At 43.7% G+C, this 72,089-nt stretch overlaps 1 protein-coding gene across 1 annotated transcript; it reads right to left on the bottom strand.

The window, feature by feature from the left end:
• Window positions 1–15,739: 15,739 nt before the first annotated feature.
• LOC126183934 (uncharacterized) lies at window positions 15,740–69,287 on the bottom strand. Its single transcript, XM_049926281.1, has 5 exons — window positions 69,186–69,287; window positions 38,777–38,819; window positions 27,697–27,746; window positions 19,870–20,093; window positions 15,740–16,193 (listed from the first exon to the last, which is right to left on the bottom strand). Exons 1-5 carry the CDS (start codon window positions 69,285–69,287, stop codon window positions 16,115–16,117), a joined length of 498 nt encoding a protein of 165 aa, XP_049782238.1. The 3' UTR covers window positions 15,740–16,114.
• Between the last annotated feature and the right edge of the window lie 2,802 nt (window positions 69,288–72,089).

Raw genomic sequence — 72,089 nt, 5'->3', positions numbered from 1 at the left:
CGCCCACTCCCAAGAGACTTCCTATCACAGAGTTCATATGCTCTGTAGAACAAGCAGTACACAGTCTACCCGAAGATCAAGCAGAGGAAATAAGGCAAGAAGTGTCGCATACATTACGTCGGGCTCGACCACCGCGGGATAACATCTCTTCCGCAGAGAGGGCAGCCATTCGTTCCCTTAAGAATGATGACGAAGTAGTAGTTTTACCAGCTGACAAGGGGAATGCCACAGTCGTAATGACGCGGGATGATTATGTCCTAAAAATGGATTCACTTCTCAACGACACGGCGTACAGAAGACTATCTAATGACCCCACAGAAAGGATCAAACGTAAGACACTTTCACTGTTGAAAAAGAGTTCGTTGTCAGATGATTTACGTAAAAAACTTCATCCTGGGGCTGCCGTTCCACCTAGGTTGTATGGCCTGCCTAAGTTGCATAAGGAAGGGGTCCCCTTACGCCCTATTGTTAGTAATTTGGGTGCACCAACTTATAACCTGGCTAAGTACTTATCATCTGTCCTCAGTCCATTTGTTGGCAAGTGTGAGCACCATATATCTAGTTCCGTGGATTTTATTCGACGATTGGGATCTTTGAAGTTGAGTCCTTCAGATCTGTTAGTGAGTTTCGATGTGGTCTCTCTATTTACACGAGTTCCTCTGGAAGAGTCCCTTAGCTTGATCAGTGAAAGACTGGATGAAGAGCTGGTGAAGCTTTGTCGTCATGTGCTGACCTCCACGTATTTTTTATTTAACGGTAACATTTTTGAACAGAATGACGGAGTGGCCATGGGTAGTCCTTTGTCACCCATAGTCGCCAATTTATTTATGGAGGACTTCGAGGCCATGGCACTGAGGACTTCAGCTTTGCAACCAACGTGTTTTTGGAGATACGTGGACGATACATTCTTCGTCTGGCCGCATGGACGTGAAGCTCTTAACAGATTTTTGGACCACTTCAATTGTCTTCATCCCCATATCAAATTTACTATGGAGGTTGAAAATGATGGGATGCTTCCATTTTTAGACGTAATGGTTTATAAGAAACCAGATGGAACTTTGGGACACAGTGTTCACCGAAAGCCGACACATACAGATTGGTATCTGCACCCTAAGAGTTTTCATCCACCACATCAACGTAGTGGCGTCCTTAGGACTTTGGTACGGAGAGCTTATGCCATTTCCGACACAGACAGCTTAACCCAAGAACTTGAGCATTTGATGACTGTTTTTAAGGAAAATGGATATACAGAGAAACAGATTCGTCGGGCTATGGAATTTGGACCATCTCCGGAGGCGTACGAAGAGGAACATAGGTCTGTGGCCTTTCTTCCTTATGCTGGAGGCTTATCGTTTAAGATTGGACGAATTTTAAGGAATTTTAACATTAAGAGTGTGTTTCGTCCACCTTCTAAGATTAGGGCTCTTCTCGGCTCTGTGAAGGATGATTTGGGACTTAGGAAACGCGGAGTGTATAAAATCCCGTGTCAATGTGGGAAAGCTTACGTTGGCCGTTCTATTCGCACAGTGCATGACAGGTGTGTGGAACATCGCCGTTACACGAGGCTACAACAGCCGGAAAAATCGGCCGTAGCAGAACACTGCCTAAATGAGGGACACAAAATGAAATTTGAGGAAACTGTTGTGATTGCCAACATTTCCGGATTTTGGGATAGTGTCTATAAAGAGGCGATTGAAATTAGGTTAGCTGATAATTTAATCAACAGAGACAATGGGTTTCCTCTTAGCAAAACTTGGAATCCCGTATTATCTCGCATCAAAACTGAACGTTCTTCGGTTCGGCATGGATTGCGATATATCGCTGCCAGCAATGTTTCACCAAGGGCGGCGCCACCTCCCTGTTTTGAAAGGTAGAAACCGTGATGGGCGGCGCATGCGCCGTGTACTGAACGGTGGCCTATATAGGACGTTGAATTGCATCTTGCGTCAGTTCTCAGCGGGACTCATCAGCAGAAGCAGCATTCCTGAAGATGGCGAACAGTTGGATCGCCGAAATATCGAGTCAAGTTGATTTTAGGATCCGGCAGCAAACCCGAAAAGATTTTCAAGACTTATTACGCCGGGAAAGCTTACGTAATCACGTGCCGAGTATTGTTTACAGCACAGCGCCAACGGCGTTGAACCAGGCTCCCTTGGTGGGTTGCACTGGCATGGCATCCGTAATGCTTTGCAGTTGTTCATGGGTGGTAGTAAGCACCTGTTTAATGTCTCATAAGGTATGAAGTGTTTCGCTTTGGCCTTAACTCAGCAGCAATTTTTTTTATGCGCCCGTGGTCGACTGGTAATCTATTATAATGCTAGTTCTTCTTCTTTTAAATCGGCCAAGCCCAATTCAGTCGCTATATTGACTGGTGAGGGATGTGTAGCATATTGTCCAAGCGCTCAAAAATGAAACCAAATGCCAATGGATGGATTTGAAAAGGTGGGGCACTCGCAAAACTTAGAAAGTAGAGCAAACATAATACAGCACCTTGTGGTAAGGATTGGCATCAGCTGATGAGTGTATGATGATACTGAAGTGTCTCGGTGAATGTGGTTGTCACTTTCCTATGAAGCTTTAGTAACAGCAACGTCTAACACTAGCCCAGATGCCTACAATTTATTAACACACTGTTTACATTAGGGTGAATAAGTCCTATCACTGTTCCAGTTAATCAGCTTATAACGGAGGAGATATATTTCACATAAGATAACTGGCAGCAGGAGTAATGTCAGTACGTAGTTACCAGTATGTCATTGAACGAACTGGTGAAGTATGATGATAGGTGGCATGCCATTCTCACTCTTTAACAACACTGTCAGTCAGATTAATATTCATGTTTAGGTCGTGAAGTCGATGTTCCCCAGTACTACATTTACTATATGTAGTTGATGACTTTTTACTTTAGGAAATTGTGGGCAGAATGTTCATATAACTGGATGTGTAGCCTGTAGAGAACATGTACCCGAGGGGCGATAGTGGAGGTGAGGGAGAACTGGTAGAAAGATGCATTGTAGACCATGAATGTCGAGTGCAGCTACCTGGTAGTGCGAGTGGTTCTGGGAAGCAGCGCTCTGTGGATTGTACCTCCAGAGTGACTTCTGGCTGTGGCACTCCCCTCTTTCCGCTTAGGATCGGAGCAGGAGGGCGGCGGATAGCAAAGCCTTTTCCCTGGGCCTGGGGGCAGTTCATCGTGAAGGCAGCCAGTTGGCGGAAAGTGGTCGGAGGAAGCCATTTAAGAGAGACTGCTGTAAACAGAGCCTTTGAGAAAACCTTCGTTGATCCATTATGGATCGTGGGACGACGGCTGGCATGAACTTCTTGATGCAATAATTTACCAACAGCCGTATGTATTGTAGAAATTTATTTTATTTTATGAACTTTTATGTGCAACCAGTTTCGGCATTACATTGATGCTATCTTCAGGCCCCACTCGTCATAGTCGTAAAATCGATATACTCGGAAGGAGCCATATAACTGGATCCTTCCGTGTATAGCGTCAACCCAGAAATGGAAAAGAGGGGGTAAATATGAGGCATCGTGTGGTTCTGTATGCTTACAAGTCACATGAGTTGGTGTTCATGTGGAAGCAGGTGTAATATGGCGCCTGAAATAGTTTGTCTTACGACAGATGGATTCGGTCAGCGAAATCGTTCGGACGTCGAAAAATGCTGATTAGGAGTGGCAAGTAACGGAAAATTCGAAGCAGGCTCAGCTGCAAACTTGAGTTTCCGGTTAGGCAATAGTGTATATTTCCTAGGCTAGGAGAGAGGCAGGGGGCTGATAAAGGTAGTTCAGAAAAATGGATACTAGAAGTAGCATGGAACCCCATTAATAGTGGTCTTCTAATCCTGAGGCGCCATAAATTCAGTTTCCTGTACTGTTAGTAGTAGAATTATAGCAATAAAACGAAATTCTTTTCTCTGAATAAAGTGGATGGTGTTGTAAGTAACCTGTTTGTATGTTGGTAGCGCTGTAGACTGTTTTAATATCGCAGACAGGGGTCTGCGTCGTCGGAAAGAGATTCTGTGGTTGGACGGACTAGCATTTAGTGAGAGGATAGTCAAGTGCATGGACATGATATTCTTAGTGGAGACTCTGTGTTGGTAGGACATGCATTGTAAAGTGAGATGAAAATACGCAAGGGAATGTATGAGGATGGATGTATGGTTGAAAATATTTGTGCAGTGGAATTATTGACAACTACGTAATTTTTGGAACTGGATGTTGCAGGAATAATGTAAAATGTTCTAAATACATTGTTTGCTCCTCAACAAAATCTTCCTTTTGCTAACCATATATCTCCCAGTTGTCAGAATCTATAGTAGTTAGAATCCATTTATTTAGCTGGCTGTTGCTGCTACTTGCTGTAATTGCTGTTTGGTTTGTGGGGCGCTCAACTGCGCCTGTACAAAGTCCCAATTTTTACACAGTCAAATTTGTACACAATTCAGTCTAGCCACTGTCACGAATGATGATGATGAAATGATGAGGACAACACAAACACGCAGTCCCCTGTAATTGCTGTAGTTCCTATTACGAAGATTTTCTGTGAGGTGAGTGATTTATGAAAAAGAATACGGTTTCCACTATCGGGATTCGTGATAGAAGTGAGTTTAGGTTCAAATGGTTTAAATGACTCTGAGCACTATGGGACTCAACTGCTGTGGTCATCAGTCCCCTAGAACTTAGAACTACTTAAACCTAATTAACCTAAGGACATCACACACAGCCATGCCCGAGGCAGGATTCGAACCTGCGACCGTAGCAGCAGCGCGGCTCCGTACTGGAGCGCCTAGAACCGCACGGCTACCACGGCCGGCAATGAGTTTAGGCAGTTAACAGAGTTGGATATAGTTTCGTATTTCTTTGGATGTTTCAAATGGCTCTGAGCACTATGGGACTTAACGTCTGAGGTCATCAGTCGCCCAGAACTTAGAACTACTTAAACCTAACTAACCTAAGGACATCACACACATCCATGCCCGAGGCAGGATTCGAACGTGCGACCGTAGCGGTCGCGCGGTTCCAGACTGAAGCGCCTAGAACGACTCGGCCACACCAGCCGGCCATATTTCTTTAATTTCCTATTTTTTGTATTTATATTATTGTTAGGATTTCTTCCAATTCAGGGCTGTTCTTTCATGTTAATTATTGGAAGGCGTGTTGTCAATGTATAGCAGTCAGACTGGGTTGGGCTTATACACTCCTGGAAATTGTAATAAGAACACCGTGAATTCATTGTCCCAGGAAGGGGAAACTTTATTGACACATTCCTGGGGTCAGATACATCACATGATCACACTGACAGAACCACAGGCACATAGACACAGGCAACAGAGCATGCACAATGTCGGCACTAGTACAGTGTATATCCACCTTTCGCAGCAATGCAGGCTGCTATTCTCCCATGGAGACGATCGTAGAGATGCTGGATGTAGTCCTGTGGAACGGCTTGCCATGCCATTTCCACCTGGCGCCTCAGTTGGACCAGCGTTCGTGCTGGACGTGCAGACCGCGTGAGACGACGCTTCATCCAGTCCCAAATATGCTCAATGGGGGACAGATCCGGAGATCTTGCTCGCCAGGGTAGTTGACTTACACCTTCTAGAGCACGTTGGGTGGCACGGGATACATGCGGACGTGCATTGTCCTGTTGGAACAGCAAGTTCCCTTGCCGGTCTAGGAATGGTAGAACGATGGGTTCGATGACGGTTTGGATGTACCGTGCACTATTCAGTGTCCCCTCGACGATCACCAGTGGTGTACGGCCAGTGTAGGAGATCGCTCCCCACACCATGATGCCGGGTGTTGGCCCTGTGTGCCTCGGTCATATGCAGTCCTGATTGTGGCGCTCACCTGCACGGCGCCAAACACGCATACGACCATCATTGGCACCAAGGCAGAAGCGACTCTCATCGCTGAAGACGACACGTCTCCATTCGTCCCTCCATTCACGCCTGTCGCGACACCACTGGAGGCGGGCTGCACGATGTTGGGGCGTGAGCGGAAGACGGCCTAACGGTGTGCGGGACCGTAGCCCAGCTTCATGGAGACGGTTGCGAATGGTCCTCGCCGATACCCCAGGAGCAACAGTGTCCCTAATTTGCTGGGAAGTGGCGGTGCGGTCCCCTACGGCACTGCGTAGGATCCTACGGTCTTGGCGTGCATCCGTGCGTCGCTGCGGTCCGGTCCCAGGTCGACGGGCACGTGCACCTTCCGCCGACCACTGGCGACAACATCGATGTACTGTGTAGACCTCACGCCCCACGTGTTGAGCAATTCGGCGGTACGTCCACCCGGCCTCCCGCATGCCCACTATACGCCCTCGCTCAAAGTCCGTCAACTGCACATACGGTTCACGTCCACGCTGTCGCAGCATGCTACCAGTGTTAAAGACTGCGATGGAGCTCCGTATGCCACGGCAAACTGGCTGACACTGACGGCGGCGGTGCACAAATGCTGCGCAGCTAGCGCCATTCGACGGCCAACACCGCGGTTCCTGGTGTGTCCGCTGTGCTGTGCGTGTGATCATTGCTTGTACAGCCCTCTCGCAGTGTCCGGAGCAAGTATGGTGGGTCTGACACACCGGTGTCAATGTGTTCTTTTTTCCATTTCCAGGAGTGTATATTGTGGGTAAAAAATGAATAGGTTAAGTTTGAATTGTCTTCGTCAGGGAAAATTCTGTTGGTCAGTGCTTAATAAAAAATAATTAAAGACTTAGTTTCAGTGTGTACAAAGTGTATTTGTAAGCGTACTAAGGAGGTGCGCAGTAATAAGACACGGAAGGTAATTGTTGAGTGCGACTGAATGCCACTGCAGGATATATTAGAGCAAATCCACGTGGCAGTCCTACTTCAGGCAGCCATTGGCTTTGCAGAGGATCTCGCACAGGTGTACATTAATTATTATACGGCAGCAAAGTGGCTTTTAACATTCACAGCGTCAAAATTAGTGAAGGGGGAAATGAGTCACACCACATTATCGTATAAGTGTCCGAACATACAAAAAGCATAAAAATGTAAACAAGTATAGCAGTAAAACGATAGAAAAACCAGAGGGCAAGACTTTGGGCTTGTGCGAATACATCGCGCGTTGTGCATGAATACAGGGTGCCGGTATGCGGCTGAAGACCGCCTATCGCATTCCGTGTGTAGATAAGCGACAGTGTGTGTGGTGACTCGGTCGCTGGTACGCTGTTCAGTTTTGCATTGGCTTTTACGCCCGTAATATGATGAATTAACAAAGGGGTCGTTACTCTTGAGCAAAAGAGTGCCACCCTATTGGTAAGTTAGGTCGGAGACCCGAGCTCTATTATTAGATTTTGGACAGTAGAATTAGGGTTCCACCGAGATATAGAGGTAGTTGGATGGCGCAGAGAAATTGTAAATATCCTTACGCATATGCTCAATCACCATCTAGTGCAAATGAAACAGGATAAATTTGAGAACACTGCGAAAGGGAATAGACGAGATGAGAGATCACGTCAGGAAAGGCGGAGTAACCACAAAACGAATACAGCTGCCCTCGTCAGGATATTTTTTGTCATGAGCAAATAAAAAAAATACTGCCTTCAGTGCAGATTATGCTCTTTGCAGGAAATTCCTTGTATGAGAGCTGCAGGTTAGTGCTTTTGGGCCTAGAACCAATGGTTGCGTACCCGACTAGGGAGCAGCTGCAGTAAGTCGGTACATAAGGGAATATACGCCCAGACGGGGGGAGGGGGGGGGGGGAAGGAGAAGGAAATCATTCAATGTTAAACTACTGAATCATTGCCGGCCGCCGTGGCCGAGCGGTTCTAGGCGCTTCAGTCCGGAACAGCTCTGCTGCTACGGTCGGATGTTCGAATCATGCCTCGGGCAAGGATGTGTGTGATGTCTTTGGGTTAGTTAGGTTTAAGTAGTTCTAAGTCTAGGGGACTGATGACTTCAAATGTTAAGTCCCATAGTGCTTGGCACCATGTGATTTTTATTGAATCATTTTAGTGATAAATGGGCAGCACTGACGTCCGTAGGTGACGCAAAACACCAGGGACCGAACATACTTGTAGAGTTGCAATGTTTTTGGTCGGAACACCCAGTATTGATACGAGAAGGACTGGCCGATTGATGGCTCTTTCCAGTGTATAGCGCTTAATCGCTCTGTGGTAACAGAGTGTCACATTGGTGAGACAGGGGAGTTACCAATTTTTTTGGTGGCAACCGAAGGACTGCAAACAGGGGACAGTGGTTGTTATCGCCACGCTAACGGACTTAGGCAGCAGAATGGTATACTATCTGTGGATCTTATTGAATATGCAGATGCCGGCTGCAGCCGACGGGTTGCATCAGATTGGAGGAGGTAGCAGATGAAATTGAGAATCTTGCTTTTTCTTTTTTTTTTAAAAAATAGAAGAAGAACATGTGACAAGATTATATTTGTGTTGGATGTGAGTGGAGCCACTACAGCCGATTAGAAGTGCCGTAGCGCTCGCTGTGCATCGAAAGCATGCTTGTCTTTGTGTGAATAGAAAAGCGACAGAGGATAAACGAAACGAAAGAAAATACTATGACCAGTTTGGGATATCTGTGGTTGCTGGTACGCCGTACAGAGCACGTCCCTAGAGGACTGGAGAATAATTGACAATACCCTACTCACTTCTTGCGTAAATGCTTCATCGAAAGTAGTGTCGCTCGTTATTCATTTCTCGAGCTGTAACAACTGAGTAGGCCACTCAGTTCTGCTCCAAATAAAAATGGCTGATGGGAAAACAGAGATGTGTGACAAACATTCATGTGTAACTGTGAAGGTCAGAAGATAAAGTAACAGGAGCAGCGTCGGCAGGGAGTAAGTGCGGGCAGCCCGCCCGGCTAGCCGCGCGATCTAACGCGCTGCTTCCCGAGCGGGAAGGCGTGCCGGTCCCCGGCACAAATCCGCCCGGCAGATTAGTGTCGAGTTCCGGTGAGCCGGCCAGCCTGTGGATAGTTTTTAAGGTGGTTTTCCATTTGCCTCGGCAAATGCGGGCTGGTTTCCTTCATTCCGCCTCAGTTCCACTATGTCGGCGATTGCTGCGCAAATACTGTCTCCACGTACGCGTACACCACAATTACTCTACCACGCAAACATTTGGGATTACACTCGTCTGGCTCTGAGCACTATGGGACTTAAAATCTTAGGTCATCAGGCCCCAAGAACTTAGAACTACTTAACCCTAACTAACCTAAGGACATCACACACATCCATGCCCGAGGCAGGATTCGAACCTGCGACCGTAGCGGTCACGCGGTTCCGGAATGCAGCGCCTAGAACCGCACGGCCACCACGGCCGGCACACTCGTCTGGTATCAGGCGTTCCCGGGAGGGTGGTCCACTGGGGGCCGAACCGCACAATAACCCTGGGTTCGGTGTGGGGCGGCGTTGGGGTGAGTGGGCTGCTGTAGCTTGTTGTGGGATTGTGAACCACTGAGGGCTACAGCGGGGACGAAGCCTCTCCGTAGTTTCTAGGTCCCTGGTTCAATACACTCAAGTCCAGGCAAGCGAAAGATGTGTCAGAGGGCTAGGTGGGCCACAATGAAAGGTGTTTTCTCCTTAGAATTGCCCAAACAATTATTGATTGATCATCGATACGTTGTTTCGTCCTTCAAAATATCAGTCGTCTACTTGGTTGAGAGACCGAGACGTCGCCCATGCCTCACGGTAAACCAGGGTGAAACTAAGTATGGAATACTGCGGTAAGGGAGGAGCAGTACCTCGATGTTTTTGGACAGAAAAGGTGAGATAGTTTCGGTACTGTCAGAGTGACTCAGTCCAGATTATCCTGAGCTGCCCCCTCCTCGAGTGAAGAATGAAGTACAGAAGGGCATTGGCAATGTGGCGGCAGGGTTAGAAATACAGAGGTAGGACTCAAAAAAATGACTGCGGCAGTATGAGGTTGCGGATATCCACCTTGCTTTCATTTGCAGAATGGATACGCGCACACCGTGCTCCGTCAGTAGCGCAAAGAACCACGTTGCCAAAAGTTCATCCCACTTCATCTCATGCACTGCAGGAACAAACGAACGTTTCCTGACATGCCAGCCAGCAAGCGCCATGTCACTGACATTGACAATTCCCTTAATATCATACATCATTATCACTCAATGATGTTACAGTAAGCTGATGGTCTCAGATAGTGCCTCTAGAGCACTATTGTTATTGACGGGATTACTCATCGTGCACTTCCCTAGCTGCAGTTAACTACTGCCATTTCTTATAGAAGTAATGTACTCTAACTCGTGCTCTATTAGGAATGTTGCCGTAAGCCAAATCAGAGAGTAGTGTGGCAATTCGCCTTAGTCTGCTCGTGTTCATTTCAATTCCAAAAGATATGCACTTTGAGAAGGGGGAATAGTAAATCATTGAGCCAGTCAGGGGAAGTGGCGTTAAAGTTAGGGTGGGACTTTTTGTCTAACAATGTTATTTATAAACGAAAAAATAAGAATTGACACACTACGCCTTCTCGTATTGAGCAGTGCCTAGTTGCATTAAGGCAGCTCCTTTCTTTATTTACCAATATACACATGACAAAAAATGTACGTAAGTCCACGGCCAAGTCAAGGGAAGGAGAAAACTGACGCTCTTTTCAGAAAGAAATCATAAACTCTAACAATACAAATGCAAAAATAGCAAGGCGGAGCTTAATAACCTTACGCTGATCACAGTACACATTATCAGCAGCTAGATCAGCAGTGGGCGTAGTCTATTCTTGCCATTATTAATTCTGATGTAACTTCCTCGTATCTTTTATTTCTCAGACTCTCGAACTTGTGAAAGTACTTCGAGAATATCTGCCTCCCGTGAGGGTACTGCCTGACATCATTACATCTCATGTTACTATTGCTTCTTGGGTCTTGTTAGTGAAAAAGAACTGTTTCTTTACACGTCGTTAGACTGCTGTTACTGAGCCAGGGAACCTCTTTTCCAAATGTGAACCCTCCTGTATTTTTGCACTTCAGTTAGCTGCGCTCAGCCCACCTGCAACTATAACAATCAATGCGTTCGATTGACGGCTCTTGTAGGCCGCGTCGACAGTTCTTTTGTGACGAACTTACCTGTGTAGATCGGAATTTTCATACCGATACCATGAATGATAGGAGCTCTGTAATAAACGTAATGTGCAATGTAGCTTCTTAAAGTAGCACTGGACTGGCTTGGTGCGAAATATGTAAGTTGTGTCTGTCTTTAGGCGGATAAATCAAAATAACTTCTCATTCAAGTGTAGAGTGTATCTTGGTGCCAGTAATAAAACTGCAATAAATTTTTTACTATTGGGTTTACATGTTGTGATGCAGCACGTGATTCACCCTTAGTGTTAGCAGTAGTTACGTAAGCCTTCCGATGTCGAATTGTGCGCTGTAATAGGACAGAATGTGCAATTGCAGGGAGTACCTCCAGTGTGGTGGGATACAGTAGTAATTATCAAAAATTTGTAACAGCTTTGGTACTGTGTTTGATAGGTAATTGTCGAGTACGTCTGCAAATACGTTATTTCAGTGTGTTGTGCTAATATTTTTTTGTTTATAAAGTTCGATTTAATTGGGTCGCTAGTGCCCACTACAGCGCCTGGTTCGTAGCGCAGTTTGTTGGTTATCGGCTCTTGGTATGTGCCATCTCAGCAGGGTTGGGTTGCGCACCTGCCTAGGCGGCTTGCGGCTGTGTGTCGCTGCGGTGCGACAAGCGGCTGCTTCGAAGAATATTCACGGATAGTAGGCGTCAATATTCCATTTTATTAGGCGACATCAACGCAGATATATTCGCAGTTCCTTTGATGATAATATTGAAAGATATTTAATCAATATTAAGTAATTTCGAAGTTGAGAATCGATAGCCTCAGTGGCTTCGTAGGCCGAATACTCAAAATCACTCCTGGAAGTTCATAGTTTTAGTATGGGACTAATAAATAAGCAATCTATTTTACCTCGATCTGATCGCAAAATAATGGATGGTGGTCGGGAATAAGTATTGTTCGGACTGTAGCTTGAATAAGATTTCATTATAACCGTAATTTTATTTGCAATGCTGTTAAGGGTCAACTGCTTCATGCATGGTTTGCGAATTCGTTTGTCTTCCTCGTAGCAGGTGAATCAAGAAGGTGCACAGAGCAGCGGAGCCCTTGCTAATATACGGACCTCCATTAATCACCTAACCCCCTTGACAGATAAGACAGTACAAGCCAACTGGGGAAAGGCAATCAGGTGTCTTAGCAGGGCGGACAAAATTATGTTTAGTCAACAACTAAACTGACCACAGTACTAGTTCCTGGGAATTAAACGGTGAAGTCTAATTTCTCGTGTAAACCAATAAAAGCTTTTCAAAGAGCCACAATTAGCGAACATTATTAAGCAAAAAGCTTAAAAAAAGTATCGAAATAAGGCAGGAATAGTTTATTCGGTATATGACGGTGGTACAAGAAATTAACTTATTGCCAATCTGTCGACCATTACCCTAAATGTGTGACCAGTTCACCATTACATTTTCGCATTTTACTGTTTCTTTTCCATTATTTTAGATGAAGGACATGTTCCGGTATAACGATAAGTGACGGCACGAAGATGAAGAACGCAAGAGCAAAGAAGGCTGTGAGGCGGCGTCGGCCCACTGACAAGGATCGCACCACGACAGGAGTGCCCTATAGCTGAAGAGAATATAAGCGCCGCTCTGCCAGCCTCGGCCACACAGAACCAGGCCGGGACTCGCGACCAGCACAGTATTCACACAGTATTAGGACAGTACTACGATAGCAAATACGTGTGATCAATATCAATTGCTTTCATGGACCTTGTATACAGCAAAGGACTTTGTTTGCATGTCACCCAACGCTTGCGACACCGTTATAAATTCAAAGTTAAGTATTGTCAGTCTGCTTTATTGAAATAAAAACTATTAATTTAATTTGCTTGAACTGAACACAGCGTCCTTTAGGCACCCTATACGAGACGAGTGGGCAGAACCCCACTGGATATTACTGTACTTGTGCTTTTCAATATGGGTAAAGGGTAGAAATGGCTCCAACTGTGGTTCAAAATTTAACCAAACTCTTCAGTTTGACTCCACTTCGATGGCTAGCGTGTCTACTTCACGGTTTATTTATTCAAGTAGTTTCTTACTTGGTTTCAGGAGACAACGTGGACTCCATTGTAGAACTTCTCATCTTGACGAAATTAGAGCTGGTCTCTTGGAATCAAATGCGGGATCTCGACATCAATAGCCACGGAGACTGACCACTTGTCTACAGCGGCAGGGAGCATGGTGCGTCAAATTTGAGAACTTATATCACAGAATTACTACTGTCGTTACTATAAAACACTTTTAATATCCTTCGAAACGCATTTTTTGCAGAGAGATTGGAGTCTGTATGTATTTGTGTGTGTGTGTGTGTGTGTGTGTGTGTGTGTGTGTGAGTGAGAGAGAGAGAGAGAGAGAGAGAGAGGCATGCTCATGAATATTTACAACAACCACATTTACAGTTATTACTTCACAAGTTTGCTGGGTGTTTGGTGTCTGATGACATTCCTTTTGCACTTAATTTTAGTACTCAGTTCTTATTTATTTCGTATCCAGTGATGCAGTCTGTTGTAATAATTTTTCTGTACCATTGCCCCTTACATCCCAGATCTACTTGATAACATCCGAATATCGCTGAAGTCCTTCTTGTTTCGTTTTGTAGATCTCTTAGCACGTCGAAAGATAACTCAAGCTGATACTTTCAATTTACGCTGATTGAGTCAGTTATTTATTTTACCCGTGGTTTCACTGAATTTCCTTCCCATATTTGTCTTGAGTTACATTACGTCTGGAGAGTCATTACGGGGCCGTCTTGATACACAACGACAATTCCTGCAGCCTTGTTATCTTGCTGTAGTTCTACAACTGGTTATGCAGTCACTTAAGTGTCCTTGCCTAGGACCTCTTACTTTATTTCTTGTTCATTTTATATTATTATGTTTGTTATTATGCATGAGTTGCAGATATTGCCATCCCGAAACTATCATGCCAGTAACTCAGGTAAGCACGGAAGGATTACGTGTGCTGTCAGAAGCGTCAGTTCTATCAGTTATAACAATTCAGCACGTCGCTCACGAAAACAATTACCTGATTATTTACGTCGTGTAATGATTTTCCTTCTGTGAAACCATATTGATTTTGTTACCATTACTAAAACCTCCCTACGAATCATTAATCAGCAGTAAAAGATAGGTTGTTTAACAAAACCATAGGCTGATCCGACTTCAGTCCTATTGAGTCTCACCATCTCCTCTCTCAACTACTGGGTTGTCATAATTAAAGCGCAGCTACTCAGAGAGATCCAGTGTGGGCTGCAACTGTCGTATGGCAACGAAACTTGGTAGGCGATCTAGCGCGTTAATGCGGGACTGATTTACGCTGGGAAAAAATGAATTCCAATTTTCGCCACCTGGCACTATGAATGCAAGAAAGGTGTATAGGAATATTTCCGTGTGTAATGCATTAACATTGAGACGTGGGGAAAAAAGGCCACACAGGTGAGAAAGGCATAATTTTATTTTTAACCGCCGTTTACACAATTTGTTCAGTATGACTAGTCGGAAACGTCGACGAGATGCTGTACAGTACCAGATTTGCTGTTGGTGAGCAAAATCGGTTCTGCATTAACATATTTACAAAGTTTCGCTACCATACGATAAGTACAGCCCACGTTCGACCTCAGTGAGTAGCTGCACTTTAAGTTCAACAACCCAGTATAACAGCGTACGTGTCCTTTTATACGGTCAGCCTGGTACCCTTAATGACGGCTCAGAGCGGTCCTTAACCAGCTGTACCGCGTCTTTATATCTCAGGCCTCAGCCCTTTTTAATGGGTCCCAAAGAGTATGACACGAGATCGAACGAGACAGCATGGTGTATACTGAAGTAGGTTAAAGACACTGGCTTCAGAATCCTTATACCTATAAAATTTTGCAAGAATACACGTCAGTGGTTCTAAGAAACCACTTCCCTTGTACATTTCTCACACTAAACCAAGTTGGGCAGGAGAAAAGAATCGAGCATATTCGTAAATTACTGAGCTTGTACGCCGGAGGAACAGATCTGAAGTGACCATAGCACATGGTTTCTCTAAACCACTCGAGGTGGTGACTAGTTGGTTACCTCAATAAAGACATGAGTAATTCCATCTCTTAGTCTTGTCCTGGCAAACTGGTGCACAATCATAAAGGATCGTTGCTGCTCTGCAATTCACACTGGGGAGCCGCCGAGTTCCTGCCCTCTCAGAAGCTCGCTATTGCCCCTGTTGTTGTTGAAAACTAGAGAACAAAAATTAATGACAGTACCCTGAACAATGTGTATACGAGAAGGCTACGACGTGTATTTTTGTGTTTAACTCGTTGCAGTAATCGTTCGAAGTTCCAAATACCTTATTAATTTTTCCCATCGGCGCCAAATGTATTTCCTCATGAAATAAACTCTTAAAATTTCCTTCTCAGCATCAAGATTTTCTTTCACTAAGTGTCCTTATTCCAGTTATTAATTTAGTGGCAGATTTAAGTATCATGGCACCAAAGAGACGACTAGACTTTACTAACATGTGTAAAAAAGTTTCATTTCTCCCTATTGAGTATCATACTATGTCCGTCTTATTCTCCTGTTGGATCTATCTTCGGATAGGTACAACAAAAGGCAAATGGAAAATAAAATGGATGGATAACGTAATGTGAAACAAGATACACTCTAGAGTATAAAACACTTACATTTATTAAAATACAGGCAAACATGAATTTATATATAAAAACAAGTATATCACGACATGCTTAAAAATATTTTGAACATGTTTTCTTGATGGCACACAAATTTCATGCTAATATGAGTAAAATTAACACATCTGTCAGCCTTTTGTTGATATTGAACTAAATGCAGAACATTGATTTTAATGCGTTCGTATCTCAGGATAAGTCGTGAAGATGAGATTTTTAGTAGACCTTTGGATTCATAATGTTCTCTCTTTGAGTAATATATGCTATACACAGATGTTTAGCTCATAAAAATGATAGTTTTTAACACTTTTGTTGCTGACACTTGCGACAATTATGGCTCAGTTAAACAAGCCTTTGGGTGTTCGACTCCTATTGTCCTGCGTTTATGGGCCTTGCGTTCTTGGGCTTTGGTGGATCAGTGACGTATGTCAGTTCGTTAAGATAGTACCTGAAAAATAAGAAAAACAGTCATTAATATAACTACCTTACTCATTAATTAAATTATAATCTACAGAATAAAGCTGATACAGCGCATGATTAATGTGACGGAAGCCGAACAACTAAGTTATGAGATGTGAACATAACACTTTCATTATAAGCACGACCAAACTGTGAAAGTCTCTTTAAAAAAATTGGCTAAAATGCAAGAAAGGCGAATCGAATTAACTGGGAGAAACCTTAAAAAGAAACACAGCATTTGAAAAGGAAAGCCCAAAAAAACCCTGTGGTATAGTTAGCTAAGCCTCTGGACATACGTACTATAGGAACGGTGTTCAAATGTTCGTTCGTCCATTCTGATTTGGATTCACATTGTTTCTCGAAATCACTTTACGTGAATGTCACGATAGTTATTCCTTCCTCATAGATCTACCTCTAAGAGGCTATTTTGTACCTCATGATCTCGACGGCATCGTGTTTTCGTAGTAACGGAATTACGAGTTAAAGCGGGTAGTCTACTCTAAAAGCAATGTGTTTGATGTGCGTGCAATGTCTGGTTGTAGTCGTATTCAGTAGAAAGGAAAATGGAATTCACTGTTTCCATTGTAACTGCCAAAGTTTCTGTCGTATTAGTGTTTCGCAACATCAGCGGGATTCTTTGTTTTATTTTACTAGTTGTATAGTAAAGTCACTATCTTCTAAAAATTAATTACTTTGAAAGTTATCCACGGCGTATGGGTGTACATTTTAAGACAGTTTTCCTGTTTTAATTCAAGCACATGTATTAATCATATTAAAGTGTTTTTCTTTTTTGCTTCAGTTTTATCGAGCCCTTATAACGAAGTCGTTAGAGAGAGATTCTCGCAGTCCGTAGGTAATCCATAGTTACGTTATTAGGAAATATACGCAGCAACGTTTTCCCTCTACGCTGGATGTCGCATGACTCACATAACAGGCAGTATTTGCTCGGAATCATTCCTCCTATACAGTGTGAAACAAAATTACGAATATCCTTCCAAACAACAAAGTCAGTGATCCTCTGCCGTTCTTTCTGGTTGGATGGTTGTGAGTTAAGGTACTAGACAGCGAGGCAATCAGTCCATCAGTCGACAGACAGTTCATCGAGAGTTAGGGACATCAGCCAGAAATTGGATCGAATTATGAAAGTACGATTATGTAGGTGTGGTAAAATCGAGGCCTTCAAGGATATATTGATGCTAGAGCTGTGAAATAACACAACGAGAAGCAAAAGTATAAGGATCGGGCCAGTACGGAGGTCACAACAGACGAGGGGTCTCCTAGGCCTCATCTGTGGCGAAAATAAGCCCATCAGAATCTGACTCTTCTCCCTCCCCGACGAACCAATTAAAGGTGCAGACAGTTACAGAATAAAGGATTCCTTAGAGTCGAAAGTAATAGTGAAAATGAGAAGGCTATAAACATGATGGATGTCAATTGGACCGAAATGATCAGGTCAGTAGGTGGATGAGGTCGCGCGAGTTCCCCAGGGCTCTGCAAGCAAAGGGGCCGTATCTACCACAGCCGTCCCACACCTGATCCGTTATAGTCAAAGTGTTAGAAAGGGGAACAGCACCCACTATTCATCGGAATGCTGTCCCTAAATCGGAAAGCAAGGTGCAGCAGAAAAAGTGGCTAACAGTGTGTGAAAGCAATTAAAACACAGTTACAGAGATAAGGAACAAGGCAGCTAGCAAAGAATGTATGGTCAAAGGTCACCAGACCCAGCATTTGGCGGGAGAGGCCACAACCCCAGCCACCCTGCCCCAGCCCCGAAAGTATTTTAAAATGTCATATCTGAAAATAAAAACCACTTTTACGGAGTAAAAGGGGAACCAGGTCAATTGTCCGTGAGACGTCTGGCGATATTAGTCTGCAACCACAACGTGAAATAAAACTATTGGTTAATCTGGTATGTCCGAGGCGGAGGCGACATAGGACAGCTGATTCCTTGTGGAAGCAACGAAGGGAGGAGCGCCATGCAGTAGTTGTCTCCTTGATAGCGCGGAATTTATTAGAAGGGGTATTAGTCCAACAGATAGGCCGTGCTGTTTGTTAGCTACCGCCATGCAGTAGTGTTACACAGTAGCTGCAGGAGCACTAGTTATTCTTCGTGCTTCGTTGTCCCATTCAACATTTATCGTTGAAGTGAATATCGCACTAGACTAGCGATGAATCGCTCAACCACTGAGCACATGCGATTACACGTTATAAAATGTTTGTCAAGGTACATAAACCGACACTTTCTACGACGCTGAGCGTCACATGAAACACTTGATGAGAAGTATTGTTTGATTTGAATCCATCTACACACCGTAGAAACTAAATTTCAAATATCGACCGAAACACAAGAGGAAATGCGGCGACGCTCAGGCGAGACATCCGGTATACAAGAATGTATTATATCGTCAGAAAATTACTGGATATTCTTAAAGTTGTAGTCGATAGTGTTACAGAACGGACTGAAGGTCTTGATAAACGAACCTTAGAAATCAGTCACGTCGCACGTGTATCCTCATGCTTGAGAGGAAGATCATAAAACCTAGAAGGGGCAGTTAAATGGAAACGAGACAGATGGAAAAAGTAAGTAAACTGTTTATTATTTCAAAAGTAATCCCCATAACTGTAAACACTTATGTCCCAATGTGAGACAAGACGGTCAATGCTTCCTTGGAACATTTTTTGCACTTGCCTAGAGAACCACGACTTTGCCCAGATGTGCACCTCCGAAGTAAATCGAAGGCCACGAATTTCTTTCTTCAATGCTCCAAAAATATGGAAATCGCATGGGGAGAAATTGGGCTATATGGAGGATGAGCGAGGGGTTCTCCGCGAAACTTCTGCAGTGTTGAAAAGGTTGTTTGGAATTCGGTGCAGAAGTTTTGCTGGGAAGCTCTTACACATCCTTCATACTGTCCAGCCTCTTTCCGTGTGATTTGCATATTTCTGGAGTCCCGAAGAAACGCACTCGTAGGTGTCGACTTCTTCGGATAAAGAAGTTCACGCCTGGGTATAATCAGGGTTCCATAGGAAAACGCAAAAGAATTGCATGATGGCACTGACCTTTTCTTGCAGTGTGATAACTGTATTAACAGTTATGGCGAATACTTTTGAAATAATAAACAGTCTACGAAATTCCCCATCCGTGTCGTTTTCATTGAACCGCCCTTACACAAGAAATGTTTTCTGACTATGTGCATTTAAACGAGAATAATTACAACCAATAATCAGCTAGTGGAAACGTGGGCCACCTGAGTAATGGTCAAGAGATACGAGGCACTAAACAGACACGTGGAGACATGTCAGGACAACAAATGGAAGGTCAATTAAATTAAGTGAACCGTTATATTATTTCGATTATATTTGGTATATCACGTTCATTTACTGAAACAACACAGTTTTAAAACTTATGTCCACCTGTAATTAAATGTAAGTTTGTTATAGAATTCCTAGGCTATAAAGAGATTATTTTTCTCTATTGAATAAACTCAAAAAACTGAAATATATTTACAATTTTTACTCAGTTTAAGTTGTGTTTCAAAGAGGCTGTAGAGAAAACTTTTCTGATAGTTCTGAAACTGAATCGCAGATAACAACAAGTACATTGTATATATTCGTCATTAATGGCAGGGAGAGAGAAAGGCAGAAATACAAGGTGTGCTGCTCACCAGTCCTGTGACTTCTGGCAGTCGAAGTTGTACTCCCAGTCGCAGACACGGTACTCCTGGTTGAAGGAAGTGTCGTTGGCGCAGAGGTAGGGGATGCGTCTGCCGTCCTCATCACACATGTGGAAGATCTGGCAGTGATGCTCCATGTCGGCATAGAAGCCCACGGCGCGGTCCGAACAGTCAAACGTGAATGTCACGTTCGGAAACTCTTCCCACCTCTTAGCCTGCAATAAGGAGAAAACGAAATCAAATAGCACCATGCGTCACTTTGCCACTTCCCCTGTCTCCACCCGTCCAAAGGGCCCAATGTGCTCTCAAGTGTGTCATATGCAGCGTTTTTTTTTTTTTTTTCATGAAACGGTATCAAGATACAGTCTTGATTCAGGCAACGGATGGTTAACTGTTGCAATAGTACGAGGTGGATCTGGAGTTCCAAATGTATCCGGCCCGGAGAGCTTTGTGGACCGTGATGTCATCGCATATAGAACCTACCATGTTACTGAGAACGCTAATAAAGACTTTGGGAAATCTACCTATATGTCACCCTCTCCCTTTACTTTATATACTCGTAATAAACGTAAGCTCAACCGAATATTGAAACTGAGGTCAGAAAAATAAGTATAAAGCTTTGCGGAGGGCAAGTACCGGAAAAGTTATCGCCAGTCGGAAGAGTCTTACGCAAGAAGTTGTCTACAGAGCAACATGCAAATCAGTAGTTATTTTACACTGCACTGATGATAAGTGTATTTTGAGTGCAAAGTATCATATTGTAAGATATTAAAGACGGAGAGGATACTCACAGAAAAGTTTATCGAGCTTGAAATCAGTGGCATCAGTCTCTATGACAGTAAAAGAAGAAAGGATAATTTGTCTGAGAGATAAAAGTTAGCGAATATTTTAGAGACGACCACTGTAGTGGGAAACAAGCGATCTCCTTCAAGTAAAGTCTGGAACCGCGCGACTGCTACGGTCGCAGGTTCCAATCCTGCCTCGGGCATGGATGTGTGTGATGTCCTTAGGTTAGTTAGGTTTAAGTAGTTCTAAGTTCTAGGCGACTGATGACTACAGATGTTAAGTCCCATAGTGCTCAGAGCCTTCAAGTAAAATTAAGGGCTGTGGTATATAGCATCATAGTGATACTAAAGAAAGTTGTGAGAAGTATGCATCAATGTACCATAAACTATAACTTATTTCAAAACACAGTTGTAAACGATGTAAAACGAGTCTTTGGTTTTATAAAACATGTTTGGAAAACACGTTGTTATACTGCTGCGAATCGTTGGCTTTATATACAGGATGCACCTCGTAAGAGGCGTCAGACGCATTTTCTCTGGTGTTTTTGTAATGTGTAGCTGGAGTCAGCCCAAACAAATACTGCTCATAACGTCTTTCATGCGACGCCCAGTGTCAACCGAAAGCGACAATTCGTTTCCGGTTTAAAAAAAGTAAAAAAAATTTTTTTTTTCAGTGGAACTTTTACATGCCCATTCGGTAGAGCGGTCCCACATTAGTCTAGTGTGATTTTAAGGTTTATCGACATGTACACACATCAAAAAAAGTCTTGCGTCACCCCGGTTCCCAGAACTTCTGAAGATAGACGTTGACTGTGGATATTATATCACAGACACTGTCCCTTTAACTGTTCAGAGATGTCACTGAACCCGCCCAAAGATGTAAACAACCATGCACCGTTCGCTTCCCGAGCACGGGGTCCCGGGTTCGATTCCCGGCGGGGTCAGGGATTTTCACCTGCCTCGAGATGACTGGGTGTTTGTGTTGTCCTCATCATTTCATCATCATCCAGGAAAGTGGCGAAATTGGACTGAGCAAAGATTGGATAATTGTACGGGCGCTGATGACCACGCAGTTGAGCGCCCCACAAACCAAACATCATCATCATCATCAACCATGCACCGTGCGGATTTAGACGGAGGGAGTCAGACAGCCGATCAGTTCGAGTCATTCCACCAGGAAGGAGGTACACGGCTCGTGTTGTCTGTAGTTCAACCATGCTTAGCAGGTCAATACCGCGGTTCTATCGCGTCCGCATTGTTACTTTGTGCCAGGAAGGGCTCTCAACAAGGAAAATGTCCAGGCGTCTCTGAGTGAACCAAAGCGATGTTGTTCGGACATGGAGGATATATAGAAAGACAGGAACTGTCGATGACACGCCTCGCTCAGGCCGTCCAAGGGCTACTGCTGCAGTGGATGACCGCTACCTACGGATTGTGGCTCGGAGGAATCCTGACGAGCGGCTCAGGTGACCTCGTGGTTCAAGTAACCAGACGAGACGGCGCTTGACCATACGTTCATGAGTCTTAACCATACAACTGGTAAGGGCTACACTCCGGTAACTGCCGGCCGAAGTGGCCGTGCGGTTAAAGGCGCTGCAGTCTGGAACCGCAAGACCGCTACGGTCGCGGGTTCGAATCCTGCCTCGGGCATGGATGTTTGTGATGTCCTTAGGTTAGTTAGGTTTAACTAGTTCTAAGTTCTAGCGGACTAATGACCTCAGCAGTTGAGTCCCATAGTGCTCAGAGCCATTTGAACCATTTGAACTCCGGTAACTGTTTGGGGTGCTACGATCCTTGCCTGTTTTCCGGAATGGAATTAATATTGCCTCAAGCATGAAGGGATGCAGGTGGTTCGCAGTTGTCAGTATGTCTTCGATTACAAGCACAGCTCTCAGGGAAACGGAGGAGAATGTCTCTCATAGCATAATACTGCCCCCACAAGCATGCGTCCTCGGCGCGCTGCACGTTTCGAGCCGCCGTTCACCTCGTTGACGGCTTTTGTAGAGATGACGATCGACCTAATGTAGCAGAAATGTGATTCATTCGAAGAGCCGACAGCTTTCCATTGATCGTCGGTCAAATCCCGATGGTCTGGTGTCCACTGCAATCGTAACTGACGACGTCGTTCGGTCGACATGTGAACATGTAAGGGTGGTCTGCTGCGGAGCTCCGTGTTCAACAATGTACGATGAACGGTGTGCTCCGAGACACTTGAGCATGCACTGGCATTGTGCTCTGTCGGCAGAGATGCCGCAGATCACCATATATCCTACTTTACAGAGCATACATTCCTCCGAACCCCACGTTCTATGAAGAGTCGTGGACATCCAACCATTTAGCGCCTAGTGGAAGTTCGACTGTCCTTCGCCTTTTCCGAGATACTCGTTCAAAGGCTCTGCATACTAAAAATCTGCCCTTTGTCGGACTCGCTTATCTCAATGGATTTCCCCATTTGCATCCCATATCTTCGCTAGGCCAATCCTCCGTCCGTTACTGCTCCGCTTACATACTTTTGTTACATCTACATCTACATTTATACTCCGCAAGCCACCCAACGGTGTGTGGCCGAGGGCACTTTACGTGCCACTGTCATTACCTCCCTTTCCTGTTCCAGTCGCGTATGGTTCGCGGGAAGAACGACTGTCTGAAAGCCTCCGTGCGCGCTCTAATCTCTCTAATTTTACATTCGTGATCTGCTCGGGAGGTATAAGTAGGAGGAAGCAATATATTCGATACCTCATCCAGAAACGCACCCTCTCGAAACCTGGCGAGCACGCTACACCGCGATGTAGAGCGCCTCTCTTGCAGAGTCTGCCACTTGAGTTTGTTAAACATCTCCGTAACGCTATCACGGTTACCAAATAACCCTGTGACGAAACGCGCCGCTCTTCTTTGGATCTTCTCTATCTCCTCCGTCAACCCGATCTGGTACGGATCCCACACTGATGAGCAATACTCAAGTATAGGTCGAACGAGTGTTTTGTAAGCCACCTCCTTTGTTGATGGACTACATTTTCTAAGGACTCTCCCAATGAATCTCAACCTGGTACCCGCCTTACCAACAATTAATTTTAGATGATCATTCCACTTCAAATCGTTCCTCACGCATACTCCCAGATATTTTACAGAAGTTACTGCTACCAGTGTTTGTTCCGCTATCATATAATAATACAATAAAGGATCCTTCTTTCTATGTATTCGCAATACATTACAATTATCTATGTTAAGGGCCAGCTGCACCAAGTGCCTATCCGCTGCAGATCTTCCTGCATTTCCCTACAATTTTCTAATGCTGCAAAATCTCTGTGTACTACAGCATCATCCGCGAAAAGCCGCATGGAACTTCCGACACTATCTACTAGGTCATTTATATATATTGTGAAAAGCAATGGTCCCATAACACTCCCCTGTGGCACGCCAGAGGTTACTTTAACGTCTGTAGACGTCTCTCCATTGATAACAACATGCTGTGTTCTGTTTGCTAAAAACTCTTCAATCCAGTCACAGTTACCGCGTTACTTGCCCGCAACTCCACCACGCGATGAGCAGTGGTCGCAGTGTTTTGGCTTATCAGTGTATCTCCTGAACTATGTGTCGCACAGTGAGATAATTTTGCTGTTACATCTTCTTCTCCTCCCTCTCTCTGCCCATCTCCATTACTTGCCTACCAAATGTGTCACGAATACATTTAGTAGTAAAGAAGTAATAAATTAAAACGTAATGCTACATGCGGAAGTTTTACTGCACGAACAGCAAAAACGTAGTCAGCGATACACTCTTTTCCTTTCATCATTTTTGGGGGTTGTGAGCGAGAAAACGTTTCGTAAAGGTTTGAAGTTAAATGTAAAGTTTGCTGCAAGTGAGTAAGTGCCCTCATTTTTAAATATTTTCTGTTTAAAGTAAGGGTATTCACGCGTCGTGAATAACGCTGTGTTTTGACCTGCCCCCCTTTGATAGGTGGATGGTTCTTACGCCCACAGAGATTCTTTCCAGACAATAAGTCATATGTGTACAAAGTTTAGTTGAAATCGGTGCAGTGGTTTAAGAGGAGGTGTGGAATCATATGTGATCGAAAGTATCCGAACACCTGGCTGAAAATGACTTACAAGTTCATGGCGCCCTCCAACGGTAATGCTGGAATTCAATATGGTGTTGGCCCACCCTTAGCCTCGATGACAGCTTCCACTCTCGCAGACATACGTTCAGTCAGGTGCTGGAAGGTATTTTGGGGAATGGCAGTCCATTCTTCACGGAGTGCTGCACTGAGGAGAAGTACCGATGTCGGTCGGTGAGGCCTGGGTCGAAGTCGGCGTTCCAAAACATCACAAAAGGTTTTCTATAGGATTCAGGTCAGGACTCTGTGCAGGCCAGTCCATTACAAGGATGTTATTGTCGTGTAACCACTCCGCCACAGGCCGTGCATTATGAACAGGGGCTCGATCGTGTTGAAACATGCAGTCGCCATCCTCGAATTGCTGCTCAACAGTGGGAAGCAAGGAGGTGCTTAAAACATCAGTGTAGGCCTGAGCTGTGATAGTGGTACGCAAAACAACAAGGGGAACAACAGACGTGGTCGGCGTGTACACTTTTGTGCTGGACGTGTCCCTTCACGTTTCCACTTCACTATGACATCGGAAACAGTGGACCTAGGGATGTTTAGGAGCGTGGAAATCTAGCGTACAGACGTATGGCACAAGTGACACCCAATCACCTCACCACGTTCGAAATCCTTGAGTTCCGCGGAGAGCCCCATTCTGCTCTCTCACGATGTCTAATGACTACTGAGGTTGCTGATGTCGAGTACCTGGCAGGAGGTCACAGCACAATGCACCTAATAAGAAGAACGTATGTTTTTGAGGGTGTCCGGATACTTTTGATCACATAGTATACATACATACATACTAGTACGTAAATACGTACGTCTATTTTTGTAATATGTATGGATTACGCAGTGTTGAATACATTTACCCGCAGCTAGAGTAACATGACTGTAAGAGAATTCCTTAGAACTAACTATTAGCATTAGGTTTTTTGAGTGTATGTGTGTCCGTAATGTTGGAAGCAAGGAATTAGATCACATACGCAGTTAATGCACTATTTTTAATTTATCGTAACATTGGAAACTTTATGTGGGACGCAGAGGGCGATGTCAGAGGCAGGGAATTATGCCATCCCTTAACACCTCAACAAAGCTTAAATGGCTCTAATGTTTCTGTCTTATTATTTCCGGACACTACAAACACAGGTTCTCTCAAGGTTTGTATGGGAGTAACAGCAATTAGGGAGCAGGTTCTACAGATCGGGGATTGGTACTACTTATAGGAACACTGAAATCAAAGAAATTATTGAAATTACTTCCACAACCCAGTCGCACGATACTAAATGATGCTGCTCCAACACATCCTATGAGAGAGCCTTCGGTCAAAGTCTTAGTAAATGAAGGAAATGATCAGCGACGTAGAAAGTCCAGGCAGATCCTGAATCTGTTCTCGGAGGGCGTAATTGGTTAAAGCGAGTGATTGTGATAAACTGCAGATAATTATAGTATGGCACCAATTTTCGAACCTCCATATAAAAGAATTTAATGGACTGGTTTCTCATTGTTATTGTATTTCGTATAATGTCTCTTCCGATTACAAAAACCACGTTGGCTACATACTGTTAATCGAATCTACCGCTTCAGATATCATAGATTCTACTCGCATAACCCTTTGGATTATTAACAGACAGAACAGCATCATATTCGGCATCCTAACTCTGTCAAAGTCATAACCAACCGTATAATTAGATAGCAATCGTTGGCCACAACGCAGGAGTGCCACATTGTACTCTTATACAGGATCCAAGTGCATGTAGTATGCTGTCTCCTGTCTTCTTATCTATCATGAAACGTAAAGTATTTATCTGTATTATCTGCCTGACTATGATGATTTCTTTTGTAGTGTCGGATCCTATTTATTATGTTATCGATGAAAGGACGGGAGATATGGAGACACACTGCCTACTTTCGTCGGATAGCACGTAGGGAACCGCATAACTTAGTGTCCCTATAGTACAGACTGACCACCACCAATAGTGTCACATTTCTTACTCAGTGAAACACTTGCAATTTAACACAAGACAATGGAGCCGAATCTGATGATAAAGAACCACCTCTTTACCTTCATGGCCAAATAGTGATGGAAATTGTGCGTCTGCTGGGTGAAGGAGCCACAGAGATTCACTGTGTCTCTGACAAAAGTTACAAATATATTCAGCTAACTAATGTAGTAACAATGCACAGTGCCTCTGATAAGCTACACAAGAAACGGAAAGCATTCACACGTCACATTACACTCCCGGTAGCTCTTATTTCTTTCATAATCAGAATCCCCTTCCTCATAAAAAAAATCAGCTAGCATAAGGAATTATTACCACAATAGCTAGTTGGCAATAATTACAGCAAAGTAATTTCACCCAGTAGACGAAGTACACGTATTATTATTTGTTCCAACAGAATGGAAATAGTACGTCTCTAACGATATTTTACTATTCACACGACTGTTTTCTCAGACGCTCAACATGTCCTGGTAGTTTCTAAGTGGAATTTGAAAGCTTCAGACAATCTAGTTCATACTGATGTAGAGAGGCGGTGCAGTGGCTAGCACAATGAAATCGCATTCAGGACGAACTACGGTTCAGATCCCCATTAGGCAATCCAAATTTAAGTTTTCCATAATTTCCCTGAACCACCTAAGGCAAATCCCGTGATGATTCCTTTGAAAGAGCATGACCGATTTCCTTCCCCATTATTCACAAATCCGAGCTTGTGCTTCGTCTCTAATGACCTCGTTGTCGATGGGACATTAAACACTAACCTTCCTACCTTCCTTTCTCTTCATACTGACTTTTATGAGTTTCACATTTGCGTTTTCTAAAGTCATCTAAATTATAAATACGCATTTATGAGTAAACGCTGTGAATAACTGTTTTAATTTACAATATTCATTTTTTGTAATTACAAAAACAATGAAATAGCTTTGCTGTAACTTACCCGGTGCAGAGGTCGAAGGGAGGCCGGCTTGCAATGCACGTAAGCCAGCGCTGCAACAGAAATGACGATGTTTAGTTATCGACTTCGTTAACTGACCTAGTATTTGTTCTGAGAGCACAAACAGCACAACACAGGGAATTTATGGCTATCAACTATTCGACGATTGCATTCTCTTTGATACTGATTTCTTCTTTTTATCCCTCTGAGCAGAGAATTTAATTTTGCGTAGAAATTAATGCGTTCTTTTACACTCGAGTCAATATCACACGTGTTACGAACAAGTTCCCACGTTGTTTCTTTCCAAATGTATGTCCCACAAAAAAAATAATAACGACTGCAACCTTGATTCATTCTCTATGTCAATGAGGCTACAATTTTACGAAGATGCCATCAGAAGTGGACACAAAATATGAGGATAAACATAGCACTTAAATCGACACCTATGTCTACAGCAGAATTCGAATACATAATATTATCGCTGCTGTGAACTTCCCAAGAGCTGTGTTAACATTCTTCTGGCCTCATCTGGTAGGCAGTGCTACTACATACATCGGAAGTTGTCATGTTTTAATTTTTCTCTCCATCTATGATGTCATACACTTCACCGTAGTCGAATTCACTAACGCACGCTTGTGCAATGACGTTCTACTCCGAGGTAAGTTGGTTCGAATCCCATTGGTGAAAAATTTTCAGTGTCAGTATGTGGATAGCAAGGAGATGAGAGGTGGTGGCGTAAAGTTCCCGATCATCAGTCTTGGAGTCATTTTTCTGGATTTAATTCCAAATCCCTCCGCCGGCAGTTGTGGCCGAGCGGTTCTAGGCGCTTCAGTCTGGAACCGCGCGACCGCTACGGTCGCAGGTTCGAATCCTGCCTCGGGCATGGATGTGTGTGATGTCCTTAGGTTAGTTAGGTTTAAGTAATTCTAAGTTCTAGGGGACTGATGACCTCAGAAGTTAAGTCGCATAGTGCTCAGAGCCATTTGAACCATCTAGGGGACTGATGAGCTCAGATGTTAAATCCCATAGTGCTCAGAGCCATTTGAACCATTTTTGAACCAAATCCCTCCGCAGTCTCATTCAGTGAGGACACGGTGGTTCATCTGTCGAATGGGATGTTAAACTCTGCTGCCCACTTGGTCCTATTCGAGATGAGCAGGCTATGCACCGAGGATTAACCTACTCCCTTCTCTCATCATCATCATTATCATTATCATCATCATAAATGTACAAATAACACTACGCTATACACGCATACATTACACTTACCTACGCTCCACGAGTGCACATGTGACTTCGCTTTCACATATGACAAGAAAAGGGGCTAATGTCCGCGAACATTAGGCACCGTTGTACCGAAAGAGGGGAAAAGAAGATAAACAGGTACGTTTGAGAGATGGAATAGGGAAGGCAACAGAGGATCACATTGGGAAAAAGACAATGCCTCATAGAAATCACTGGATAACAGCGAAGATATTAAATGGGATTGCCGAAAGGAGAAAATATAAATATACAAAAAGCGAAGCAGGCGAAAGGGAATACAAAAATTTAAAAACGAGACTGACAGAAAGTGAAGAATGGCTAAGCAAGCATGGCTCGAGAGCAAATGCAACGCTGTAGAGGCGTGCATGCTTAGGTAAGATGCTACCTGCTGGAAAATTAAAGACTCATTTGGAGAAAAAAGAAGCAGCTAGATGAATATCAAGAACTCATATTGCAAAGTCAATACTAAGCAAATAAGGGAAGGTTGAAACGTGTAAGGAATATACAGAGGCTCTACCGGGTGATTTTGCTAAGTGGGGCCAAACTGTAGGAAAGGATCCCTGGGAGGATAATGAGCAAAAAAGGTCATACGGACATACGGCCGAAAATGCGTTTCAGGGCAGGTACACCCATCTGAAGGTGCAGATCTTTGACAGTGTATGTTTTAATGATTGAAAGCACACATGAGAACACACCAGACTAGTAGGAATGTTCTTTTTCTATTGCTTCGGCCCCACGCTCAAGAGGACAGTGAGCTGCAGAACCATCATGAAATAGCCACTTTACCCGTCGTACCGCCAAAGGCACATCTCCCAGCAAGGGAGGCATGTTCAGATAACTGCTGTGAGGCGTTGTGGAAGGGTAGCTGGTCCCACGAGGCGGCCGCCAATAATCCCCGCCCAGACACTGAGGGTAAACCGATGCTGGTAGTTCGCTGCCGCCATACCATAGGGATTCCCCGAAGCCCAGAGGTGAGTACTGTGAAAATTGACTATACGTCCCTCGTAAAGGTAGCTTCATCTGTGAAAAGGATGGATGACAGAAGTCCCAGCACCCAGGTAGACTGTGCGACGAACCACTGCAGATGCAAATCCGAAGGTAATAAGTGCTGCAGGTATTGTAAGTGATTCGGATCGCGGCAGTTCTCGTGGAGAATGGACCACGCAGTCGTCTGGCTTACACCATACTGGCTGGCCTCTTGCCTGGTCCTGATATCGGAATCACTATCAAAGATCTTTTATCTCCGCCTTCAAGCGGGTGTACCTCCCTTGAAACGCCTTTCCGGATAGATATTCGTATGAACTTTTTTGTTCTGCATCCTCTCAGGAATCGTTTCCTGCACCTTGACTCCGTTCATGAAAATCACCCTGTATATAAGGGAAACGAAGCTGAGGAAAATTTTATGGAAAGAGAAGTCGAAGTCGATGAAGATGAGCTGGAAGATATGATACTGCGAGAAGAAGTTTACGGAGTCTGAAAGACTTAGTGGAAACAAGCCCCCTAGAGTAGACAATATTCCCACAGGAATATTGAGATCTTTGGGAGAGACAGCCGTAGCAAAATTATTCCATATGTTGTGCACGACAAACGAGACAGGCGAAATACCCTCAGACATAAAGAAGAATGAGATAACTCCAATTCCAAAATCAGCGGTTGCTGATAAGTGTGAATACTACTGAACTATCAGTATAATAAGTCATTGCTGCAGAATAGTGACACGAATTATTTACGATGAATGGAAAAACTGGTAAAAGCCGACTACAGGGAAGATCAGTTTCGGCTCCAGAGAAACGGAAGAACACGCGATGCAATACTGACTCTACCGCTTACTTTACTTTCTTTTTTATTTTTCACGTCTAGTTACGTAGGACCAAAGTGAGGAGCAAATCTCCATGGTCATGGAACGTGTCAGTACATGGAATAGTAATAACAGATAAAATAATGTGTTTAGGAAACCTGAAAATACGTCAAGCTACAAGTTTATGTAAACGCGATCAACGATGTAACACAGGAATCAGCTTCATTTTTCAAGGAACTCCTCGACAGAACAGAAGCAGTAACTCATGAAGAAACTCTTCAGTTTAGATTGGAAAGCGCGTGGATTACTGCTAAGATTTTTGAATACTTGTGGTAGCTAATTGAAAATGGATGCAGTAGAATACACCACGCATTTTCTCTTACTACTGTGTACTTTAATCGTTCAGGAAACTGATCATTCCTAAAGGAAAAATTACAAAGATGGCTAAGTATAGTGCTAACAAGTGTAGCACAGTACTTTAGAATTCTTCTAGATACTCCATCATATTCACGGGAGTCCTTAGTTTCCAGTGATTTAATTATTGAGTCAGTCTCCCCCTTGTCAATATCACAGAGGAGTGTTTCAGATAGCCTCGGAAAACCATTTGCCAAGAGTTATATGATTCCCTGTAAAAACAAAGTTTTTATTTAATTCACCACCTATTTTCAGAAAGTGATTGTTAAATACTGTACATATATCTGATTACCACTAACAAAACATTTTTACTACATACTGATTTTATATCCCCGACCTTGTGCTGCTGACTAGAAACTTCTTTCACGACTGACCATATAGTTTTAATTTTATTCTGTGAATTAGGCATTCTATTTGCATACCACATACTCTTGGCCTCCCTAACAAAATTTTTAGGCACCTTACAGCAGTGTTTGCAATGGGCTGCTGTAGCTCGATTGTGACTGCTTCTAACATTTTGATGTAATTCCCACTTTCTTTTACAGGCTATTCTTATCCCACTAGTCAGTCATCAAGGCTGCCTTTTACTGCTATATCCTGTTTAGAACATTCTAATGGAAATCAACTTTCAAACAGCATAAGAAATGTGTTAAGGAAAGCATATTTGTCAACTATGTTATCAGCACTGTAAAAATCCTGCCACTCCAATTTCTTAATGAGGTTTCAAAATTTCACTATTGCCGCTGCATTAGCTTTTCTACATACACTACTGGCCATTAAAATTGCTACACCACGAAGATGACGTGCTACAGACGCGAAATTTAACCGACAGGAAGAAGATACTGTGATATGCAAATGATTAACTTTTCAGAGCATTCACACAAGATTGGCGCCGGTGGCGACGCCTACAACATGCTGACATGAGGAAATTTTCCAACCGATTTCTCGTACATAAACAGCAGTTGACCGGGGTTGCCTGGTGAAACGTTGTTGTGATGCCTCGTGTAAGGAGGAAAAATGCGTACCACCACGTTTCCGACGTTGATAAACGTCGGATTGTAGCCTATAGCGATTGCGGTTTATTGTATCGCGACATTGCTGGTCGCGTTGGTTAAGGTCCGATGACTGTTAGTAGAATATGGAACCGGTGGGTTTAGGAGGGTAATACGGAACGCCGTGCTGGATCCCAACGGCCTCGTATCACTGGCAGTCGAGATGACAGGCATCTTATCCGCATGGCTGTATCGGATCGTGCAGCCACGTCTCGATTCCTGAGTCAACAGATGGGGACGTTTGCAAGACAACAACCATCTGCACGAACAGTTCGACGACGGTTGCAGCAGCATGGACTATCAGCTCGGAGACCATGGCTGCGGTTGCCCTTGACGCTACATCACAGACAGGAGCGCCTGCGATGGTGTACTCAACGACGAAGCTGGGTGCACGAATGGCAAAACGTCATTTTTTCGGATGAATCCAGGTTCTGTTTACAGCATCATGATGGTCGCATCCGTGTTTGGCGACATCGCGATGAACGCACATTGGAAGCATGTATTCGTCATCGCCTGGCGTGATGGTATGGGGTGCCATTGGTTACACGTCTCGCTCACCTCTTGTTCACATTGACGGCACTTTGAACAGTGGACGTCACATTTCAGATGTGTTACGAGCTGTGGCTCTACCCTTCATTCGATACCTGCGAAACCCTACATTTCAGCAGGATAATGCACGACCACATGTTGCAGGTCCTCTGCCCTGGCCAGCACATTCTCCAGATCTCTCACCAATTGAAAACGTCTGGTCAATGGTGGCCGAACAACTGGATCGTCACAATACGCCAGTCACTACTCAGTCACCCAAATTGTGTGAAAATGTAATCACATGTCAGTTCTAGTATAATATATTTGTCCAACGAATACCCGTTTATAATCTGCATTTCTTCTTGGTGTAGCAATTTTAATGGCCAGTAGTGTAGTTTGTAATTATATACAACAGTCGTTGGAGTAAAGAAACCTTTTAGTTTTAAAGTTTGTGCATTATGGTCTGAAAGGCCATTCATTCTCCAATACACCCGCCTCCGTAGTGGAGGACACTAACGCACCCATGTGCTATGCACTCGGCTCAGAGGTAAGCTGGCTCGCTTTGCGCCATGGAAGGCTGGAACTAGTTAACGTCCGGGCACAGGCAGCTGGGCAGTTGCCCTCTATGTGAGCAACATATGGAAACGATGGAGCAGTCGATCTGCCGCCCTCACGGTGTCACCTATTGTAGGTTCTGATGCCGGTCTCTCAAATCCTGTCGGTGTCGGTGGCGCACATCGCGACACAACTCCCCCATGTATCGACATTCATTTTCTAATACAGCTATGTGATCTCGGATTTTCCCGAAACAGACCATCTTTCTGCGGGAGGTTCCACGTAACCTGATGGAAACCATTGGCCGAGAGTGCGGAAAACAATACAGTAACACTTTCGAGCGCGCTACGTAAAATCGAGTTACCTACAAGAAATATATGACGAGATACCGGCTTCATGCTATTGGATTATCGGACTTCCCCCTTTCCCCTGACTGTCGCCTCCTGGACACCGATGAACATAGCTTAACGTGAGTGTCGTCGTCGGGTGTTTGGCGACTGAGGCAGAATATCTTAGCTTGTCAACTCGGTGTCACATCTGACGTGATTGAACCTTGGGCCCTCGTCTTTCCGAATGTCCGGATGACTATTACTTTCCCTCTGCAAAATACTGTGCGTTCGAGGGAATGGCCATCGAATATGTTTTCGGCGAAGGAAGGAAAGTGGACGTTGATTACTGATGGTACCTGCAAAAGGATCACAACTCCTTCGAACGCGCGTCAAGGTACGTACCCTCTCCGTACGTTATTTAGGTAGTGTTTTCGTTAATTCCCTCTTTAGCTGGAGAGTGCCAGGCTCAGTGTGACGTTCCGAGAAACATCACACTGAAGACAGAAAGTCCTGTATTGTAAGTAGTGAGAAGGAAAAGAGATTTCCTGGATCATGGAAGGCTGCGTTGCAGTGAGAGGTGTCGCATTGGTTGGCACACTGGACACGCATTCCGGAGGACGACAGTTCAAGCCCGCGTCCGGTCATCCTGATTTATACACTCCTGGAAATTGAAATAAGAACACCGTGAATTCATTGTCCCAGGAAGGGGAAACTTTATTGACACATTCCTGGGGTCAGATACATCACATGATCACACTGACAGAACCACAGGCACATAGACACAGGCAACAGAGCATGCACAATGTCGGCACTAGTACAGTGTATATCCACCTTTCGCAGCAATGCAGGCTGCTATTCTCCCATGGAGACGATCGTAGAGATGCTGGATGTAGTCCTGTGGAACGGCTTGCCATGCCATTTCCACCTGGCGCCTCAGTTGGACCAGCGTTCGTGCTGGACGTGCAGACCGCGTGAGACGACGCTTCATCCAGTCCCAAACATGCTCAATGGGGGACAGATCCGGAGATCTTGCTGGCCAGGGTAGTTGACTTACATCTTCTAGAGCACGTTGGGTGGCACGGGATACATGCGGACGTGCATTGGCCTGTTGGAACAGCAAGTTCCCTTGCCGGTCTAGGAATGGTAGAACGATGGGTTCGATGACGGTTTGGATGTACCGTGCACTATTCAGTGTCCCCTCGACGATCACCAGTGGTGTACGGCCAGTGTAGGAGATCGCTCCCCACACCATGATGCCGGATGTTGGGCATGTGTGCCTCGGTCGTATGCAGTCCTGATTGTGGCGCTCACCTGCACGGCGCCAAACACGCATACGACCATCATTGGCACCAAGGCAGAAGCGACTCTCATCGCTGAAGACGACACGTCTCCATTCGTCCCTCCATTCACGCCTGTCGCGACACCACTGGAGGCGGGCTGCACGATGTTGGGGCGTGAGCGGAAGACAGCCTAACGGTGTGCGGGACCGTAGCCCTATGCTATGGAGACGGTTGCGAATGGTCCTCGCCTATACCCCAGGAGCAACAGTGTCCCTAATTTGCTGGGAAGTGGCGGTGCGGTCCCCTACGGCACTGCGTAGGATTCTACGGTCTTGGCGTGGATCCGTGCGTCGCTACGGTCCGGTCCCAGGTCGACGGGCACGTGCACCTTCCGCCGACCACTGGCGACAACATCGACGTACTGTGGAGACCTCACGCCCCACGTGTTAAGCAATTCGGCGGTACGTCCACCCAGCCTCCCGCATGCCCACTATACGCCCTCGCTCAAAGTCCGTCAACTGCACATACGGTTCACGTCCACGCTGTCGCGGCATGCTACCAGTGTTAAAGACTGCGATGGAGCTCCGTATGCCACGGCAAACTGGCTGACACTGACGGCGGCGGTGCACAAATGCTGCGCAGCTAGCGCCATTCGACGGCCAACACCGTGGTTCCCGGTGTGTCCGCTGTGCCGTGCGTGTGATCATTGCTTGTACAGCTCTCTCGCAGTGTCCGGAGCAAGTATGGTGGGTCTGACACACCGGTGTCAATGTGTTCTTTTTTCCATTTCCAGGAGTGTATTTCCCTGAATCGCTTCAGGAAAATGTTCGGATGATTCCTTTGAAAGAGCACTGCCGGTTTCCTTCACCATCCTTCCCTAATGCGATGGGACTGATGACATCGCTGTTTGGTCCCTTCGCCCCAGCCAACCAGCCACAGCTGCATTCTTAGAGGCATTAGCAAAGCTGAATGAATCTATTGTAAATATTTTTACACGGCATTGTTGGAGATAGAAAACGCTGATGGTAGTGGACAAGAAATATCCAGCTGCACAATTTCTTGAAGAAATATTCTTTTAGTTGAAGTTTCACAAGCAATGTACAACTTTTTTTCTACTGAATAACATTTTTATAGCATTGTGTTCTATAGAATTTTCATTTGTACACGTTCACTGATTATAATCATGTAAAAAGGTCATTGTGGTGGATGAAATTTTCACTGCCAGTATTTGGCCGACAAGGGGAAGAGAGGTGGTGGCATGAACTTCCAGTCTTTTCGCCAATGTCTTGGATCAGATTCCAAACCTCTCTGCAGCGCCTCATGAAATGAGGGCATGTGACATCGTTGATGGAGATCTGTCCGTCGAGTGGGGACAAACTCGGTGGTCTCCTTGGTGCTATGGTAGAGGAGTAGGCTATGCGATGGCACTGCTTTTCGTCTTCTCACTTCCCTTCACATATAACAACACATACTGACACTGCACTGTGCAAGCACTAGCCACGTCATCCACACGACACAGATACGCACTTGACACTACATAACAGGTCGAAAGAAGGCAATGGTAATGGCATATAATCTCCTCTACATCGTTGCCGATAGTGACGATGCAGGATTCCTGCATTTGCTTCCCTATTCTCATTCCCTGAGCAGAGGACCACGTTGATACGGTATCACACACGCCGTACGCCTGCATGCGTCACTTGTACAATGCCACCACGAAGTGGCCCAACAGAGGCCACTTTCTGCGTCATTTTTCTCTCTTTCTTGCAGCGTTTGTGCCATCTTTGGCAGGGTTACTCATATATTTTACTCAATTTTATCACCCTATACCGTCCCAGTCGCTACAAACGTCTATCACCCTACGAGAAGAAATTCGCGAGTGCCATCTTTTCAGGACTAGTGTAAACTTTATTCTTTGTTTTTTGATACTTACTTAGTTCGTGTTTTGTGTACCTGAGTCCAAGACGGACCTGTGTAAAGCCTTACCCTGTGCGTAAATGAAACGCAACTTCGTAAAAAGAAAATGAAAACATAATTGTCTTGATTTCTGTAAACACCTGTTTGTGCAGATGTATTTCAAGCAAACGAATCAATAAACTGGCGAACGTTTGTCGCATCAATAGGTGTTTATTATATCTACATACATTCTTACTATTTTTCCAAATGTAGGTTCCAGAAAGAAATAACGATGAATCCAGGGGACAGCTATTTTCTACATCAAAACTTAATTTGCAAGATCTGGAACAAAGGTGAATGGAATCACCAGCATATAGTCTCATGATTTTTTAAACATATTTCAGTAACATCTTGAGGCATATGGCTTCACCCGAACTTTACAAATTCGGTTTAAACATTAGCGAAACATAGGAAATCACACTATAAAAATAACATTCGAGAAGACATTCAACAATAAAAATTGCTTCCAGTAAGTAATTGGGAAACTGGTTGGTCACGATCCAGGTTGCTGTTAATACTTTTATGTAACGCTAACTTAAGTTTAAAAGAGCGCATACCTTTCATATTCTCAAATGTCTGGCAGCTTCATAAACACACTACTGGCCATTAAAATTGCTATACGACGAAGATGACATGCCACACACGCGAAATTTAACCGACAGGAAGAAGATGCTGTGATATGCAATTGATTAGCTTTTCAGAGCATTCACACAAGGTGGACGCCGTTGGTCACACCTACAACGTGCTGACATGAGGAAAGTTTCCAACCGATTTCTCATACACAAACAGCAGTTGACCGCGTTGCCTGGTGAAACGTTCTTGTGATGCCTCGTGTAAGGAGGTAAAATGCGTACCATCACGTCTACGACTTTGATAAAGGTCGGATTATAGTCTATCGCGATTGCGGTTTATTGTATCGCGACATTGCTGCTCGCGTTGGTCGAGATCCAATGACTGTTAGCAGAATATGGAATTGGTGGGTTCAGGAGGGTAATACGGAACGCCGTGCTGGATCCCAACGGCCTCGTAACACTGGCAGTCGAGATGACAGGCATCTTATCCGCATGGCTGTAACGGATCATGCAGCCACGTCTCGATCCATGAGTCAACAGATGGGGATGTTTGCAAGACAACAACCATCTGTGCTAACAGTTCGACGACGTTTGCAGCAGCATGGACTATCAGCTCGGAGACCATGGCTGCGATACCCTTGACCCTGCATCACAGACAGGAGCGCGTGTGATGGTGTATTCAACGACGGACCTGGGTGAACGAATGGCAAAGCGTCATATTTTCGGATGAATCCAGGTTCTGTTTACAGCATCACGATGGTCGCATCCGTGTTTGGCGACATCGCGGTGAACGCACATTGGAAGCTTGTATTCGTCATCGCCATACTGGCGTATCACCCGGCGTGATGGTATGGGGTGCCATTGGTTATATGTCTCGGTCACCTCTTGTTCGCAGTGACGGCACTTGGAACAGTGGACGTTACATTTTAGATGTGTTACGACCAAAGCTCTACCCTTCATTCGATCCCCGCGTCACAATACGCCATTCACTACTCTTGATGAACTGTGGTATCGTGTTGAAGCTGCATGGGCAGCTGTACCTGTTCACGCCATCCGAGCTCTGTTTGACTCATTGCCCAGGCGTTTCAAGGCCGTTATTACGGCCAGAGGTGGTTGTTCTGGGTGCTGATTTCTCTGGATCTATGCACCCAAATTGCTTGAAAATGTAATCTCAAGTCATTTCTAGTATAATATATTTGCCAATGAATACTCTTTTATCATCTGCATTTGTTCTTGGTGTAGCAATTTTAATGGCCAATAGTCTATATTTCATGCTTTACGTAATGAGAGTAACATAGGATAATTCAGTAGTTAAAATGTGATTTTTGTAACTTACCGACAAACAGCACGGCGAGAAACACGTGTCGAAGCATGGTAACCTGAAACACATTCCAAATATTAGTTGCGTTTTAAGTAAGACAAATACTTAGTTGGTGCATAAGTTCGTAGCCAGATACACATAACAGAGAATTTAGTCATGAATAATATATTCTCCTTCATTGTCTTCCTCAACGTGGAGAGTCACTAATGTCACAACGATCCTAATTACAAGGAGGAAACCATTTTCTTGCCGTGCTCTGTCCAATGACATCATACCCATACACGGTGCAAGTATTTATGGCTGCCTCGGCTGCTGCCACGCCTCTATTGAACTCGAACAGAAGATTATGCCGGAAATGTTCCGATTTCTCCATTTGGCACTCCATTTCTAGCGTCCAAAACTCCTCTTACTATCTCCACAAGAGAAAATGACAATATGTCAACTCAAATGGCAACAGTGAACTACAAATAAAAAATGACAATTGTTAGATTAACCCATACCAACCGAAATACAAACACGAAACGCAAAAGCGCTACGAACTTATGCACCAACCTAACAGATAATTGTGGATCAGACTAATCAGTAAACTGTACTAATGAGCAATTATAATGTTAAAAAACAAAGTGGATAAAGTAAGATAAGATGAGCAACACCGTTGAAATGTTCATCTCACTTCCAGCACCTGTAGAATCATGTTGAAAATACCACACTCTGCTGTACCACGAGTGAACCAAAATGCTCAGTTTTAACAAATGAATGTTACTTCAGAAGTATGCAAAATGATTAGTGGAGAGGAACCTCTGCCGGCCGAAGTGGCCGAGCAGTTGTAGGCGCTTCAGTCTGGAACCGCGCCACCGCTACGGTCGCAGGTTCGAATCCTGCCTCGGGCATGGATGTGTGTGATGTCCTTAGGTTAGTTGGGTTTCATTAGTTCTAAGTTCTAGGGGACCGATAACCTCAGCTGTTAAGTCCCATAGTGCTCAGAGCAATTTTTTTGAGGAACCTATCTTTTTTATGTTTGCAGGTTTAACTACATCTTTTTTATATTTTCGGCAAAATTATGGGCTGTTCTTAATATAAGCGTGTAAAATTTTCTTGCACAGCACCGCACAAAATTAGCCCTTAGCTTATTGTCGCTTGTTCTTAATTAAGACATACAGGGCGTCCGAGGAGGAATGGTCAGTATTTAGGGACATGAAAAGAACGAAGATTCGAAGCGAAAGAGTCTACTGAGCATGGGCTTTAAAATACATAGCTTAACAGCTATGAATGCTTCTTCATCTTCGATACTGTGAAAAAATTTTCTCCTGTTTTCCATACTTTGGGAGGTGAGAGTGAGGACCAAAGGAATAAAAATATCCAGTAAACATGTACCCTAAAGGGCATACCTTAAGGGCTACGAGCACTTGCTCATTTTCCTTCCGTGAAGAACATCTCTTCTATAGAACAATTGCTCACAGCTCTTAAGGTATAGGGTTTAGAGCATATGTTTAGCAGAATATTTTGCATCGAATGTTCGTTTCTGTCATACCCCTGAATACTGACCACTGCTCCTGGGATATCCTGCATAGCGTAATATTTCCGTGTGACAATGAGTCTGATATATCTGTAGGTGTCTAAAGTCTTCAGCGTTTTCAAGAGTGGAAAACAGAAATCGTGTATAGCTTCTGCAGAGACTGATAAAATGGTTTGCAAGATAGAAACGATTAGTCTGCTTTTATTTCTTCTCTACTTCGAGAGCATGTCCCTAGAGAGTCACTGCTTCGCTAATGATGAAAAGTCTGACTGTATGCAGATCTTTAACAGCAGTTGTGACCTTCTGTTCTCTTGTTATCCGTCAGCAAAGGAGTGACACACTTGCTCTCTTGCTGAATTTGGGAACAAGAAACTAAACAACAGTCGTTCAGTGTTCAACGCGGTTTGTCAGAGCTTTCTTGAGTTGTCCGCTCTGTACTCATTTTTGGGCTAGTAAGAAGACGCTCATGTATTTGTTCTACACCATATGATATGCTAACCACAAAAAAATACTTCAATAAAAATTTTCTTCCAGGAGAACATGCCGATCATAAATTGTAAAGGGACGCGATTACCTGGACGAAAGAGCCGAAATTTTCGAAATGATAATGGAAATACAATACCCTGTAACTAATGCACTACTAACTATCCGTCTGATTTGATACCATAATCGACTTGGACGTCGTATCAACCGTTTCTCATTTCAGAAGTTTTTTTCCTGAAATTGCTGATTACCTTATAAGCTGTCCCTTTGATCCACTGCTTTTAGAGGTCCCGGGTAACCCCTCTAGATATCTGAAGTGCCTGTCTGCCTTTGAAGTATTATACCACGTACACTGCCCTTTTATCCCTTCCCTTTGGGGGATATAGTTGTATTATCATCTGAGCTGATAACTTCTGATTTTATTCGACAAACAGATTTCAAAATTTTTGTTTTCTTGCTGCAGTCTTTGCAAATAATTCACTGTTACATGAATATGGAGATTTATGAGCTTTTAATTTTTATATTAATGTGCTGAAAAATTATACTTCCTTTTTCGTCCACGATGGTGTACAAGGAACCATGACATGCTGACACCACTGAAGCACCTTACTGAAGAGTGGTCAGAAACAGTCTGAAAAACATGTAAGGGTGTTGCAGCGTAGGTTGTGCTGAGAAATAATTGTTACGAAAAAAACTGTTACATGCGCCTATTCCGTGTCAATTAGCATTGTAGCCAATCAAGCCGTTTCGCACGGATTAATGTGGCCCATAAGATACAATTAATGTCAGTGTAGATGACAGCACGCGAGACTATTCAACTGTCCCATGTCCAATTTTTGTATCGCTCTCTTGTTCCGTTTTATGAAACTAAACGAAGAACACGTTTGGCAACACTGTCCCTGACGATCGGCTTGAATTTGCGTGCGCAGATGCCTGATTGGCTAATTTAAGTTCTAATTAACTTGGAAACGACACAACGATCGAATTTTTCTCTTGACAGTTATTTCTTAGCACAATCTACCCTGAAACACCCTTACAAGCTTTGCAGACTGTTTCTGGCTATCCTTTAGAGTCTACAGAAGAAATTATGTAAGCAAGCACTACTGTATTTGGCTGCTACGTTATGTTAATTCATGTATTGCTTGGGAATAAGAAATGTCATGGTATTCGACAAACCAAATTCTAAATTAGGTTGAAAAATAAAATATTCAGAGATGGACTGGATGGTATCATCCATTACTAAAGTTAACTATCGTGTCCCCATTGCCACGCAAATGTGCTAGTTATTTTCAAAGAGGAATACACTCTGGAAATTATCGATCGGAATTTCTCGGTTTCGTTAGGATTAAGAACAAATCTTTAGGTGAAGAATGATCTCATTTCTGTGGATGCGTTTTCTGATGAAGTACCGTACACTGCACCCACACACAGCTGAATTCTGTTTCAAGCTATTTTTTTGCTCGACGAATGAACAAGTGGGCAACACATCTACAAGTTGGTCGCATATACTACAATATAAGTGATATACTATATACGATGGTCGCACGTACTTAAATGCATCTATGTATTACTATTACAAATAATCTGTAGTATGTAGCTAGCTATCAGATATTACGCGCCCGTCTCAAGCAGATTACCTCTACATTTTTTCTAATTTTTTGTGAATTATAGTAGTTAAGTGAAAAATAAGAACTAAAGTAGACGAGTAGGTAAGATGTCTACGGATTATACCTTATCGATTGAACCTTCCACCGTCGATCATACCCAAATGAATGCAGTAAACCAATTAACTCATGGGAGCTGAAGTTCAATCCTCTCTAGCAGCGGTGGCGTCTTCTTCGTGAAGAAATCTCCAAACGTGCAGTGCACTCTTTTAGTTTACGCCGTTACGTGACCTAGTACGAAAAGCGGCGACTTCCTATCTCATAAAAAAACTTGCAGTACCAAAGGAAAGCCAATTGCAATATTACCTTTTGAAGAATATGACGGGAAACAATGACAATATAACTGAAACGAGATGCATTTATTAAAAATCCAACCGTCTGGGCGAAGAACATAGATCTTCAAGGGAATGAATAAATTGAAGTAATGTGTAACTCCCTGCTTGGCGTTGGCCTATCGCCAATTCTACGCCTTGCTTGTGAGTTTCGCAATTGACGATTTCCTCATATATTTCTTTTTCATTCATTGGCGAATTTCTACACCAACGAGACCAGATATTTGTAAAAAATAATGGAATCGCCATTTGCACAGGATCTGGAACTTATCTTCTATCCTCTTCGTCACTACCCATTCATAACCTTAAATGTCCGCCTGCTTAGCTGCATGGTAACGTTCTTGCCTCCCATTCAGCGCGTCCGGGTTCGATTTCCGGGCAGGTTGGAGATTTACCCCTCTCGTGGACTGGGTGTTGTGTTGTCCTCATCATCATTTCATCCTCATCACCAGCACGCAAGTCGCCCAGGCGGCCGAACTTCCTCGGTTGGGGCCTCCCGGCCAACAATGCCACACGCTCATTTCATTTTTTCACCTTAAATTAGCTCACGAAATATTGGTGAAAAAGGGACATTTCTTTTGCAAATTTTAAATTGAAGTCAGTCCTAACTCTGCGGGCAGTCCTCAGACTTAATAATCGACAGAACAAACTATAGGCACGCAGGAACGCTCAAGTTCAAAGTAGTGCGGGTTCTTAGCTGCAGTGCAAAAAGGAATCCGATTCGGAACATGAAATCACTGACAGGTGCGACGGATTGTTATTGACGTCCTGAATTTACTGATGATGAGAAGAGGGGAAAGAGCGACAGCGCATGCTAAATGTTGACATCCAGGGCTGGACTTCAAGGTTATCAAAGAAACTATAAAGAATTTATCTTTCTGAAAGGGAAGGGAAGATTGGAGAACAACGTCCCGTCGATGTTGACAGTAGAGACGATATATACATTGAGTTAGGGACACAGCAAAAAGAAGAAATTCATCGGTTTTATTTGTGAAGGGAATCGACCCGCAATTTCTTTAAAGTTATTTAGGAAAGCCATTGATAGCGGCTCGGTTAACGCAACCCAGGTCCTGTGAATGCGAACCCAGTGTCTTAAACTCTGCACCCCCTCATTCGGTTTATCCTTTAAAGGAGATTCAGATTTTAAAATGTACGAGCGGTAAGACACAGTTGCAAAGTGAGTAAACCGCATTAAATTTTTATGAAAAGTGCTATTTTGGAATCCAAATGCCTGTTGGTATATTTATAGGAAACATGAATTTACACACAAATTACACACCGAATAAATTTCATTAAGCTGAAAGTGTGCAAGGATTATTTTTGAACAAAATAGCCAATCAATCCTTTATTGCTGCTAGACGTTTAGTGCATGACGTATGTATGTCTCACGAATTCTCGGACGTGGAAACGACGGTGTTCCCTCTCTGGTTCGGACAACAGTTTAGGTTGTCAGGTAATACCTTTGTAAGGCTTGGAGTTCTAAAGAAAAGAACAGTGAAGAATTTTCGCTCTGGAGTCAGTCAACGACTTGCTGATCCGAAGACTGAAATGTTTGTGGCAAAACATCGGAAGAAAACATTATGACCCGGTCCCATGCGGGAAAACTGATGTAACACACGTTTGTATGAAATTACGGAACAGAAACATCATAAAATGAAATATGTGAAGCAACAGATGCTTCACTTATTTAAAAATAGCTGAAAAGCGAGTCAATTTGACAATATGTCGGGTTAAGAGATCATGCAGGGTCCAGTTCTTGGACTTGAAGTGTAAGACTGTGCTTTTCAGGTCAGTAATGCACTTATTTTTTGATGGAGACCCTTTCAGGTCAATGCATCTTGTCCAAAAATTTTCCACTGAGTGTACTCCATCCCTCAAGTGCTATCTTGAGAGGTCTACAAGATACCAACCTACGGATATCACTATTTTCACTGCACTAGAAACGTTTTCCAGCCACAAATATATTCTGTGTGTATGGATGGAAATCTGACGTAAGCAGTCTGATGAATACGGTGCATGCTACAACGAATCGCATTCCACATAAGTCGGCTGTTACGAATTTTTTTTTTGTTTCTTGTCGAATACTACTCCTCCCTCGTGTGTACCTCCTCACAGCTGACCAATCGAGTTTACGTATTCGGAAGACACTGTACTCGCATTCGGGAGGACGGCGGTTCAAATCCCGTCCAGCCATCCAGATTTAAGTTTTTCGTGGGTTTCCTAAATCGGTTAAGGTGAATGCTGGGATGATTCCTTTGGAAAGGCACGACCGATGTCATTGCCAATCTGAGCTGGTTCAAAATGGTTCAAATGGCTCTGAGCACTATGGGACTTAACAGCTGTGGTCATCAGTCCCCTAGAACCTAGAACTACTTAAACCTAACTAACCTAAGGACATCAGACACATCCATGCCCGAGGCAGGATTCGAACCCGCGACCGTAGCAGTCGCGCGGTTCCGGACTGAGCGCCTAGAACCGCTAGACCACCGCGGCCGGCTCTGAGCTGGTGTTTCTTCTCTAAGGCACTCATTGTCGACGGGCCTTTAAACCCTAATGTTCCATCCTTCTTTGCTCTCCTCTGCTTTGGTGCACACGAACTGCTACGTATTATTTGCCCGTTACAAGGAAATACACAACTAAATTCACAGTTTTTTCTTACAAAACACTGTCCACAAACTTTTCGATAGAAAAAGTACTGTCGCACCAGATTATACCCACTGCTTTGTATGCCGTTTTGTTCCCTGCGTGAAATTTATCATCCAAAGTAATAAAATGACGAAAAAACAATTAGGTACTTATTAATATGGTCCTAACACTGCTAAGAAATCTATTTTCGCAATCATTTTTAAGAACGTTCAAAAAATGGGGCACAGAATTTTAACTTTGTTAATTTCTCCTGTAAAATAAACCTTAATCAATTTTCCGACTTGCTCAGAGTGTTACGTATTTCATAAATTAATCACCAATTGCCTAATTCCATATGTTGGAAAAAATTAGGGTAAATATCTCCTCGGAAGTGAAGGCATCAAAGACTGAGCACAAACTCGGATTGAGAAAGTATGCGGCAGCGAATTGTTTACGTCCTCTTCAAAGGAACTATTGTGGAGTTTTCTTTTCATCGATTAAGTGGAACCACGGAAAACCTAAATCTGTATGATTTGGTGGAGAACCGAGTTTCAGTTCTCGAAAGTTGCTGCAGCGTCTCATCCATTGCACCCCCTCGCCCGGTAATGGCAATGCCATAATGTATCCCATACTGTGGACTTCGACGCTGTTTTCGAATGTAATTGTAGCTTAGGAAAGCCGTTGATGTAAATGTTATTTAGGTAAGATTAGAGAAATGTGAATTTAGCCAAACAATGTATAACTGAAGAAAGTGAATGAGCAGACTGCTTATAAAATTTCAAAAACTTTGGACCAACCACCGTATGCGATAATCAGCCCAGAACAAATGATTTTGTGATGACGCAGTATTTCTGTTTATCCATTTGAACGAAACAAGCGCAACGTGACTACCTTAAGAAATCTTGTGGACAAAACTATTCTTGATACCACGCTTACGCTTGATTGATATAATTGCGTGTCACATAAAATCGTAACAATACGAAAATTTCCTTAACGTCGAACTCATTTGTGAGCCACTCTGAGATATTTTCATCTTGCCCTGAGTATATCCACCTGGGGATACTCTGACATGAAGCTCCACTTGCGGCGGTGTAGGCACGTGCGTGGGATGTGGCGCCAGCGTGACGAGCGAACTGGCGCTCTGGAGTGGAGGCGTTGGCCAGTGTGTAAGCGCGCGGCTCGATGGTAAGTTAAAGTGTGTCGAGCCGGCAGGCGCATGGCGCATCCGCCTGGGTCAGCCGCATTCCTCATGCTGGACCAAAGGTCGGCACGCTTTCACCCACACTTACGTAAAAGCGCCGCACGCCTTTATGTAAAGGACCGCCGTAAGTTATGGCAGACGCTTTCTACGGGGTTCCTCGTATGACGAATCGCAAACACCGGTTGGCCTGCAACATCGCACGTCGTCAGGAATTTGTCGCCTGTGTAATTTGGCTCAATTATATTGTCGCCGTCTTCCACGAGCCGCTTTCGCAATGAACAGGTTCGACAGCGAAGAGAGTTATTAGCCAGCTGTACACAATGACAGAATGAAGACTGTAAATCTTCCCCACGCGCGCAACTGTTTTCGAACTGCCGTAACAGCGAAACCTGTTCTGTGCTTTCTGCCATAAGCGTGCGGGCAGACTTCACTGTAGAGCAAACCAAAATACTCCATATTTTTAAGAAATGCGTGTTTTAATCAAGCCAGATACTACGATCCAATTAAAAAAATTCCTTGTAGCTCAGTTCTGTTAAAACTTTATCAGGAGATGAACTTCAAATCGTTCTACAAGTAACGCACACAAACTAAATGGATTTATTCTTACTGCGCTCACCAATCCGGTACCAAGCGATACAGGGTCATATCCCCATTTCACTTGAATTTTCAGTGGTTTACCTGACTGCAGGGTTATTATAAGATGCCAGCCTCTGTGACCTCTGGGCGACGTTGCCACTGCGGAAATTGGAAGTCGCAAATTCCAGTCGCTATTTCGGTATGCTTATGGACTTTAAATGTGTCGCGTGTATATTAGTCTCTCCACACTAGTTATTCAGACAATTGTAGACAATGCGTGTGACATGCGTACTTGTTGATGACATATATGTACAATTAATTAATCTGCAAAAACAAGTTGATCTATCGGAGTGCCTGTTTCCTCTTCTTTTGCGTGTGCCTTTGCCCGTCATCGGCCCAGGTTCGGCACTGTTATTTATGGATTTGGCATGGTTAGTTTAAGGGGTGTCCGGATGCCTTTCCTGTACCCAGCAAGCTTCCCCCGGAATCCCAACTGTCTGCGTGTAGTGTTATCCGTATGAAAGTGACCGAAAGTTTTCGAAAAGTTTGCGCATCGTGTCACTGAGACAGTCCAGCCTGGTATTCAACTAGTGAGATGTGGGAAACCGCCCAAAACCCACATCCAGTTGCCCGGCGGACCAACCCTAAGCGGCACATTAACACTCACGACTATGTGGCCGGGTAACGGAATTGCTGCTTAATCGAGCCAAATAAAAATGTTGGTAATTCCGTTCACAAGGTTACTGCCGGTTTCCTTCCCCGTTCTTATCCAAGTGAGCTAGTGTTCGTCGTTACCAGGGGGATGTTCAACTCTAACCTTCCGTCTTCCCTATCATCCTTAGGTATCAGGTGTTTCCAAAATATTCCATGTAACATGGCCTATCCTGATTTTTCACGAAGGATTCGAGATATATCAACTATGTTTCCAGCAAATGACATGACATAATGAGTGAAGCAGTAAGTGCAAAATCTTCTAAGTTGTTAGGCTGTGTCATATTTCTCTTCAAACTTCTGGAATACTCTACGTTTCGACCCTCTGATTCCTGAGGATTCTTCTAGTGTCCCTGGGTTCCTAAGAACGACCCACCAGAAGGGTCGTAACGTACGGTATTGTAGAAGACTGACGAGGAATATCACGCGGTAAGAGAACCTGCAGACTTATATAATTTCACTGTGTTGTTAATTTTTCTTATCTACTAAGATTCACGTATAAGCGTAATTAAAGTAACAATGTAATTTTCTAAACGGCTTTGTATAATCCTAAGAAAACAAAATGCTTGACTGTAAAAAACGTCAGCGGTTGTAGTAAACGTTTCCTAAAAGTTGTTGAGATATTATGCTAAATACGAGGCTGGTTTATTTCACCGAGCACAGTAGCTCTGTGTTTATAGTATTCTAAAGACGCTGCGTTCAAATCTCCATCTACCTTTCTAGATTTAAGTTTCCTCCGGTTTCCCTAAATCATTAAATGAGAATTCTGGAATCTTAATTTGAAAAGATATCTACCGATTTCCTTTTACATCCTCGTCCAGTCCGAGTCTGTGCCCATCATATAAAACCGAGCGAGGTGATGAAGCTGTGAAGATATTGGACTTGCATTCGGGAGAACGGCGGTTCAAATCCCCGTATAGCCATCCAGATTTAGGTTACCGGGCTGTTGCCCTACACATGTCATTGTCAATTCCTTTCCCCGTCCTTTCCTAGTCAGAGTTTGTGCTCCATCTCTAAATATCTCGTCGTCGACGGGTCGTTAAACTCTAGTCTTCCTTTTCCCCCCTCAGCTTCTAATGATTTAATTGCCGACTAGAAGTTAAACACTTATCTGCCTTTTCCAAAATCTGTTGATACAGCTCAGTTCTGACGTCTTTCCCTGATCAAGAATGGGAGAACAGATTTTAAATTGCAGTGTGCCGACTAACTTTGGCACAGTTTTGCTAATACTGACAACATGGCATCGTTCCTGTAAAAAATAATACTTTTAAAATCTCAGTAGACAAAAAATTGCGGGCACTGCTCATATGGTAAAATATATTACCCTCTGTCTACGATTCCTTGTTGTAAAGTGTATAAATATATCTTTACAACTACAAATGAGTCTGCTCTCATGACGCTTCCAAAGTACCATTAAAAGTCAAATGAGTGTCTGAGACAATGGAACAATTTCACATTGCAGTCCAGCGCCAGGTCTTAGTGCCAGGTCTCAGCCGCCGTGTTTTCCGTTACCTACCTACGACTTTTTACAAAGTGACCTGGTGGATAACATCGGAAGTTCACTGAGGCTTTTTGCGGATGATGCTGTAGTATATCGAGAGGTTGTAACAATGGAAAATTGTACTGAAATGCAGGAGGATCTGCAACGAATTGACGCATGGTGCAGGGAATGGCAACTGAATCTCAATCAACGTAGACAAGTGTAATGTGCTGCGAATACACAGAAAGAAAGATCCTTTATCATTTAGCTACAATATAGCAGGTCAGCAACTGGAAGCAGTTAATTCCATAAATTATCTGGGAGTAGGCATTAGGAGTGATTTAAAATGGAACGATCATACAAAGTTGATCGTCGGTAAAGCAGATTCCAGACTGAGATTCATTGGAAGAATCCTAAGGAAGTAGGTTACAGTACACTTGTTCGCCCACTGCTTGAATATTGCTCACCGGTGTGGGATCCGCACCAGATAGGGTTGATAGAAGAGATAGAGAAGATCCACGGAGAGCAGCGCGCTTCGTTACAGGATAATTTAGTAATCGCGAAAGCGTTACGGAGATAATAGATAAACTCCAGTGGAAGACTCTGCAGGAGAGACGCTCAGTAGCTCGGTACGGGCTTTTGTTGAAGTTTCGAGAACATAACTTCACCGAGGAGTCAAATTGTTCAAATGGCTCTGAGCACTATGGGACTCAACTTCTGAGGTCATTAATCCCCTAGAACTTAGAACTAGTTAAACCTAACTAACCTAAGGACATCACACACATCCATGCCCGCGGCAGGATTCGAACCTGTGACCGTAGCGGTCTCGAGGTTCCAGACTGCAGCGCCTAAAACCGCACGGCCACTACGGCCGGATGACCGAGGAGTCAAGCAGTATATTGCTCCCTCCTACGTGTATCTCGCAAAGACACCATGAGGATAAAGTCAGAGAGATTAGGGCCCACACAGAGGCATACCGACAATCTTTCTTTCCACGAACAATACGAGACTGGAATAGAAGGGAGAACCGATAGAGGTACTCAAAGTACCCTCCGCCACACACCGTCAGGTGGTTTGCGGAGTATGGATGTAGGCCGGCCGTGGTGGCCAAGCGGTTAAAGGCGCTACAGTCTGGAACCGCGCGGCCGCTACGGTCGCAGGTTCGAATCCTGCCTCGGGCATGGATGTGTGTGATGTCCTTAGGTTAGTTAGGTTTAAGTAGTTCTAAGTTCTAGGGGACTGATGACCTTAGAAGTTAAGTCCCATAGTGCTCAGAGCCATTTGAACCTATGGATGTAGATGTAGATGCAGATTCTGTATGACGTAGATGTCTGTCATGAGGATTTGTACAGTGCAGCTTTTGGTTAAAGCTGTTATGGAGAGGCACGGAATAAAAGGAGAAAGGGGATAAAACTCTTATGCCAACATGCAGCTTACTCCTCCCCTTTAGCAAGAAGAGCGTAGCCGAACTTAATGATATCATCGTAGAGACGGATCATCATCAACAGTGACATATGTCTTCTTTGCACGAGAGAGTACGGAGAGCTTCGAGACTGAACCATAAGCATTGCTGCTTTGCTGCAAGGTCCGTTGGTTAGGGATTTCCTTTCCATCTCTTCTCCACTCGCCAGTAAAATAATGGAAACGGAAATTTCTGCCACTATCACTATCAGACAGCTTCCGGCGTAGCGAACGATGCCGCAGCTTCGTGAGTTATCGATCTTGGATACGGGGGCAGATGCTACCAACTTAACAGAATAGAAATCCAGCAGACTAGATTGGCTACACACTGTACTCAAAACATTCTGTCGACGAGGTACGAATTTATTGTCGTTCTGGATACAGAGCTTGAGATACTGCGAGGAAAGGTTACGTTACTTCTTAAACAAATAAAAAATGAAAGAGATTCTTCTTATGTGATGTTACAAAAAGTCGCAAAGAAAGTATTGATGAAAATTGGTTTTCATGGAGTCGCTGTTTTACGGATGACGTTTCGAGTTTCTCATGAAGTGGTTCTGATTTGTACCTCTGATGCCGCTGACTCGTTATTCAGTTTTCATCGCATGGAATGATTTCAGAAAATGGCACACAACTGAATTTGGCTGGATGGAAAGGTCAAGTTACGTAAAGCTGTCGTATCCTCCACTCTGCTCAACATGAGAAACTGACGGACGGGAGATATTTGCGCAGCACTTGACAGTGCGTGGATGTCGTGCCGAGGAAATGAGAGAAAGTCAGCTGCCGCTGCTAACGAGCAGGACCAATATCTGATCAGCGGGGATGCAAATGAAGAGGCCCGCGCCACAAGTCCACTGAATGCCAGCTAGGAGCTCTGCGTAGACTCCGACGGTGGATTACGAGGAAACTATGTGGCAACAAGCGAGAGACAGTGATAGACTGATTATTAAAAGTTTCTTGTAGCTAAAGCGTGAGTTACTAACGGGCGCTGAATTAATTTTCGAAGCGGTTCACTAGTGGCTTTTCAGTACGCTCCTCAATTAAATTTCAGTCCCATTGTACAACGTGGTGCTGTATATCTACATCTACATACATACTCCGCAATCCACCATACGTTGCGTGGCGGAGGGTACCTCGTACCACAACTAGCATCTTCTCTCCCTGTTCCCCTCCCAAACAGAACGAGGGAAAATGACTGCCTATATGCCTCTGTACGAGTCCTAATCTTTCTTATCTTTGTGGTCTTTCCGCGAAATGTAAGTTGGCGGCAGTAAAATGGTACTGCAGTCAGCCTCAAATGCTGGTTCTCTAAATTTCCTCAGTAGCGATTCACGAAAAGAACGCCTCCTTTCCTCCAGAGTTTCCCAACCGAGTTCCTGAAGCATTTCCGTAACACTCGTGTGATGATCAAACCTACCAGTAACAAATATAGCAACCCGCCTTTGAATTGCTTCTATGTCCTCCCTCAACCCGACCTGATAGGGATCCAAAACGCTCGAGCAGTACTCAAGAATAGGTCGTATTAGTGTTTTATAAGCGGTCTCCTTTACAGATGAACCACATCTTCCCAAAATTCTACCAATGAACCGAAGACGACTATCCACCTTCCCCACAACTGCCATTACATGCTTGTCCCACTTCATATCGCTCTGCAATATTACGCCCAAATATTTAATCGACGTGACTGTGTCAAGCGCTACACTACTAATGGAATATTCAGACATTACAGGATTCTTTTTCCTATTCATCTGCATTAATTTACATTTATCTATATTTAGAGTTAGCTGCCATTCTTTACACCAATCACAAATCCTGTCCAAGTCATCTTGTATCCTCCTACAGTCACTCAACGACGACACCTTCCCGTACACCACAGCATCATCAGCAAACAGCCGCACATTGGTATCCACCCTATCCAAAAAATCATTTATGTAGATAGAAAACAACAGCGGACCTACCACACTTCCCTGGGGCACTCCAGATGATACCCTCACCTCCGATGAACACTCACCATCGAGGACAACGTATTGGGTTCTATTACTTCAGAAGTCTTCGAGCCACTCTCATACTAGGGAACCAATCCCATATGCTTGTACCTTAGTTGGGAGTCTACAGTGGGGCACCGAGTCAAACGCTTTCCGGAAGTCAAGGAATATGGCATCCGTCTGATACCCTTCATCCATGGTTCGCAAGATATCATGTGAAAAAAGGGCGAGTTGCGTTTCGCAGGAGCGATGCTTTCTAAAGTCATGCTGATGCATGGACAGCAACTTCTCTGTCTCAAGGTATACAAGGTGTGTCTAGAAAAAACAGTGGATGGACTGAAATATAACTGACAATATCAGTTAAAAAGGGATGCATGTAGGTGGAGGAAAACTTATGCGAGCGCTGTGTTCCACAGAACACACTTCACTGGAGCGGTTTTGTCTGCTTGGTCAGTCGAACATACAGTGTGTCAAGACTAATGACGTAGTACTATAGATCAAAGTAAAGCTTCATTACATACCTCAACAAACAGTGACGAGAAGCATGAGACGTGATCCACGTGTACGAGTGTAAGGAGCAGAAGTCATGAGCGTAAAATGTCGTTACGTCTAGCTCATACTGTTGATGGTGCGTCGCGTTCAGGTTGAGCGTCAAAGAGCATAACAACAGGTAGCCTCGATCAATTACGACAGTTTATGCCACAAAATCGATAAGAGTCTCTGAGACTGATTCGGAGGAATGGAGAATTAGCACGGACAGCGTTAGAGACACCCTTAACAAATTGCAGAACGATGCACATTTCACCTAAGAATCATGATGAGAAGATAAAAGAAATTATGGCTTGTACACGGTAGTTTTCCCCTCGGCCATTTGCCAATGGAATAGGGAAGGAAATGACAAGTTGTGGTACGTGGTACCCTCCGCCATACACCATACAGTGGCTCGCGGAATATGTACGTAGATAGAGATGAAGGTCTGGGTGTCATGGCTGGTATAAAAATTAAAAGCCATAATTTGCTTATTTTAATTCCATGTCACACGGGATAGTTGTTTTGCTATCTCTGAAACCAAGCTAAAATTTTTTGAGTACAAATGTAATATGAATTATTTGTGATGTGATCTCAAGAGCACACTGCAATGACCTGTTCAAGGAGCTAGGGATGCTAACTACGGCTCCCCAATGTACACTACTGGCCATTAAAATTGCTACACCAAGAAAAATTGCAGATGATAAACGGGTATTCACTGGACAAATATATTATACTAGAACTGACATGTGATTACATTTTCACGCAGTTTGGGTGCATAGATCCTGAGAAATCAATACCCAGACCAACCACCTCTGGTCGTAATAACGGCCTTGATACGCCTGGGCATTGAGTAAAATAGAGCTTGAATGGCGTATACAGCTACAGCTGCCCGTGCAGTTTCAACACGATACCACTGTTGATCAAGAGTAGTGACTGGCGTATTGTGACGAGCCAGTTGCTCGGCCACCATTGACCAGACGTTTTCAGTTGGTGAGAGATCTGGAGAATGTGCTGGCCAGGGCAGCAGTCGAACATTTTCGGTATTCAGAAAGGACCGTACAGGACCTGCAACATGGGGTCGTGCATTATCCTGCTGAAATGTAGGGTTTCGCAAGGATCGAATGAAGGGTAGAGCCACGGGGCGTAACACATCTGAAATGTAACGTCCACTGTTCAAAGTGCCGTCAATGCGAACAAGAGGTGACCGAGACGTGTAACCAATGGCACCCCATACCATCACGCCGGGTGATACGCCAGTATGGCGATGACGAATACACGCTTCCAATGTGCGTTCTCCGCGATGTCGCCAAACACGTATGCGACCATCATGATGCTGTAAACAAAACCATGATTCATCCGAAAAAATGACGTTTTGCCATTCGTGCACCCAGATTAGTCGTTGAGTACACCATCGTAGACGCTCCTGTCTGTGATGCAGCGTCAAGGGTAACCGCAGCCATGGTCTCCGAGCTGATAGTCCATGCTGCTGCAAACGTTGTCGAACTGTTCGTGCAGATGGTTGTTGTCTTGCCAACGTTCCCCTCTGTTGACACAGGGATCGAGACGTGGCTGCACGATCCGTTACAGCAATGCGGATAAGACGCCTGTCATCTCGACTGCTAGTGATACGAGGCCGTTAGGATCCAGCACGGCGTTCCGTATTACCCTCCCGAACCCACCGATTCCATATTCTGCGAACAGTCATTGAATCTCGACCAACGCTAGCAGCAATGTCACGATACGATAAACCGCAATCGCGATAGGCTACAATCCGACCTTTATCAAAGTCGGAAACGTGATGGTACGCATTTCTCCTCCTTACACGAGGCATCACAACAACGTTTCACCAGGCAACCCCGGTCATCTGCTGTTTGTATATGAACAATCGGCTAGGAACTTTCCTCATGTCAGCACGTTGTAGGTGTCACCACCGGCGCCAACCTTGTGTGAATGCTCTGAAAAGCTAATCATTTGCATATCACAGCATCTTCTTCCTGTCGGTTAAATTTCGCGTCTGTAGCACGTCATCTTCGTGGTGTAGCAATTTTAATGGCAAGTAGTGTATTTATTACTTACTAAAATTTTTGATAAATATCTCTCATTCTGACCAACAGGTCAGTTCAGGGAACCTGTCCTAGAAATAGGAGTAATATTCAACAAGAATTAAAATAACATAATTTGGGACTTAAACGTGTCCATTATTCAGGCATACATATTTTCAATAACTTGCAAGTAGCTATAAGTAGTTTAGCTACTAAGGGGTCTAAACTATTTACTGACGTGCAACTCCTACATAATTGTTGAATTTCTTAGTTGAACTAGTTGATATATACACTATTAACAACTTCAAATAATACAAGTGTTATGTAAAATTTGATTCCTGCAGATTTTTAGTGTAGTAACGTGATCAGTGTAAGTAAGCGTTGTAAACTGTTTTCTGTTATATGTTCAATTGTTCAAAAATTCCTAAGGGACCAAACTGCTGGGGTCATCGGTCACTAGACTTACACACTACTGAAACTAACTTACGCTAAGAACAACACACGCACACCCATGCCGGAGGGACGACTCGAACCTGCGGCGGGAGGGGCCGGGCGCCTCTAATTCTTTCTACAACCATTATGAAGAAAAATGTATGAATTGGACTCGCTTGCTGCCTGCAGTTGAAAATGGTAACGCAGCTGTCAAGTATTGCAATCTTGTGTTCGAAAGGAGTAGGCTTCAGATCCGTCGCACTACTGTAATTTAGGTTGTCCATGATCATCTTAAATCGCTAGAAAACAATTCCTCGGTCGTTCCTTCCGTATTTACATCTACGTCACTCTTGCGAATCACTTTTTAGTGGATGTCGTAGAGCACTTTTCAATTTACTGTGTATTAGGTTTCTCCTTTTTCCATTCATTTATGGAGTTGGAGACAATGAGTGCTATTATCATTCCAATTTTTCCTTCAAGATGTCTACAAGTACAATAGGTATGATACTGAAGAATACTCTTAGATTCCGCTTTGAAAACTAGATTCTGAAATTTTCTATGTGGATTTGCAAGAGATATTAGGCGTCTCTATTCGAATGTGCACTCAGCTGAGCATCTCGTTTCATTTTCTTACACGGCCAACAAGCCTGTCACTATTAACGCTGCCGTTCTGTGTGTAAACTTGACGTCCCCTATTTGTTCACCTTTGTATTCCACATACTTCAGGAATATACCAGTATAGACTGTACGAGTGATTGTCAAGTCTCTTCCAGAGACATATTTCAAGTTCCATTTAACCTATTAATAGATCCCGTTTTGCACGTGACACTCTTCACTTATCATAGGATCCAATAGCGAAAGATACTCTACAATACACATAGCTGTGAATGGTAAGATATTACAGAGTAGTTTCGAATTTATGAATATAGTCTACTTCATAAGATATTTTTTCCCACAATATCTTAAATCACCAAATAGAGGATGATAATTATTGAACTATATAAAAAAACGTAAATTATTTACAAACTACGGCGTGCACACACTTTATTCAACATGTAAACGTCACTACAGATGTTCGGATTTAGGTTATGACATGTTCGATATGCCTGCCATCATTGGCAATGATGTGGCGCAGATGAATAGCGAAATTCTGCGTGATCCGCTGAAGTGTCGGAACGTAGATAATGTCAATGATCTCCTGAATCGCTGTTTTCAGCTCAGCAATGGTTTTGGGATTATTGCTGTAGATTCTGTCTTTAATATAGCCCCACAAAAAGGATCGCATATCTTTAGATTCGGAGAGTACGGCGGCCAATTGAGGCCCATGCCAGTGGCGTCTGGGTACCCCAGAGCCAGAATGCTGCCCCCAAAGTTCTCCTCCAGGACATCAACCACACTCCTGTTTCCATGGGGTCGAGCTGCATCTTCCATGAACTACATCTTGTCAAAATCAGAGTAACTTTGGATAATGGGGATAAATCATCTTCTAAAACCTTCACGTACCGTTCGGTACTCACTGTGCCATCAAGGAATATCGCTCCGATTATTCCGTGACTGGACATTGCACACTATACAGTAATCCGTTTAGGGTGAAGAGACTTCCGATCGTGAAGTGCGGGCTCTTAAGTCCCCCAAACGCCACGGTTTTGCTTGTTAGCGAACCCATCAAAATGAAAGTGAACCTTGCCGCTAAACCAAACCATGCATGCATGCCCCTGGACCCACCGTGCATTTTGAACGTCCTAACGCAAACCGTTCAGAAGTTATGACGATTTGATTTCATATAATTCAAACATTGTCACCCTGTAGATTATATTCATCATTTTCGGAATTAAAACAAGTCTCCACTAAAGACGCCACAACAGTACTGTAACATGTTGGGTATAAACAATAAAATTGTATCTGGCAAAAAGTTGTTCTTCAAATACACTATTGGCCATTAAAATTGCTACACCAAGAAGAAATACAGATGATAAACGAGTATTCATTGGACAAACATATTATACTAGAACTGACATGTGATTACATTTTCACGCAATTTGGGTGCATAGATCCTGAGAATTCAGTACCCAGAACAACCACCTCTGGCGTAATAACGACCTTGATACGCCTGGGCATTGAGTCAAACAGAGCTTGGGTGGCGTGTACAGGTACAGCTGTCCATGCAGCTCCAACACGAGTTCATCAAGAGAAGTGAATGCCGTATTGTGACGAGCCAGTTGCTCGGCCACCATTGACCAGACGTTTTCAGTTGGTGAGAGATCAGGAGAATGTGCTGGCCAGGGCAGCAGTCGAACATTTTCTGTATCCAGAAAGCCCCTTACAGCACCTGCAACATGCGGTCCTGCATTATCGTGTTGAAATGTAGGGTTTCGCAGGGATCGAATGAAGGGTAGAGCCAAGGGTCGTAACACATCTGAAATGTGACGTCCACTGTTCAAAGTGCCGTCAATGCGAACAAGAGGTGACCGAGACGTGTAACCAATGGCACCCCACATCATCATGCCAGGTGATACGCCAGTATGGCGATGACGAATACACGCTTCCAATATGCGTTCATCGCGATGTCGCCAAACACGGATGCGACCATCATGATGCTGTAAACAAAACCTGTATTCATCCGAAAAAATGACGTTTTGCCATTCGTGCACCCAGGTTCGTCGTTGAATACACCATCGCGGGCGCTCCTGTCTGTGATGCAGCGTCATGGATAACCGCAGCCACGGTCTCCGAGCTGATAGTCCATGCTGCTGCAAACGTCGTTGAACTGTTCGTGAAGATGGTTGTTGTCTTGAAAACGTCCCCATCTGTTGACTCAGGGATCGAGACGTGGCTGCACAAACCGTTACAGCCATGCGGATAGGATGCCTGTCACCTCAACTGCTAGTGATACGAGGTTGTTGGGATCCAGCACGACGTTCCGTATAACCCTCCTGAACCCACCGATTCCATATTCTGCTAACAGTCATTGGATGTCGACCAACGCGAGCAGCAATGTCGCTATACGATAAACCGCAATCGCGATAGTCTACAATCCGACCTTTATCAAAGTCGGAAACGTGATCCTTCTTACACGAAATATCACACAACGTTCCACCAGGCAACGCCGGTCAACTGCTGGTTGTGTATGAGAAATCGGTTGGAAACTTTCCTCATGTCAGCACGTTGCAGGTGTCGCCACCGGCGCCAACCTTGTGTGAATGCTCTGAAAAGCTAATAATTTGCATATCACAGCATCTTTTTCCTGTCGGTTAAATTTCGCGTCTGTAGCACGTCATCCTCGTGGTGTAGCAATTTTAATGCCCAGTAGTGTAATTATGAATATAGTTTGCTTCATTTCTCGGTCATTGTCGGATCACTGGCAGTACTTATCCTTTATATGAGTGCCAATTCTGAATGGTTTCCCAATATTTCCAGGAATCGGTGAATTCCAGTTCCAGTGGGAACCAGTCTGGCTGAAACACTTATTCTTCTTTGCTAATGGCTTTCTGAGACTGTGTTGGAGCGAAGCAGAGCTATTAAACGAGGCCCGCAGAGGGCTGGGAGCTTCACGACTGGCGGACGGCAGCTGGAAGATATATCTGAGCCGCTACCGCGTCGCCTTTCACAGTAGTTGGCGGGTATAACTCTCCTGGCCCTTTGTGGGAGCGGGCGCTCCGCTACGCCGGCTAAACGACCAGCAGCCTTCTCCGTAAATTATGTTTACGCGTCCTTTCGCTAAATATCTGCGGTAACGTGGAGGACCTGGAGAACGAGTTTCTTCGGTAGGTCGTGTTTGTTTCTAGGGAGGCTGAATAAGGTCAAAGAAAGCATGTTTCTTTTGAAGCAGGACATTATTCCTCGAGGTGGCGCTTAAAATTTTTATTTAGTCTCTCGTTTCTCAAATGGATCTAAAAAATATAACAACACACCATAAAAAAGAGACCTAAAACATGAAAGTCAAGTATCTCATTGGATGTAGCCTTAAACAAGCGCAGTAGTTACCTATAGTAACAGATGCGTATGCTTCGCAGTCGTTTCGTTAAGAAAAAGCCTGGTGGAATGGTGAATAATATCCTTCTTCAGATTTATTGAGGCTGTGGAGTCCATCCAAAAAGAAATGGCCAAAATATATTTCATCTAAGAGCTAACTTTGTAGACCTTTTTACAGATAGCGATATTGCTCCAGGCAGTATAAAGAATGTACTCAGATATAGATTCAAAAAATGACTCTGAGCACTATGGGACTTTACATCTGAGGTCATCAGTCCCCTAGAACGTAGAACTACTTAACCTAACTAACCTAAGGATATCACACACATCCATGCCCGAGGCAGGATTCGAACCTGCGACCGTAGTGGACGCGAGTTCTAATGAAGAGCATATTCCAGCGAGCTGCTTCATTAGATTTTAGCTCCTTCAGAATAAACGTGGTTGATACTGCAAATAGCAAACAGCAAAATGTCATCTGTGGGAGAGGGGACATTACTATTGACAGCACAAGCAGAAATTATACAAAAAACGTGAGGATTTTAGAACTCTGTATACGTACTATCCGAGACCCGTTATCTTTATAAACGTCAGTTATTAACATGCAGGGGCTTCAAAAGTAAGCTACACATGTCGTCCGACAGTACGAACATTGAACAAAAAGAGTGGCGCATTGACGGAAAAGAGTAGATATTCCGAAATTCCTTCGGACAGTGTTGCTGCGGTACAGATGCTTAACAGTGTGCCACGGAAATGGCGCGGCAACTAGAAACTTACTCCAAAGTTGCTATAGGCGGGACGGTAAGATCTTCGTAGAGAAAACGTCTAATATGCGCATATATTCACCGTGGAATCCTAGGGCTGTATGGACCAATACCAGCCGCAGTGGAAGGGTGCCAATAATTTGACCAAGATCGCACAAACGTGGGTGATGGTGATCAGAAAATCCTGATTATAAACTATACGATTTCCAACTTTACTGCAAGCTGAAAGAACATCCAGGTGGAATGAGATGCTTGCAACGACGAGGACGTTCACTCAGCGATTATCGAATGGCTCTGTGACCAAGGAACGGGTTTCTATTGTCTAGGGACTGAACGAATGGTATAACCGTCCGATCGTTGTTTACAGTAAGTACCATGGGGATTGTGTTGTGAAACAGTGTCACGCCTCTGTGTCAAAATGATTCAAATGGCTCTGAACACTATGGGACTTATCTTCTGAGCTCATCAGTCCCCTAGAACTTAGAACTACTTAAACCTAACTAACCTAAGGACATCACACACATCCATGTCTGAGGCAGGATTCGGACCTGCGACCGTAGCGGTCGCGCGGTTCCAAGCTGTAGCGCCTAGAACCGCTCGGCCACCGCGGCCGGCCCTCTGTGTCACATGAGAGGATAGTACAGCATTCAATAAAAGTTTCTTGGCCTGCCATGATATTGTGTAACTTACTTTTGGAAATCCCCCCGTAACAGAGAATAGCTTCAAGGTACTTCGATGAACCCTTTCACTTAACTATGAGTTGCAAGATAGTCATGTAGTTGTAGATGTAAGAAATAAAGTTCTTTGGGGATACGATCATCAAAGCAGAGCACCAGTGGGTTTATTTTATTTATTGAAAAAGGGAAATTATGTGAGAAATAAAAAGATGTACAAGATCAGAGGCCGTCCTACACAGGAGTGCAAGGCGTGCTCCGAAGCGGGTGCTTGTTCCAAAGGGGCGCTGAATGTGACGGCACGATTCATTACAAAGCCCTCGCACCACAGCGACAGAGAGGATAGTGCCGTCTCAGGATGTGGCTGCTGTCTGAACCTCGCTGTAACTTTTACAAAATTCTTCTGTGAAGTTTGGAAGGTAAGAGATGAGGTACTGGCAAAATTGAAGCTGTGAGGACGGGTCGTCAGTCGTGCTCGGGTAGCTCAGATGGTAGAACACTTTCCCGCGAAAGGCAAAGGTCCCGAGTTCGAGTCTCGGTCCGGCACACAGTTTTAATCTGCCAGGAAGTTTCATATCAGCGCACACTCCGCTGCTGAGTGAAAACCTCATTCTGGAAACATCCTCAAAGCTGTGGCTAAGCCATGTATCCGCAATATCCTTTCTTCCAGGAGTGCTAGTTCTGCAAGGTTTGCAGATGAGCTTCTGTGAAGTTTAGAAGGTAGGAGACGAGGTACTGGCAGAATCGAAGCTGTGAGGACGGGTCGTGAGTCGGGCTCGGATAGCTCAGATGGCAGAGCACTTTCCCGCGAAAGGCAAAGGTACCGAGTTCGAGTCTCGGTCGGGCACACAGTTTAAATTTGCCAGGAAGTGTTTTACAAAATAGTTATATTAGTTCCTGTTTTAATTGTTTTCTGAGCTCTCTGACTTCAGGTAAAAATTCGAGTTTTATCAGAATTCCAGCTGCAATTAATTAAGCATGTAACGGAAACGGGCTGAACAATCCAAGGCAGGTAGCTAAACTAACTGTTATATGTGGAGCTAAAACACCTGCTTTATAAAATCTCACAATAACATTGATGATCGTTTTCATATTTACGTGTATTTATTATTCAGTACATATCACATTTTGAACGACCTGATGGTGATAGAGAAATAGAAACCAAACAGATTCTGTTTAAGAGAAAAGCTTTATAACCGCGTTTTCTTCAAAGCAGCATCCTCAGTCTACTTTATTGTCATGCAAGCGCGGTCGTGGATATCGAGCTCCAAAGACGTCACTGGATGATTTACAAGAAGGTCAAGAGTAAACGCACGGTCGACACCCACCGAGCACTGTTCAGCCAGAGAATAGAGTGGTAGATTTAACAGTTTGTTTCTAAGGAAACGTCCCAAAATTCAACTGAAGTAGTTTTCTCCAATGATGCCCCACTTGGTTTTTAGCCCTGCTCCACTGGAATGAAAATTGTGTGTTCTAAAATTTGCTTGAGTCCGATCGCTCATATTATTAATAGTATGCTATTAAAAACACATTATATTCAGTTTTAATCTTAATCTCTTCTTGAAATGCATGTAAGAATTCAAGTACTTTGTTTTCCAAGAAGCAGCATATTCTTCACAGCTCACTATAGATATTCACCTGGAGGAAGTATTAGATCTATTGGTATTAATAGGTATTATCATTACGATGTAGTTACAGCCTCCACATAAAACAATCACTATTTATACGCTCCGAGAGACACTGTTATGTTTCTAGCTCTGATATAAAAATAGAATTGTTTCTACAAGGTTTCTTCAGAAAAGCCATGACGTATTCTCGTTTGTACTCTTTTCAGTTCAACCACTATTGGGAAAATGAAAGACAATTGTCACATAATAAGAGTCGGGGATACCTTCCCCACTCCGATTCCCTTACCCCGCCTTCAACATGGTCATAGCGTTGTGGTTGTATATGTCATTCGATTACAGAGATGGAAAACAGTCCTCGGTCTGGTGAATCTAAAAATTTTCATCTTTATCAGTCTTTGTCTTACTTCCATCAGAAACCTTTTGCACAAAAATAAGCTTTTAATTAACAGTTTAGCCCTACTTCTTTAAGAAATCGTTCTAGAAATCTAAAAGGCCTACGTTCGAATCTCGCTCGAATCCCAGTTTATTTTTTCTGATGTCTTACATGTTGTTCCAGTCCACTAGAAATTGTAGGTTCGCAAGAAAGTGATAAAGTGAGTTATTTCTCAGGTTCCAGGAATATGAGCGCAGATCACCTCAAAAGGGATAGGTTTAGCAGTGTGATACTCAAAGCAATCTTCGACTTGGTGACAGTTTCTTTCTTCAAGTTGTTGGAGAGTTGTATGTCGTTGACCAAAACAAATCGTAAATCGTCCAGTCAGTCGAAGAATGTCATGGGTGATTGATAGTGAACTATGATCCTCCTTAACTAAAATTATGGAAATTAAACTTCAACAGGCAAAGAATTGGGCAGGCAGTAATACAAAAAGAAGGATCATTAGAACAAAATACAGCCGAAGTTAACGCTAATATAACGACGTGCAAACATTCATCGAATTTTTGTATATAGGAATTACTGAATTTTAAGTAATACCTTTAGGTAAATCTGTGACAAAGACTGAGCACCGAAACTTACATGTATAGATATGTCCAGCCTACCTTCTTCAAAAAATACGTGGAATACATAACTTACTCTTTTCAAAAAACTAAATATGAGTCATCCAACTCCCGGCGTACGGGAGATAACTTTCATTTTATCTGAAACTTATTACGAAGCTAAAATTCTTACATTTATAGTTCATCTAAACTGGAACCCATTACATACCTGCGTGCGCAGCGACCGATGAGAATTTCAGTATTAACAAAAGAACGGCAGTTAGCCACAAACGACAGATTTTGCCACTGATTGCTGTCATTTTCCTAACATTTATAGTATTGCTTTAACATCGCTTATCAGTTTCTTCGATTCATGGTACGAATAATATCCACAAATATTCACTAAACTCTCAATAATCAGCTTCTGAAGACCTCAACTGTACCTGCATAAGATAATACCCAGTTATTAGGATGCTATGAAGCCCCCATATAAAATATCTGGAAAACTGTAGGTATTCTCCACACATTGTGTTATTACTTATAAAAAGTTATTCGATTTACGGAATCGTTATTTGCTAGACTTCGTATTAGTAGCTCCAATGTATAAATATCTGTGACATTTCTATGTTGGCTGCCATGCAGCGCGTGGATCTTGCTGGATATTGCAGCTCATGCATATGGAAAGAAAACCCAGGAGGTCATCCGCATAAATGTCAGTAACAATCCTCTTTCCCTCGGATATACCGCTGTATCGCCATGTATGTTTATTTTAAAAGCTCTTGAAGCAAGATAGAGGCCATGACATTATGCATTTGTCATATCTCTTATGGATTTAAGCACTTTCTCCAGAAATATTAGAAATATCTCGCATTTAATTCTGTTAAATTGCGAAGAGTGGACGTAGTGCTAATGCAGTTCGTAGTTTGCTCGAAGTTGTTGAAGATATATGTACTCCTGCATTGCTGTCATCCTATGATGAAACTGTTCTTTTTAACGGTGAGTATTAACACTTATAGAAAAATATTCTTGCAACTTAAACACTGTTGGTTGCTGAAGTAAGTAATGAATTACAGACTTAAGCATAGAAGACGGATACCATAAACGATTTTTTTCTCTTAACTGTGGCGTAAAGTTAATATTATGAAACGTGTTTCACTGGCTACTTGCTTTAAAAAACATTAAGCTGTCAGACCTCAGGAGAATACAGTGAACTTTTAGTTTATCTCCTGCATTTATACGAGTTACTTTTTGGTGCTCAATATCCGGAATAAATTCCGGGCCAATTTTCCAAATAACATTGAAATATATTGAAAATTATAATGCTCGAATAAACTGTTGAAATACGATCTTATTTTGCAATGCTGACGAAAATAATTTATCGCTTTAGAGTTTTCAAATAAAACGAGGTTTACTTTAGACATTCCTTCAAAACCATTGCTAATTTTTTAAAAAAGTATGGAATACTGGAATTTAAGGTATCTGAGGTACTGTTGTGAAGCAATGGTAGTCAACCTTCTTTACTTACCGTCCACATTTCTATCTCTGTTAGTAATAAAATTTTCTAACCGCCCTTCGGTTCCACAGTACTGGTGATTTATAAAGAAGGGAAGTAACTGTACTTTACAAAATTTATAAAGCAGAGCTGCAGCAAGTTAAAGGATATAGTAATAAATACGTACCAAATACTTTCATCAAAATTTCATGAAAACGTAAGAGAAATATTTTTAAAACTTGTACGGCCTACCACCGCCCATGAAAGCTATAACGTCCAATAGTGGGCGGCAGGGCCCAGGCTGACTGCTACTATTGTAAGGCATTTGATGAAATTTCTCGTTAATATTACGCATATTGTTCTGTCAGTGGGCGAAAATGCGGGTGTTTTTAAATTGCATAAACGAAAATTTCCTGTGTTCTTTGCATTTGCATTTGCAAATTTATCTTAAGCTTTAGGTCGCGACGACGCTATGTGCAGCTAGGGGCGTGACATCCAAATGAAGGGTTCATCAGAAATCAAAGTTGCTTATGTTCCACATAAAATACCACAAATCTAACTACTAATCGTAATCTTGTTTCAATAACTTTTATATTGCAGTGTGCGGTACAAAAGAAAAAATCATTCGCGGTGGCTTCCACCATTATTAAGCATAATTAAAAAGCAGGGGCTTCGAAATAGATGTACGCCTGCACACAAAATTTCTCCTGTTATGTAATGCACTATATGCGTCATAAAAAGCAGACTCAGGTATCGTATACTCAAATGGAAACTACATAAAAAATTAAGAATGGAACTATCTCCCATGCAAATATTTTCACTTCTGAAATAAGCTTGATACTAATACTTTTGAAGGCTATTGTTGTTATAAACTTCATAGCAACATAAAACTTTGTGCTGAAAAAAGACAAGAACCATGAATCTTGCATGTCGCGAGCAATGTTTTTACCAGCTTAGCTGTCTAGTTACGACTCGAAAGCAACTAGGACGTCTCTGTTAAAAAAATGGCTCTGAGCACTATGGGACTTAACATCTGAGCTCATCAGTCCCCTAGAACTTAGAACTACTTAAACCGCACTAACATAAGGACATCACACACATCCATGCCCGAGGCAGGATTCGAACCTGCAACCGTAGCGGTCGCGCGGTTCTAGACTAAAGCACCTAGAACCGCTCGGTCACAACGGCCGGCGACTTCTCTGTAGTTTCTCAAACTTTATATTTCTCTAAAACGTATGCGGAGTAAATAAAAGGAAAATCTATGACCGTCCAGATGAAAAGGAAGTACTATTATTGCGAAATATATATGTGTCACTAAAGCCTGGCTAATTTAATGGATGGAAACCACTAATGCACACGAAAATGGAAATCAATGTTAGTAGTTAATAATCGTAATACTGTTACTCTGTACTGTAATTTAACAAAAACAGGCTGAAGGAATAAAGTTATATGTGAAAGAACTTACAGAGCGTAAGAATGGCTACCTGTATTCAGATTAATGTTAGAAAACTAAAGTAGATGATTCTATGGTATTTTTGATTGTAATTAAATTAATTTTCTGTATTCTAAAGATTTCCTTCTGCTACTGACAGAAGACACATTTATAGGTATGAGAATTTCATTTCCTGTAGCATACTACGACGAGTGACACAATGGAGTTCATCAGGCATTGCTAACATCTTAAACGTTTCGTTGCTGTCAAGATAGAAAGAATGTTGAAGATCAGTGTTACCAACACATGAGGAGGAGCAGATCAGTCGTTGAAATATTGATCAGGAAAATGGGATCATCGACGCTTTGCGACGCACGGAAATATATCATGGGCAGGGAGTTTGGTTTATTAGTTAATGTGAAGACCACAGCAGCGACCTGCTCCTGTAGCTTAATGTACAGCTCGTTAGTTTGAGACCAGAATCGGATCAAATCCATGCGGCGTAATAATGGCGTCGGTCCCAGACACCGACCGGGCTGAGTCTGGCTTTTAGGCGTCTTCCCACACTCATTTAGGAAAATGTTCGCCTGGTCTCCAGTCTCTGCTTCGGAAAATCCGATACACAAACAGGTGAATGCAAAAACACACAGAACAAAGTTTAAACGACGCCCAGATGGCGCACACGACTTGTTTCCCTTAGGTTACCTAATGCCTGTGGTGACTCTAAGGGCTTCAGATGGTTCAAATGGCTCTGAGCACTATGGGACTTAACTGCTGAGGTCATCAGTCCCCTAGAACTTAGAACTACTTAAACCTAACTAACCTAAGGACATCACACACATCCATGCCCGAGGCAGGATTTGAACCTGCGACCGTAGCGGCCGCGCGGTTCCAGACTGGAGACTCTAAGGGCAACCGGCCACGAAGTTAAATAAAATAAATTTACCGAAATGAAAAGTGTGGACCGCATACGACGGGATAAACGCTAGTAGAGAGAGAGTAGATTAAAAATGCAGTTAATAGTTATATGCCCTAGTGTCACTAGAAATCTACTCTCTGAGTTTCGATTTATTGTCCAACTCAAAACATAAAGTAGGCATTCATCCACATCTGCATCAACATGATTAATCTGCAATTCACTAGTAAGTGCCTGGCAGAGAGTTCATCGAACCACCTTCAAGCTATTTTTTTTTTTAAAGACTCTTATGAGACTTAACTGCTAAGGTCATCAGTCCCTAAGCTTACACACTATTTAACCTAAATTATCTTAAGGACAAACACACACACCCATGCCCGAGGGAGGATTCGAACCTCCGCCGGGACCAGCCGCACAGTCTATGACTGCAGCGCCTCAGACCGTTAGGCTAATCCTGCGCGGCGCTATTTCTCTACCTTCCCACTCTGGAACAGCGTGCGGGAAAAACGGACACTTAAATTTTTCCGTACGAATTCTGATTTCTCTTATTTTATAATGATGATCAATCCTTCCTACGTAAGTAGGCGCCAAAAAAATATTTTCACACTGTGAGGACAAAATTGATGATTGAAATTTCATGAGAAGATCTTGTCGCAACCAGACTTGCCTTTGCTTTAACGATGGCCACTCCAATTCGCGTATCATATCCGTGACACTCTCTCCCTTCTTTCACGATACTAAAAAACGAGCTAGCCTTCTTTGAACTTTTCCGATGTCCTCCGTCACTAATATCTGATGCGAGCATTACAAGTTTCCTGAATTTGTTGGCATTGGTTGTGTGAAATATGGGCTTTTCTGGACGTTATAGTGGGAAAGATACAAATGGTTCAAATGGCTCTGAGCACTATGGGACTTAACAACTCAGGTCATCAGTCTCCTAGAACTTAGAACTACTTAAACCTAACTAACCTAAGGACATCACACACATCCATGCCCGAGGCAGGATTCGAACCTGCGACCGTAGCGTTCGCGCGGTTCCAGACTGTAGCGCCTAGAACCGCTCGGCCACCCCGGCCGGCTAGGAAAGATACAACGGACGTCAGAAGACTGTTTCGGCATGAGCAGTTGGGCGAACCGGTAGTACACAACCTGCTAAATTCGGAGGTCGTAGTTCTGGTCCTGGTGCAGGACACCGTTTTAGACTGTCATCATGTTTTATTTATCTATTTATTTATTTTGATTTGTTGGCTTTCGGGACTTGCCCGTAGAGCCGTCTCAGTAGTGGAATGTCAATTATGACGACACGGACGTAAGGACAACACAACACCCAGAGACTGAGGGGAGAAAATCTCCAATCCGGCCAAGTACCGAACCCGGGCCCCTTCGGTTAGCAATCTGCCGCGCAGGAACAGCGGCGGACATCACAATGGTTCATTACAGATATCAGCCCCCTGTGAGTTGAAGACCCCAGCGTTCCCGTAGCTGGAATAGTCGGAGAACTGGAGAGACGCGTGCGTGCGTGAGCCGCGGTTGCGTACCTGGAGTGCGGCAGTCCGGTCTCGGGTCTGGAGCAGCTGCGACGGCGGCGGAGGCGGAGGCGGAGGCTGCGTGTGGCGGCGCCTCTGCCTGTTATATAGCATCCCCCCCTCGACCGGCGCTGCCCCCCCAGCTCGTCTGTGGAGCAGCGCGCGGGCTGGATGGGCACACGCGTCATTATCTTACGACACACGCCATTGTTACCTCTGCTCGTCGGCCATTATATAAGGCCGCGCCATTGTTGCCACCGGCGGAGAGGCGTCAAGACGCCGGGCGTCCACCCCACCTCGGCGCCGGGCGTCCTTAACACCCATCCTTCACTTACATAAACGTCGGGGATTCCAGTGCGCCGTACGTACCAGATGCGTCGGGACACGGTTGAGAGCTGCAGCCTCTCGTGCACTGAATAAGACCTTACGACAGGAACCGACTCTCTCGGTGGCTGAGAGCGCTCACCTGCCGTAGTCATCTAATTATTTCAAGAAATACAGCAATCGGTCACTTTTTTGCAGCTTTAATTATGCCACGTTCCATATTGAGTTTTCGCCCGTTTTCAATAAAACATATACATATTCATCATTTTGATTCGCAGCTCCTTGTATTGGCCGTGTTTGCAGTTAAAATTGTTGAATGTGAGGTCCGCCAGTTATGCAAAACACCGTTTTTCTCAGTATCCAAACATGTTTAGGTTCAAATGGCTCTGAGCACTATGGCACTTACTACTGTCGCAGGTTCGAATCCTGCCTCGGGCATGGATGTGTGTGATGTCCTTAGGTTAGTTAGGTTTAAGTAGTTCTAAGTTCTAGGGGACTGATGACCTCAGAAGTTAAGTCCCATAGTGCTCAGAGCCATTTGATTTTGGAACTATGGGACTTAACATCTGTGGTCATCAGTCCCCTAGAACTTAGAACTACTTAAACCTAACTAACCTAAGGACATCACACACATCCATGCCCGAGGCAGGATTCGAACCTGCGACCGTAGCGATCACGCGGTTCCAGACTGAAGCGCCTAGAACCGCTCGGCCACACCGGCCGGCCATGTTTAGGCACCACTGTGCCATCACCAGTGAGTTTTCGTTTTTATTTATTCTGCAATGTGAACATTTTTGTTAAATGATTATAAAACTATGTGCATTTTTAGTTCAGACAACAGATCGTTTCTTTTTGTAAATACCTCTACATTTGGCGTGCATGAATTTTCTGGATCACTTGTGTGTTAATTACTACAGGTAGCTTGTCATCTGCAACCAAACGATGTTGATGAGAAAGTTTTTTGTTGGGAGTTAACCTAGATTCTAGAATGTAATTTAGTTTTTCGCGATGTTTTCGCGCCTATTTCCGAATATAAAGGTATTTACAAAAAGAAACTAAAAATGCACATAATTTTATAATCATTTAACTAAAATGTTCACAGTGCAGAATAAATAAAAACGAAACCCCACTGATGATGGCACAGTGGTGCCGAAACATGTTTGAGTACTGAGAAAAACGGTGTTTTGCATAAATGGCGGACCTCAGATCCTACAATTATACATATTCATCAACCCAGTGTTTTTGTCGACTGCTTTTTGAGAGTTGCAGCTTCCCTGTGCATGATAACAATATACAGGGTATTTCCATAAGTGTGTGGTTCAAATGGTTCAAATAGCTCTGAGCACTATGGGACTTAACCTCTGAGGTCATCAGTCCCCTAGAACTTAGAACTACTTAAACCTAACTAACCTAAGGACATCACACACACCTATGCCCGAGGCAGGATTCGAACCTGCAACCGTAGCGGTCTCGCGGTTCCGGACTGAAGCGCTAGAACCACTCGGCCACAACGGCCGGCAATAAGTGTGTGCAAAAATGTAACAGGACATATAGAACTCTCCACTGAACAATTTGAGATTGGGAACCTGAGGTCGGAAGAGCCAGCTTAAGGAGATATGGAAGTAAACTTGCCTACCGCTTTGTATAGCATTACTGTTTTCCAGCTTATTTACAACTAGCATGCGTACAAGTTTACACGTACTGTGCTGTTCATTTACATGTGCATTCTTTATCTGCAAGGAAACAAGGAGGACGAACCTCATTACCACGAAGTCATGGTGCAGGTTTTGTTTACTTTACTTGTCCATAAGGCGGCTCTGTTGTGTCGTATTTACACTGACCCATGACAGGACGTGCTATGAATTAATCGACAGACTCATTCATTGCTGCCCGTTGTGGCCGAGCGGTTCTAGGCGTTTCAGTCCGGAACCGCACTGCTGCTACGGTCGCAGGTTCGAATCCTGCCTCGGGCATGGATGTGTGTGATGTTCTTAGGTTAGTTACGTTTAAGTAGTTCTAAGTCTAGGAGACTGATGACCTCAGATGTTAAGTCCCATAGTGCTTAGAGCCATTTGAACCATTTTTTGAACTTATTCATCACTCAGTGCTGTTCAGAGACGAACAGCACAATACGATGGAGCAATACCAGTGCAGTGTACCTGAACCCCCTTGATTATTTCCTATGGGGATATCTAAAGCCATTTGTGTATGAGACCCCAGTGGATACGGAGATGCAATTAGTTGCCATAACTGTAGCTGCCTGTGATGTGATTCGAAACACACCAGGGATATTTGTCAGGGTGCGTCAGAATCTTGTTCACCGATGTCATGCTTGCAGTGTGGTTGATGGCCCTCAGTTTCAGCACTGTTTGTAAGATACAGTTCAAATCGTACGTTCATTGTGTCAATGATGGTATTTGCAGTTAACTGACGTAAATAAATATACTGTTATTTTGTAGCTTGTACTTTGTTTTTTCACATTTATGCACATGAAACACACACTTTTAGCTTCAATGATACTACGTGGGCGGTTCAGGCGTTTCCTTTCATAGTGAATTACGCTTGAAGTCAAATTACCGCGTACTTTTATAT

Source organism: Schistocerca cancellata, chromosome 4 (assembly GCF_023864275.1).
Source record: "Schistocerca cancellata isolate TAMUIC-IGC-003103 chromosome 4, iqSchCanc2.1, whole genome shotgun sequence".
Taxonomy (NCBI): domain Eukaryota; kingdom Metazoa; phylum Arthropoda; class Insecta; order Orthoptera; family Acrididae; genus Schistocerca; species Schistocerca cancellata.
This window is presented reverse-complemented; position numbering and strand designations above follow the sequence as displayed.

What these genes read in the sequence shown, in the direction of transcription:
- LOC126183934 (XM_049926281.1), bottom strand. Translation starts at nt 69,287, where the DNA reads ATGCTATATAACAGGCAGAGGCGCCGCCACACGCAGCCTCCGCCTCCG. An exon ending in TCTCGCCGTGCTGTTTGTCG is followed by an intron (nt 27,747 to 38,776) that starts GTAAGTTACAAA and finishes TTTCTGTTGCAG; the next exon opens with CGCTGGCTTACGTGCATTGC. An exon ending in CCCTTCGACCTCTGCACCGG is followed by an intron (nt 20,094 to 27,696) that starts GTAAGTTACAGC and finishes TCCTTATTGCAG; the next exon opens with GCTAAGAGGTGGGAAGAGTT.